Here is a 72,089-nt window from a genome sequence, read left to right on the forward strand (position 1 = left end):
ACATGAAGTTCTTGCCCATGCCTATGTCCTGAATGGTAATGCCTAGGTTTTCTTCTAGGGTTTTTATGGTTTTAGGTCTAACGTTTAAGTCTTTAATCCATCTTGAATTGATTTTTGTATAAGGTGTAAGGAAGGGATCCAGTTTCAGCTTTCTACATATGGCTAGCCAGTTTTCCCGGCACCATTTATTAAATAGGGAATCCTTTCCCCATTGCTTGTTTTTCTCAGGTTTGTCAAAGATAAGACAGTTGTAGATATGCGGCATTATTTCAGAGGGCTCTGTTCTGTTCCATTGATCTATATCTCTGTTTTGGTACCAGTACCATGCTGTTTTGGTTACTGTAGCCTTGTAGTATAGTTTGAAGTCAGGTAGCGTGATGCCTCCAGCTTTGTTCTTTTGGCTTAGGATTGACTTGGCGATGTGGGCTCTTTTTTGGTTCCATATGAACTTTAAAGTAGTTTTTTCCAATTCTGTGAAGAAAGTCATTGGTAGCTTGATGGGGATGGCATTGAATCTATAAATTACCTTGGGCAGTATGGCCATTTTCACGATATTGATTCTTCCTACCCATGAGCATGGAATGTTCTTCCATTTGTTTGTATCCTCTTTTATTTCCTTGAGCAGTGGTTTGTAGTTCTCCTTGAAGAGGTCCTTCACATCCCTTGTAAGTTGGATTCCTAGGTATTTTATTCTCTTTGAAGCAATTGTGAATGGGAGTTCACTCATGATTTGGCTCTTTGTTTGTCTGTTGTTGGTATATAAGAATGCTTGTGATTTTTGTACATTGATTTTGTATCCTGAGACTTTGCTGAAGTTGCTTATCAGCTTAAGGAGATTTTGGGCTGAGACAATGGGGTTTTCTAGATATACCATCATGTCATCTGCAAACAGGGACAATTTGACTTCCTCTTTTCCTAATGGAATACCCTTTATTTCCTTCTCCTGCCTAATTGCCCTGGCCAGAACTTCCAACACTACGTTGAATAAGAGTGGTAAGAGAGGGCATCCCTGTCTTGTGCCAGTTTTCAAAGGGAATGCTTCCAATTTTTGCCCATTCAGTATGATACTGGCTGTGGGTTTATCATAAATAGTTCTTATTATTTTGAAATACGTCCCATCAATACCTAATTTATTGAGAGTTTTTAGCATGAGGGGTTGTTGAATTTTGTCAAAGGCCTTTTCTGCATCTATTGAGATAATCATGTGGTTTTTGTCTTTGGTTCTGTTTATATGCTGGATTACATTTATTGATTTGCGTATATTGAACCAGCCTTGCATCCCAGGGATGAAGCCCACTTGATCATGGTGGATAAGCTTTTTGATGTGCTGCTGGATTTGGTTTGCCAGTATTTTATTGAGGATTTTTCCATCAATGTTCATCAAGGATATTGGTCTAAAATTCTCTATTTTGGTTGTGTCTCTGCCAGGCTTTGGTATCAGGATGATGCTGGCCTCATAAAATGAGTTAGGGAGGATTCCCTCTTTTTCTATTGATTGGAATAGTTTCAGAAGGAATGGTACCAGTTCCTCCTTGTACCTCTGGTAGAATTCAGCTGTGAATCCATCTGGTCCTGGACTCTTTTTGGTTGGTAAGCTATTGATTATTGCCACAATTTCAGCTCCTGTTATTGGTCTATTCAGAGATTCAACTTCTTCCTGGTTTAGTCTTGGGAGAGTGTATGTGTCGAGGAATTTATCCATTTCTTCTAGATTTTCTAGTTTATTTGCATAGAGGTGTTTGTAGTATTCTCTGATGGTAGTTTGTATTTCTGTGGGATCGGTGGTGATATCCCCTTTATCATTTTTTATTGCGTCTATTTGATTCTTCTCTCTTTTTTTCTTTATTAGTCTTGCTAGAGGTCTATCAATTTTGTTGATCCTTTCAAAAAACCAGCTCCTGGATTCATTAATTTTTTGAAGGGTTTTTTGTGTCTCTATTTCCTTCAGTTCTGCTCTGATTTTCGTTATTTCTTGCCTTCTGCTAGCTTTTGAATGTCTTTGCTCTTGTTTTTCTAGTTCTTTTAATTGTCATGTTAGGTTGTCAATTTTGGATCTTTCCTGCTTTCTCTTGTGGGCATTTAGTGCTATAAATTTCCCTCTACACACTGCTTTGAATGCGTCCCAGAGATTCTGGTATGTTGTGTCTTTGTTCTTGTTGGTTTCAAAGAACATCTTTATTTCTGCCTTCATTTCGTTATGTACCCAGTAGTCATTCAGGAGCAGGCTGTTCAGTTTCCATGTAGTTGAGTGGTTGTGAGTGAGATTCTTAATCCTGAGTTCTAGTTTGATTGCACTGTGGTCTGAGAGATAGTTTGTTATATCTCTGTTCTTTTACATTTGCTGAGGAGAGCTTTACTTCCAAGTATGTGGTCAATTTTGGAATAGGTGTGGTGTGGTGCTGAAAAAAATGTATATTCTGTTGATTTGGGGTGGAGAGTTCTGTAGATGTCTATTAGATCTGCTTGGTGCAGAGTTGAGTTCAATTCCTGGGTATCCTTGTTGACTTTCTGTCTCGTTGATCTGTCTAATGTTGACAGTGGGGTGTTAAAGTCTCCCATTATTAATGTGTGGGAGTCTAAGTCTCTTTGTAGGTCACTCAGGACTTGCTTTATGAATCTGGGTGCTCCTGTATTGGGTGCATATATATTTAGGATAGTTAGCTCTTCTTGTTGAATTGATCCCTTTACCATTATGTAATGGCCTTCTTTGTCTCTTTTGATCTTTGTTGGTTTAAAGTCTGTTTTATCAGAGACTAGGATTGCAACCCCCTGCCTTTTTTTGTTTTCCATTTGCTTGGTAGATCTTCCTCCATCCTTTTATTTTGAGCCCATGTGTGTCTCTGCACATGAGATGGGTTTCCTGAATACAGCACACTGATGGGTCTTGACTCTTTATCCAATTTGCCAGTCTGTGTCTATTAATTGGAGCATTTAGTCCATTTACATTTAAAGTTAATATTGTTCTGTGTGAATTTGATCCTGTCATTATGATATTAGCTGGTTATTTTGCTCGTTAGTTGATGCAGTTTCTTCCTAGTCTCGATGGTCTTTACATTTTGGCATGATTTTGCAGTGGCTGGTACCCGTTGTTCCTTTCCATGTGTAGTGCTTCCTTCAGGAGCTGTTTTAGGGCAGGCCTGGTGGTGACAAAATCTGTCAGCATTTGCTTGTCTGTAAAGTATTTTATTTCTCCTTCACTTATGAAGCTTAGTTTGGCTGGATATGAAATTCTGGGTTGAAAATTCTTGTCTTTAAGAATGTTGAATATTGGCCCCCACTCTCTTCTGGCTTGTAGAGTTTCTGCCAAGAGATCTGCTGTTAGTCTGATGGGCTTCCCTTTGAGGGTAACCTGACCTTTCTCTCTGGCTGCCCTTAACATTTTTTCCTTCATTTCAACTTTGGTGAATCTGACAATTATGTGTCTTGGAGTTGCTCTTCTCAAGGAGTATCTTTGTGGCATTCTCTGTATTTCCTGAATCTGAATGTTGGCCTGCCTTGCTAGATTGGGGAAGTTCTCCTGGATAATATCCTGCAGAGTGTTTTCCAACTTGGTTCCATTCTCCCCATCACTTTCAGGTACACCAGTCAGACATAGATTTGGTCTTTTCACATAGTCCCATATTTCTTGGAGGCTTTGTTCGTTTCTTTTTATTCTTTTTTCTCTAAACTTCCCTTCTCGCTTCATTTCATTCATTTCATCTTCCATTGCTGAAACGCTTTCTTCCAGTTGATTGCATCGGCTCCTGAGGCTTCTGCATTCTTCACGTAGTTCTGGAGCCTTGGTTTTCAAGCTCCATCAGTTCCTTTGAGCACTTCTCTGTATTGGTTATTCTAGTTATACATTCTTCTAAACTTGTTTCAAAGTTTTCATCTTCTTTGCCTTTGGTTTGAATGTCCTCCCATAGCTCGGAGTAATTTGATCATTTGAAGCCTTCTTCTCTCAGCTCGTCAAAGTCATTCTCCACCCAGCTTTGTTCCGTTGCTGGTGAGGAACTGCGTTCCTTTGGAGGAGGAGAGGCGTTCTGCTTTTTAGAGTTTCCAGTTTTTCTGCTCTGTTTTTTCCCCATCTTTGTGGTTTTATCTACTTTTGGTCTTTGATGATGGTGATGTACAGATGGGTTTTTGGTGTGGATGTCCTTTCTGTTTGTTAGTTTTCCTTCTAACAGACAGGACCGTCAGCTGCAGGTCTGTTGGAGTACCCCGCCGTGTGAGGTGTCAGTCTGCCCCTGCTGGGGGGTGCCTCCCAGCTAGGCTGCTTGGGGGTCAGGGACCCACTTGAGGAGGCAGTCTGCCCGTTCTCAGATCTCCAGCTGCGTGCTGGGAGAACCACTGCTCTCTTCAAAGCTGTCAGACAGGGACATTTAAGTCTGCAGAGGTTACTGCTGTCTTTTTGTTTGTCTGTGCCCTGCCCCCAGAGGTGGAGCCTACAGAGGCAGGCAGGCCTCCTTGAGCTGTGGTGGGCTCCACCCAGTTCGAGCTTCCCGGCTGCTTTGTTTACCTAAACAAGCCTGGGCAATGGCGGGTGCCCCTCCCCCAGCCTCGCTGCCACCTTGCAGTTTGATCTCAGACTGCTGCGCTAGCAATCAGCGAGACTCCGTGGGCGTAGGACCCTCCGAGCCATGTGCGGGATATAATCTCCTGGTGCGCCGTTTTTTAAGCCCGTCGGAAAAGCGCAGTATTCGGGTGGGAGTGACCCGATTTTCCAGGTGTCGTCTGTCACCCCTTTCTTTGACTAGGAAAGGGAACTCCCTGACCCCTTGTGCTTCCCAAGTGAGGCAATGCCTCGCCCTGCTTCGGCTCGCGCACAGTGCGCACACCCACTGACCTGCGCCCACTGTCTGGCACTCCCTAGTGAGATGAACTCGGTACCTCAGATGGAAATGCAGAAATCACCCATGTTCTGCGTCACTCACACTGGGAGCTGCAGACCAGAGCTCTTCCTATTCGGCCATCTTGGCTCCTCCCCGAGAAAACTTTCAACTTGCTCTTGGGGTGAAATTGTTCCTCCCACATTCCAGCTGACCACTACGACAAAAAGTCGCTTTAGGATCTCCTTTGTCTTCAATTAAGATCAAGTCCCTGAGGAGATTCTAAATTTATAAGTCTGAGAGCTGTGAAGACAATTTGACAATTGGGTGTGTGTCGGAGTACAGATAAAAATGTTCCTTCAACATGTATTTTTGAAAACTTAGTACACGCAAAACTCCATTGAATTAAAACATGAAAGAAGGGCCATGTGCAGTGGCTCACGCCTATAATCCCAGCACTTTGGGATGCCAAGGCAGGCAGATCACTTGAGGTCAGGAGTTCAAGATCAGCCTGAGCCACATGGTGAAACTCCGTCTCTACTAAAAATACAAAAATACAAAAATTAGCCGGGCATGGTGGTGTGCGCCTGCAATCCCAGCTACTTGGGAGGCTGAGGCAGGACAATTGCTTGAACCCAGGAGGTGGAGTCTGCAGTGAGCCAAGATCATGCCACTGCCCCACTCCAGCCTGGTGACAGAGAAAGACTGTCTCAAAAACAAACAAACAAACAAACAAACAAAAGCTCTTTGATGACATCCTTTGCCATGGTCCTTAACACTACACAACTGCAGCCAACCACTTTATGGGGTTTTCCTTCTGTCAGTTTTACAGTGGTCCATCCCTTCCCCTAGTTTCTTGTCATCAACCTTAATTAGGGTGATCTGGTGTTCAGCACCAAGGGCCTTCACCAGCCAGCCACATAGGCAGGCTCATCACAGTTGGGGGCAGCACAAGGATGGGCCCAGCACTTGTCTAAGGCTTTGGCAGCTTCTCGAATTCCACGTGCTATACCATCATGGATGAGGGCAGCCTTTGGGACCCCTTGTAATGCAGTATTAAGGTCCATGACACCTCCAGCAGTGATGCCTTCCTGGGCCATGGTGGTGGGTTATGGGTGAAGCTGATTCTTGAACACACCTGAGCCTCTGCCTCCGTGACTCAGTGGCGGTGGGGAAAGAGCAGCAGTTTGTCCTTGGTTAACACTCACTGCACCTAAAATGTGGTCTAGGTTGCATGTAAAGGGGTTAAACTTGGCCAAGAAGTTGATTAAGCATTTTGGCCAGTTTGTTTATTACCACTGATGTAAAAAAGATTAATATGTTACAATCTCAGAGCATTTCTCTTCCGTTTATTTAGACAAGGTCTCCCCCTTTGCCCCGGCTAAAGTACAGCATGAGTAATCTTGGCTCACTGCAGCTGCAACCTGGACCTCCCAGGCTCAAGCAATCCTCCCATCTCAGCCTCCTGAGCAGCTGGGATTACAGGCGTGCGCCACCACACCTGGCTGATTTTTGAGGTTTTGGGGTTTTTTTGTAGAGACAGGATTTTGCCATGTTGCTCAGGCTGGTCTAGAACTCCTGGCCTCAAGCCATCAACTCGCCTTGGCCTCCCAAAGCACTGGGATTATAGGTGTGAGCCACTGTGCATGGCCTTGAAGGAGTTTCCATTTTGCCCTACTCCCCAGGTGACAATGAAAAGTAGCAAATGAGCAGGTGATTTTGACAGCAGCACTGAGCTGTCATAGACACCTTGCTAACTAGCTCAGTGTTTGCTTACTTATAGCTTTCTAGAGATAACAATGAATGGCACACACCGGTTATTAAAAATGCCCATAAATACTGGCCAGGCATGGTGGCTCACGCCTGTAATCCCAACACTTTGGGAGGCCAAGGCGGGCAGATCACTTGAGGTCAGGAGTTCAAGACCAACCTGGCTAACATGGTGAAACCCCGTCTCTACTGAAAATACAAAAATTAGCCAGGCATGGCGGTGTATGCCTATAATCCCAGCTACTCAGGAGGCTGAGGCAGGAGAATCCCTGGAGCCCTGGAGGCAGAGCTTGCAATGAGCCGAGATCGCACCACTGCACTCCAGCATGGGCAACAGAGTGAGACTCCATCTCAAAAAAATAATAAGAAGAAGAATAATGCCCACAAATAAATACTGCCTCATGTCCCATGTTGCTGTGGACACCCTAGAATCCAACTGGCCCAACATGGTTTGGAGGGCACTGCCAACCTCCTAGGCATCCCCCAACAAGGGTCCTCAGAGACATCCTTCATCTAAGACCAAGTCAGTCCCTCCCTATCTAGATCTGTCCTGGTCTAAATCTTCCACCTAACCATCTCCAAAAACAATTTCAGGCTAAACTCCATTTCTTCTTGCATTTCTCCGTTTGTACGTGTTGCTAAAAGGCTCTGGTCCCACTCTAAGTCTGTCTTCTCCAGTTCATCCATTGTACTGCCACCAGAACGATATTTCTAGATCTTTGCTTTCGATGGCTTCCTGTGCCTCAGATAGAGTGTGTGGCCTTTTGTGATCCGACCACATATGCCTCCCCATCCTGTTGCGCCATCTCTGCCTCACACCTGGTGTTCTTGGGACACCACATTTCAAGCCTGTCCCCCACACACCTGGGCCTCTGCTCAAGCCACCCAACTCCTTTTCATCCAGAAAAGTCCAACTTTTAAGGCTCAGTGTAAAAGACACCTCAGGGAAGTTTCATTTCCCCAGCACTTGTCGCAACTAGACACTTGTTATGTTAGATGGACAATGTTTTTGTTTTTGTTTGTTGTTGTTGTTTTTGCCAGCATGATTTCGTTTTCATTCCTACAACCCTAGGAAATAAGTTTCCACACTTTACTGAAGAAAACAACTGAATCTCAAGAGAGTGATTTGCCCAAGGTCTTCTGCTAATAAGTGTAGCAGAGCCAGCTGAGCTCCTCCTCAAGTTCGAGACTCTATTAGGCCCCTTGAGTTGGGAAGAATCGGCTTCTTACTGAAGTTGCATTTAAGATCTTCTTGGGTTCAGTTCAGCAGTTTCCCCTTTTCTCCCTCTTTCCTTAAGACAGACTGCCTGTCTCCCACAGTGCCTTCTGGCCTGGGCCTGGCTATCGTATCTTTGCTCACATCTCCCTGCTTGTACTCTTGGCTTCATGTGAATAAAAGCAGCTATTGCAATACCAAAAAGGATATTCTCTGTAGACGCCATAATCTGAGCAAAGGTGCACAGACACAAATGCTCCTGGTAGTCCAGGGCAGCCAGAACTGGGGTGCCATGGTGGCTGGGAAATCGGCTCTGCTCGTGTTGCAGTATTTTTGTGTTTGTTTTCATAGAGACAGGGTCTTGCTATGTTGCCCAGGCTGCTGTCAAACTCCTGGCCTCAAGTGAACCTCCCACCTCAACCTCCCAAAGTGCTGGGATTACAGGCACGAGCCACCGTGCCCAGCCCGAGTTCCAGGATCTTTGGACATGAAATGGAGTTATGTAAGGATAAGGCCAGAGCCTTAGAGAGATTCTGGCTAGAGTTAGGGGTATGGCCAGTTTAAGGTGGCTGTTGAAAACGTGGCAGTGGATAAGTCCCTCAGTACAGCATCATGTACTGGAGGACTCCAGGGCCCACTGTCTACAAATGCTAGTTTGAAAGATGGCTCTGGTCAGATGAGCCTGTCACTAAATTACAGATTATCTAATCCCACAAAACCCTATACCCCATGGACTTTAGTGGTCACGACTCTGACAATTTCCAAAGAAAAAAAAAAAAATTATACCAGGTGCAATTTAAGAGTTAGGAGTTAGAAAGTGCTCCAGTTTTGTACAGTAACTAAAACATCCTATTCATGATGAGAAGAATTACAGACTGCTATTGTGGGTTCCGTCATCTCTCCCTAATTATGGTAGGTCTGAAATGGAAAATGCAAATATAACTGCAAAATTAACATTAAATCAGAAATTTTTTAACAATTGGAAGCTGGTCAGTAGTGGCTCACCCCTGTAATCCCAGCACTTTGGGAGGCCAAGGCGGCAGATTGCTTGAGCCCAGGAGTTCAAGACTAGCCTGGGCAACACGGCAAAAGCCCATCTCTATAAAACTGGAAGCTTAGCTTGTGTTATAGGCTAGATCAACTTGCTTAATCTCTCAGCCAGTGAGTCTTTTTAGTGAAAGATAAAGTTGCTTTTAGTGACAAACTTTTACTGCCCTCAGCCATGAGAATCTCCAAGGCCAATGGAAATGATCAAAGCTAAGCTTGCTGATCACACTAGCAGGTACCTTGATTCTTAACTTTACTCCTAAGGAAAAGGCACTGACCTTACCTGGAAATGTAAAAGAATTCAAAAGCTGTGAAGGGGAAGGAAAACAGGGAGAGAAGCTCTACAGTGTGTTGGTGGTGGAAGGGGTCCAGGGTTGCCTGGACTCAGGCCAGCTTGGAGTGTGCCCAGCAATGCTGGGCTTCTGATCCTCTAGGAGCCAGCATCTTAGGCTGTAAGACAAGAATACTACCATGGACCTTCCAGTGTGGTTGTGAGAATTAACCATGTAAAGCTCCTAGCATAGTGCCAAGCATGTAACAGGCACCTAAATATTGGTTATCTTTGCTTTTCCAGTTCCTAAATAAATCAGCAGTTAAACCCAAGGAATGTGTAAGGATCCCATTGGGTCTCATTGATCAGGAGACTGCATCATTCTCAGCCACAAGCACAAGTTGCAATCTCCAGTCAAAGCCCTCAGGGATATGTTCAACAACTGTCTGTACCTATGAGCAAGTCTTTTAAACCAGAAAGTGATTAAAAGCATTTACGTGGCTCCCCCTGAAAAGGAGAGGGGACTAGATTCTGTTACTACATGTCAGGATAGTGGTTACTCCCGGTCGGGGGTAGGCACCAGGAGTTTTTGGAGGACAGCCATGTTCTGTTTCTTAATCTGGGTGCTCATTGGTTATATAGGTATTCAATTGGAGAAAACCAAGCTGAAGTATAAATGTATAATAGTTCAATAGGTTTGTTTTTGTTATTGAGACAGGGTCTTGCTCTGTCACCCAGGCTGGAGTACAGTGGCATCTCCGAGGCTCAGGCAATCCTCCTACCTCAGCCTCCTGAGTAGCTGGAACTACAGGCATGCACTGCCATGCCCAGCTTTCGGGGGGAGGAGGTTTTCTTCGTAGAGACGGGGTTCGCTTGCCACATTGCCCAGGGTGGTCTCGAACTCCTGGGCTTAAGTGATCCGCCCACCTTGGCCTCCCAAAGTGCTGGGATTACAGGCATGAGTGACAGCGCCTAGCCAGGACTATGTATCTTAAACCTAGGGAGTGAAAATCAAGACTAATACCCGATCTCTTCTACTGTGCAAGAGGATTCCTCAACAGACCCTGACCTGACAGCTGCCAGAGTGTAACCCGGAGAACCCAAGCTGTGAAACTGCTACCACTGAGCCTTGCTCAGCCAATGCCATGGCTGCAGAAAGGGGCTCTGCCAGGTAACCCCGGCTGCAGAAAAGTCTGAGGAACAGCTCTAAGTACAGGATAAGTGGTGAGTGAGAACGTGGGGGCCCTCTAGTCACTAGAGAGAATTCCTTCCCTAAATAAAGGAATATTCATGACAAGCACAAAGCTATGGTCCCAGTCAGCATACTGATCTGGGTGGGGCATGCTATCTAGCAAAGAGCTGGGGACAACAGGCTGTGGTCATGAGACTGACATCCACTCCACAGGATCATGGTTTGGGGGTACTTGGCTGTGCAGTGCAATGGCGCAATCTCGGCTCAGCGCAACCTCCGCCTCCCAGGTTCGAGCAATTCTCCTGCCTCAGCCTCCCAAGTAGCTGGGATTACAGGCATGCACCACCACACCCAGCTAAGTTTTTGTATTTTTAGTAGAGACGGGGTTTCTCCATGTTGGTCAGGCTGGTCTCGAACTCCCGACCTAAGGTGATCCCCCCGCCTCGGCATCCCAAAGTGCTGGGATTACAGGCATGAGCCACCACATCCGGCCAGCTATGGTTTTTAAAAGGCTCTTAGTTGTCAGAGTAATAGACTGCAGTATTTGCAGGTAAAATATTACCACCCTAGAAACATGCCCCTTACTTGGCCTCTGCTTTGAAAGCCACCATCAGCTTGAGAGAGATGGTGGCCAGAAGGCACCGATGGAATGAGAGGAAAGAGCCAGCACAGTCAAGATGCAGGAAGATCCCTTTATGATGGCGAATTGGATGGTACACAGTTCTAGAGTAGGGCCCCAGGAGGCAGGAGGAGCAGGGTTGAGAGGGACGACACACTCCAGGGCTCATGTCACACCGATACACACGCCAGGAATGACCTCCATATACTTCCCTAAAGCTCAACCCACCCACCAGTTCAGTCAAGAATTATACTTTCATTCTTCATGTTTGGCCACTGAAGATCAAATCCACCATGATGATAGGATTTCAGCACAACGGGCCCTTTCCAGTCACGACAGACAGAGCTGTCCAGGCTCTTGAGAAGAAACAAAAATTCCTTTGACTTCTCTTGCAAGGACCAAAGAGAGAAATTTCTTCTTTACCATCTGTTGAAATATTTATATAGACTTTAAAAAAACAACTAACAGTCCATTCTGTGCTCTGTTTCCCTGGAAGGTTTCTCATGATCGCCCCTCCAAGAGCTAGAGGGGTTGTGTGTCTGGGACCAAAGGATTAAGACACTTTAAAATAAGCAATGAAAATCCTAGTGCGACACTCAGAAGCAGATGGTGGGCTTGAGGGGGCTGAGGGGTGGAAGGCGGGTGCTTCGACTGAGGAGCTGGGTGCCACCTTTTGGGAAAGCTAAGTGGAGACAGAAGCATCGGGGCAGGAAGCCCGGCCAGGGAAGACTCAGTTCCTTCCTTGCTGTCCCCTGGGGGACCAGAGGCAGCACGGCCCCTGCATTTCCACTTCTCGGGGCCGAAGACCCAAACTCTGACCCTCCACCCACTCCAGTGACCTGCACGCTAAGTTGGGTGGTCTCTGACTAAAACAGGCTTAAGCCAAGAATTGGGATTTGACTCCCAGAAGACCCAGGGAGAATTCCCTTCAGGCCATTTCAGGCAGGAAGGACCTGGGAGGCTCACTCCCCAGGCAGCTGAGAGGCATGGAAGGAAGAGCCAAGGACAGGAGAGGCTTCCAAGGCTCTCAGAGCAGCAGCAGAAGGGGCCAGCCACAGGGTGGGCATGGACCTGGCTGGGCATGTGAGGAAGACGTGCTGCCACTGCCGTCTCACCCTGCACAGGTGAGACTGTGCAAAGTCTTTGCAGCCAGCAGCACCCTTGATATGCCCTGAGTGCCCTTCATAAGTATATATGGAGAGAGATACATACACATATATATTCATTATTTTTAACTGAAATAAAAGCAACGGATTCAGGTTCATTCCCCTTTGAGATGAGTTGCTCGGTCCCCTGCCCTGAGGGGTTCACGCCTTCAGGACTGCCCCCAGGCTAACCCCCACTGAGGGAAAGTGGCCCTGGGATGCAGAGAGGAGAGGACACACACCACAGCAGGTGACCAGGAGGAGGGCCTACCTCGCAAGACTGTTTCTAACCCTGAGAACCTAAGGAATTGTGAAGGACTTGGAGAGGGGCTGGGGTTAAAGGTCACCGGGCTTTTTATTGCAGTTGAAGCAGACTCGGACGGGATGGTCCCATCCACGAGAGGGGACAGCCCGGTGGCCCTGGGAGCACTTGTCTGCAGGCCAGGCAGTGGTGCTTGGAAAACTTGATGCTGAAGTCCTTCCAGCATTTGTGGAGTGCAGGATTTCATGGTCAGGCGCCCAGTACACAGGCCTGGCCACATCCTTTACCAAACCTATGGCAGGGAACAATGGTCAGGACACCCAAAGCCCAATACCCTGAGGCCCAACTAGCAAGAGGGTATCCTCAGATGCTTGCTGGCTTATAATCCCAACTGCGCACAGAACCACTGACAGAGCTGTTTAAAAATGCAGATGCCCAGGCTCCACCACTCACATCCAGATCAGAGTCTTTGGGTCTGGAGCATAGGCATTGATTTTCCCTTTTCCTTCTTTTTTTTTTTTAATTGGAGTCAGAGTCTCACTCTGTTGCTCAGGTTGGAGTGCAGTAGCATGATTTCGGCTCACTGCAACCTCTGTCTCCTGGGTTCAAGCAATTCCTCCCACCTCAGCCTTTCAAGTAGCTGGGACTGCAGACATGCACCACCACACCTGGCTAATTTTTGTAGAGACAGTGTTTCACCATGTTGTCCAGGCTGGTCTCGAACTCCTGGCCTCAAGTGATCCGCCTGCCTCAGCTTCAGAAAGTGCTGGGATTGTAGGCATAAGATTATAGACATGAGCCACTGTGCGCTTTCTTTCTCTTTTGAGATAAGGTCTCACTCTGTTGCCCAGGCTGGTCTCAAATTCCTGGGACTCAAGGGACTCTCCTGCCTGAGCCTCCCAAGTAGCTGGGATTATAGGCACGCACCCCCACACCCAGCTCCATGATATTTATATGCCTATGAAGCCCTCCTTGTAAACTGAAGGGGCAGCCGTGTTAAGAACCCCTGGAGGAATTATAAAGAAGTCTGGGCTCTGGAGTCAGACACTCAAATCCCAATTCTATTGAGATCAGGTTAATCAGCAGCTGCTGGATTAAGACAGGTTAGCTAAGGCTGGGCATGGTGGCTCACACCTGTAATCCCAGCAATTTGGGAGGCCAAGGCGGGCAGATTACTTGAGGTCAGGAGTTTCAGACCAGCCTGGCCAACATGGTGAAACCCTGTCTCTGCTAAAAATACAAAAATTAGCCAGGTGTGGTGGTGTAATCCCAGCTACTTGGGAGGCTGACGCATGAGAATCACTTAAACCTGGGAGGTGGAGGTTGCAGTGAGCCAAGACCACACCACTGCACTCCAGCCTGGACAATAGAGTGAGATTCTGTCTCAAAAAAAAAAAAAAAAGAAAGAAAGAAAAGAAAGGTTAGCTAACCTCTCAGGGGCTTACTCATCTTTAACAACCCACCTTCAAGAGCTGTGATGAGGTTGAGAAGAAAGAACGTGCTGACATACTGGCCTGGTACTGAACACCCTGTGGATGCTCAGGATGGGAGCACTTGATGAGCACAGCTTGCAGGCCATGCTCTGCCTTCTGTGCCAAGGACAGTCCTTGCCTCTCCCAGGTACCCCTGAGGACAGATCTAACCTGAGATTTAAGCTTGGGCAAAACCAGGAATTCCCACATCATCTACTCACTTTGTTAGCCGCAATGAGGAAATCTGCTCCAGGCCATTTTCATCACTACCCACTTTTGCTTGCTCCCCTACAATGTGCCACACTACCCCAGGCCTGGCCAGCCTTGCCTAAGCCCGCTGTGCACTGGTTGATTTCCCTCCCTCTCCCCCTTGCCATCCTGAATACAAATACCCCTCACATCCAGAGCTGGGAAGCTATTTTAAATCTTTTTGTTCGTTTGTTTGAGACAGAGTCTCACTCTGTTGCCCAAGCTGGAGTGCAGTGGCACGATCTCAGCTCACTGTAAGCTCTGCCTCCCGGGTTCACACCATTCTCCTGCCTCAAGCTCCTGAGTAGCTGGAACTACAGGCACCCACCAGCCCACCTGGCTATTTTTTTGTATTTTTAGTGGAGACGGGGTTTCACTGTGTTAGCCAGGATGGTCTCCATCTCCTGATCTGCCTGCCTCGGCCTCCCAAAGTGCTGCAATTACAGGCATGAGCCACCGCACCCGGCCTTCTGAAAGCTTTATAATGGACAAAGATGATTCTAAATCTTTCCAAATCTTCACATGATGAATGCCCTTGTAAACATTTTCACTGTGGCTGGAATGTTTGTCAATATCCGGAGTTTCTAGCTAAGTACAATTTGTCTTTCAAAACCCTACCTTAAGTCTACCTCTTTCAGGAATTTCTCCAGGGCAGAGTTGGCTCGCTGCCCATCAAAGACTTATACTTCCTTTCTATAAGTCAGAGCTGATTTTGGAAAAAGGCTACCTAGCCAGGGAATAAATTTCCAACCCTCTAAAGCCTAGATGGGGCCATTTGATTGGTTCTAGCCAATAAAATGTGAGGAAAAGGGATGAGTGTCACTTCCAGGCTAAGATAATTAAAAACTGTACGTATCTTCTTTAATCTCTCTCTTCTCCTATCAGCTGGTTGGAGTTCAACCCTCACAGAGACCCCAGAAGCCACAGCATGTTGAAGACGCATGGCCTCTATTGGATTGAGTCTCCAGACACGCAGAGTAGAACTTCTCCATCTCCCTACTCCCTTGCCCACAACCCCAATCCCCACCTACCAGAAACACCTGCAATAAACTATTAGATGGATAAGAAATAGCTTCCATAAAGTCAAGCCATTGAAACTTTGGATTTTGTTGTTGTTGTTGCTGCTGCTACTGCTGCTACAGATAGTATTATGATAACAAATATACCCTTCAAATCTCTCCCATATAGTTTAATATTCCTTTTTAAGCTGTACTAGAACAAGAGTCCATGGCTGCACTTGCTTTGTTATTATATAACACAGATATTCATGGGTCCATCTTTCCTACCAGTTTATATCTCCTGAGGGGAGGTACTGGGTCATTGTTAACTCTGCATGTCTAGCTACTGGAACAGAATGGCTAGTCATTGATGTTTGCCAAATCAGTTTTTGAAGAAAAGAAATGAAATTCTGTGATGTTTAGCAGTTTACACAGCACTTCCCCATATTTGATTTCAGTTTTGATCTGCACTCATTCAGCGTATCTTTGTATAAAACTGTTTGTTCTCTGAGTGGGGAAACTCTGGTAATATGGTTCTTATTATCCTGTATCAGTGAACCTGCCCCGATAGTCACGTAGGTTCTTTTCTGCTTTCCCTAAGTGTCGGCCAGCTTGAGAAATAAAGGGACAGAGTACAAAAGAGAGAAATTTTAAAGCTGGGCATCTGGGGGAGACATCACATGTCGGTAGGTTCCGTGATGCCCCACAAGCCTCAAAACCAGCAAGTTTTTATTAGGGACTTTCCAAAGGGGAGGGAGTGTAGGAATAGGGTGTGGGTCACAGACATCAAGTACTTCACAAGGTAATAGAATATCACAAGGCAAATGGAAGCAGGGCGAGATCACAGGACCACAGGACTGGGGCAAAATTAAAATTGCTAATGAAGTTTCGGGCACCATTGTCATTGATAACATCTTATCAGGAGACAGGGTTTTGAGAGCAACCAGTCTGACCAAAATTTATTAGGCGGGAATTTCCTCTTCCTAATAAGCCTGGGAGCGCCACGGGAGACTGGGTTCTATTTCACCTCTACAGTTTCAACCATAGAAGACAGCCACGCCCAGAGGGGCCAGTTCAGAGACCCACCCCCAGGCGTGCATTCTGTTTCCCAGGGATGTTCCTTGCTGAGAAAAAGAATTCAGTGATATTTCTCCCATTTGCTTTTGAAAGAAGAGAAATATGGCTCTGTTCCGCCAGGCTCACCGGTGGTCAGAGTTTAAGGTTATCTCTCTTGTTCCCTAAACAATTGCTGTTATCCTGTTCTTTTTTCAAGGTGCCCAGATTTCATATTGTTTAAACACACATGCTCTACAATTTGTGTAGTTAACACAATTATCACAGGGTCCTGCAGTGACATGCATCCTCCTCAGCTTACGAGATGACAGGATTAAGAGATTAAAGACAGGCAAAGGAAATCACAAGGGTATTGACTGGGGAAGTGATAAGTGTCCATGAAATCTTCACAATTTATGTTTAGAGATTAAAGTAAAGACAGGCATAAGAAATTATAAAAGTATTAATTTGGGGAACTAATAAATGTCCATGAAATCTTCACAATCCATGTTCTTCTGCCATGGCTTCAGTCGGTCCCTCCATTTGGGGTCCCTGACTTCCCGCAACAATCCTGGTTTTACCAAAGAAAACTTTGACACTCAGAGAGTTTAGATTGTCAGAGTGGCCTGGATAAGTACGGGTACCATGTGCCACATAGGATGGTGGCCAGTAATGACTGTCTCTTAAGTGATTCCCACTTAGATGTATGTGGTCAGGGTGACCTAGCTAATAACTTGCCTTCTGTGGTAGGAACATTTTCTCTCTTTCTTCTCTGAAGAATTGTTCAGAGATTTCACTGCCTGGTGAGGTATATGAGGAATATTAATTCTCTCATCCTCAGGCCTGTCTCAGCCTAGTCTGTGCAAATATTGTCTCAGAAAACTAGGTTGCCATAAAACATATACAATTACTTTGTAAATCATAGAGGCAATAGCAGGTGAGCTGGTGCCCAGATACATGACTACTGGGTTTAATGCAGTGTGCTATACTCTGGAATCACTGATGGGTTTAAATCCAGAAAATTAAAGTGCAATACTAAATGCCAGAGGTCAGCATCCTGGCACTGGCACCCCTATCTGCAGCAGACACTGTTGGCTGCCTACTCAACGGTCATCTTCCTCTTCTTCCTAAGAAAATCTGATTTTGTTCGAGGACGACAACCTCCCCACACAGCCACGGGCTCCTGCTTTAGGGATGGGCATATCATGCAATGCTGGCCCAGAGATGTAAGGAGAAGTCTGCTGGGGACCTCCTGGGAGAGATAAAAAAGAGACACGGGAAGAGGTGATCTTCCTTTTTCAAGTGAATGTGGCCAGGTTTGGATGTGATGTATGGAACTACTGCAGCCAACTTGGAGATGAAAGCAATGTGCAGACAAGGCCAGAGCCAAAAGATACGCAGGGAAGAATAGCTGGAGCTCTGAAGTATCACACTTCCAGTCTGTCTGACTGATGGGCTTCCTTCCTATGTGAGATGATAAATTCCTGGGCCCATTAAGCCATTTTGAGTTTACTTGCATTTGAACACACTGTAAACTATACATTACCAATATCAGCCAGTCATTGAATTTGGTTAACTGTAACAGAAAACTCAAGAGAAGGTGAACCAGGCATGGTGGCTCACGTCTGTAATCCAAGCTACTCAGGAGGCTGAGGGAGGAGGATCCCTTGAATCAGGGGATTGAGACCAGCCTGGGCAACATAGCGAGACCCCATCTCAAAAAGAGGGGAAGGGGAAAAGAGAGAGAGAGAGAGAGAGAGAGAGAAGCCTAAGTAAGAAAGGAAATTATTTCTGTCCTGTAATAGTAAGCCTAGAGATAGATAATCACTGGCTTTGGTTTATTGGCTCAAGGATGTCAGGGCCAAGATCTCTAAAATTATCTTGGCTTTTTCCTCATATTTGGAAGAAAGATGCTTCAGCTCCAGTCATTGTGTCTGAGTTCCAATAATGGGGGGAAGGACCAGAAGGAGGAAGGCATAGTGTTTACTTTAAGAAAACAAAACTTTATCAATAATCCCCAAAAGGTTTTTGTTTACAACTACTGGTTTCAAAACTGGTATAGAATAATAGTTTTTCATCTGAGCACAATGTCATTCTCAACAAAGGGGTTGTTTGTTTTGTTTTGTTTTAGTAAGGAAAAGGAGGAGAATACTGGGTAGAAAAATAGAAGTTTCTGCCATATCACTTTTTAATGTTGAGAGCTGAAACTCCCATTGAAAGAAGAGCCTATGTCTTCAACTGGAATATCCAGAATCCAATCAAAGTAGGCAAGGAGTAGTCAAAAAATACCATGCATGAATGATCTCTGACACCATAAAAGATCTAACAAAGGAGAATTTTTGTAACCAAAGGGGATACAAACAAGGGATCTGGACAACAAAGGTGAGAGTTTAAACAATCATCTGAGCACGGACCTCAAGAAGATCACGGCAAGGAAATTGTGCTTTGCCTCAGCCTGGGAGTTGTTTGGGAATGAACGAGTTGCAAGTATTGTTAGTCCAAGGTTTGCTGAGACGGTAAGTGGAGAATCTGTCTGTATGTGGAAGGTAGCTCCACGATCTCACTTAAAAGATGTTATTCTTCTACTCAAGAGCTTTACTAGCCTGTTCCCAGATGGAAAGTGAACCCCATGCAATCATCTTTCTGCTCTCCTAATTTTCTAATAAAATATCTAAGAACATAAAGACAGAAAAATCTGTATCAGTGCAATGGAGAGTACCATCAAAGGCAAGAAATTTTATACAATTCATGTAGATTGAAACTGGCTGAAGAAATTTTTACTTATCTCCTAGTTGATAGCATCTAAAGAAAAAGTTCTTGTAGGCAGCAAGTGGATGTATCCCTAGTAGAACTATTCTTCAGCCATTCTTTTTCTCTTGTCACTCTGAGATTCAAATTGCTTATACAGCTGGTCCCTGATATTGTCCAGTGGTATGCTGGTTAACGTGTAACAACAAGCTCTCCAGGCAGCAAGAGATGGTTCCTGATTTGTGGCATTTGCTCATTTCCATGATAAATAATTCCACTAAGGTCAATTTCAGTTCAGTTCTTTGTCACTGAACAAAGAGTTGGAAATATATGTGCATAACTGTCTCTCATAAGCTAGTGAAAGCCAGCTGTACTACACCAGTGGCATTGTGGCACAGATTTTGAATGCTCTATTCTGGGTTTGTTGCAGGTTGTTGCTTTTTTAAAAACCTTTTTCCTTTTTAAATTTCATTTAGCTAATTTTGATTAACTTATCTTCAGGTTCACTGATCATTTCCTCGGCTGTGTTGTGTCTACTAATGAGCCCATAGAAAGTATTCTTCTGTGTTGTTATGTTTCTCAGTCCTAGCATTTTCATCCAATTATTTCATAGTTTCCATCTAATAAAATCAACCATCTGGTTCATGCATGTTGCCCACCTTTTCCATTATCATTTTTAACATATTAATCATTGTTGTTTTTAATTTCCTGTGTGACAGTTCCAACTTCTGTCATATCTGAGTCTGCTATGGTTTATTTCTTTGTCTCTTCACAGTATGTTGGTTTTCTTGCTTCTTTGTATGCTTCATAAATACATGTTGAAAGTTGATAGGATATTAGAGAATGTATTAAATAAGTATTATGCCTGGAAATGCCTTTCCTTCTGCCAGGACTTTTACGTGACGTTTGAATCAACATAGTTGGAAGTTAAACAAGTTTTGGAATTTGTTGCTGTTATGGTTAATCTCGGTGTTCTATAGTCTTCAAAATTCTCCAGTGTTGCTTTTTGTTCAGAGTAGTGGCTGGTATGCCAGAGAGGGTTTCTTAACATATGCTCTACTCACAACTTTGGGGCTTCCCTTTGCACTGAATTTCTGAGATTTCTTCCCATGCTGTTGTCCCTCTCCCAGAATATACCACTGTTACTTGACATTTACTAGCATGAAGAGGTGAGTGAAAAATGGGGGGCAGCATTTTTAGTATTCTTAATTAAGCCTCAGACATGGACAGGCATAGTATCCACAAATCTTAAGGGTGGAGTATTTTCAGTGGTCCTTCCCTGCCCCCATTTGTAGGTCTGGACTGGTCACATATCCTTACCCATCTCTTAGGGGCAGAGGGTTTTTTTCTATTTCTTTCCACCTGCTGCAGTGAGTTTTCACCAGTGCCCTATAGGCAAAGTATTTTTCCCTGTCCCAACAGGACTTGGGACTTTTGTCCCAGAGAGAAGACACTGTCCTATTCCCCCAGTCCTGCACCAGCATGGACACTTTCTTAGGACTCTCACCCTGCCCCTAATCTTTTTTCTGAGCACCTGTTGAAATCCTTGGAGAAGAGTCTTAGGTGGGTGGGAATTCCCTTTGTGTCTGTGGTCCCAGATACTACATATTCACTCACTAGCCCACACTCTGCCTTTAACATTCGTTAAGGCTTTAGCTGAATTCTTCTTACCAGCATCCACTGCCATCTACCCTGGGTAAGGAAATGCTCATGACCCATCTCTCCTTGGTGATGCTGCCTTTCCCTGGATTTTATTTCAGTCATTTGTCCGGCAGCCTCAGCTCTCTGATGAATTCAAGAAAAGCTGTGTATTTGTAGGTTTCTAATACTGTCTTAGCTGTAAAAATGAAAACTATTTTCCTCCCTGCTCTCCACATCCCAGGCAGAAGCCAGAAGCCCCAAATATGGACTCTCCATATGCAAATTATAAGAGTATGCTGTGTTCAACTCTGTAAAAATAAATTTCAAAATCTCTGTGAAATACATATATTTCTTTAAATCTTATTTGCAAAGTTATATAAAACATTTTGCTGTTATTATTAAAGACTGAAGATATAAAACTGGTTTGTTGATGGTCTGAACTCAGTGGGATACAAACGTGAATTTTTTTCAGAGTCTTCAACTCTGCCTTGTCTGTTTCTCTTATCAACACCTTGATGACACTTAGGGCAAAACCTACATAGCTTTCTGGTCACTTTTAGGTAATTTTCTTTTTAAGTCCAGTTGCATTGAAAACTTCAACTTCTTATTATCCTGTCTCCTCTCCCAAGTGTTCTCTTAGTTACACCGACTGACCATCCATGCCCTCCATGTAGCAGGCACTCAAGTGCTGGTTCTTGGGGAGGTTAGAGGCAGCGGGGCATGAGTTTTTCAGAAAGGTACTCTCCGTGACACAGGGAGATGGCTCTGGCACCTCTCTCAGTATGGAATATTTAGTATTTAGTATTTATTTTCCTCAACTTTAAGGCATTGACAGCAATTCTAGACAACACAGAAAGCCACGTTTATCAATATTCTTTCACACAAGCTTCCCCCTCTCTGGTATATCTTCTGCATTTCAGAGACAGAAACCACATTCAATAATGCCATCTGATTATCTTTGAGCAGCTCCCCATCACTAAGAGGACAATGCTTAAATTCCTTAATAGGAACTACTGTAAGGGAAGGGGGCGAGGAGCTAACATTTGCTGTAAGTCTACAGTGTGCCAACCACTTTACATGGGTTATTTTATTTGAAGTTATAACCCTCTTGAGAGGTAAGTCTTATTATTCCAAGTTTTTAATTAAAGTCAGTCAGTCACAGGAAGATTCAGTAGTTACCTACAGCACATAGCTATAAGCATAGATGTGGGATTTGAACCCGATTCTAAATCTAAACTTAAAACCTGAACCCCGGTTTCCAAGGCCCAGCTGATCCCACTACTACACTTCGCTGCCTTCCTTCCTGATGTGGAACCTTTGTTTCTGAGCAGGGGCTCCCAACCTAGGCTGCACATTGGAGTCACCTGGGAAACCATTTCTGAGCAGGTGGGGGTGAGGGTGGCCTAGAGGAAGACAGCTTTTGAAAAGCCCCAGGGATTTTAGTGTGCAGCCAAGGCTGAGAACAACTGCTTTAGAGCTCATCTCTGACCTCTTTCTTCCAAGCGCTCTGCTCTAACCTTACAGAGATTCCTGGGGGCTCTCCCACATGGGGCTTGCTTATTCCACCTCCAGGCCTTTGCACATGCTCTTCTCTCAGAGTAGAAAATCCCCCCCATGATTTCTCGTCATACAAGATTCAGTCCCAGTGTCATCTCCTCTGTGAATCGTTCCCCAGACCCCATTGGCACAGTTTCTTGCTCCTTTATCCTCAAGGCACATTATGTATAAACCTGTTGCCATTTATCCCAAGTTATTTTAATGATTATTGAACAGTAATTCTTCCCTTTGAGAATCTGAGCTCTTTGATAAGTATTCTCTGTTTCTCCATCTCATAACATCATCCATGACCCAATTCAGGCCCTCAGAAATATTAGTTAAATTAATAAATTTCACTTTCATAGGAATAAAAATCATAATTGGGCAAGGAAGACTCTACTTGTTCTCAGATTCTTCTGTCTCCACCTGTAGTGAGCTTGACCTTGAAACCACATGGGTGGGGTCTTGACATACAAAGAGCAATAAAGCAGCTGCAGGAGAGAGCTGGCCTTGCAAATGTAGCCCCTTAAGGTGACAGCTTATGCGGCAGCTGGTGTTCTGCTACCACAGCCAGGCCCAGCTCCTGGCCGGACCCTTCCTTGCCTGCTGTCCCGTTCCCTGGGCTCCATCTGCAGAACAGGACAGCTCCCATTGCCCTTTCTCTTCACTCCAAGGAACACTGCATTGTAGATTCAACTTGAAGTTCAAAATTCCCAGAAACACTCCACTTTAGAATAGTGACCCTCAGGAGTGGAAGGTAGGGCTGGCACCTACCTAGCGTGTCCCATCAGCGTCTATGAGCCACTGTCATATGTATCTTCTCTTATAAGCCTCTAAACTCCTCTCAAAAGTAGGCATTATCATACTCATTGAACAGATCAGGAAAGCATAGGTCAGCAGGAACAAGGGACTCATCGCTCATTGCACAACTAATCAGAGACAGAGCCAGGATCCAATGCCAGGTCCCCAGGCCCTGGAGCCGGCACCTCCATCCCTCAGGGCCGCCTGATTCCACCGGGGACATTCCTAGGAGGTGAAACAGACTTTCTCAACCTTGGCACTGTTGACACTTTGGACTAGATAATTCTTCTGTACAGGGGCTGTGCTGGGCATGGTAAGATGCATCCCTGGCCTCTACCCATTAGATGGCAGTAGCACCTCCCAGTTATGACAACAAAAAATAAAAATTGCCAAATAACCCCTGGTGGCAAAATGCCCCATGGATGTTCACAATGTAAAGGATTTGACCCCATTCCAGTCTCAGATCTTGCTTGCAAATAACTGAAACTGATCCTGGTTCACTTAAGGGGAGAAAAAAGGGATGCATTGGAAATGGTATTGGATGACTCATAAGATCCATGGGGATGCCGTAGAATAAGATTCAGAAAAAAAGAGGAGGGAACAGAGGGGGCCAGATCACCGATATCACACCACAGGAAAACTTCATTCATTCTTCCAACAAATATGTAATTTAACAACGATGGATGGAGTGCCTACCATGTGCCAGGCCCTTGGGATACGTCAGCAAACAAAACAGACAAAGCGCCCATCCCCATGAAGCTTGCATTCCAGTGGGGAAAACCATAAGCAATAAACATTTTAGAAAGTAAGTAACATGGTATATTAGAAAATGGCAAATGCAGCCTTTTTAAAAAGTATAGGAAGATAAGGGGGAGACGTGGATGGTGAGAGGGGATAGGGAAAGATAGGCCTGATTTAGTCTAGCTGAGACATCACTGCCACACGCAGGTCACTCACTACTTCTGGCACCTGCCTGCTGCCCACTGGAGACCATGAATATCACTTCTATCCTGAGACTGTAGAGGTCATTGCTAGAGGAATGAATTCTCTGTCCCTTGCTTCTCAGCATCACTAACTCCAGCTTTACTGTCTCAGGTAGGAGCATCTGCTTGGACAAGCCTGGATCACATGACTGCATCCCAGCTCACATGACTGCATCCCAGCTCCCCAGACATGGGATGGCAAATGTCTGGCCATTTTGGCTTCTATAGTAGGACGTACACATCAGATGCCGGGCTGAAAAAAAATAAAAGAATGCCCATTGTGAGGACATAACCTCAGAAATTAGGCCAACAGGCAGGGCCGATGAGAGGAATGAGGTAAAGAGATCAGAACACATTACCAGAGGGTTTATGAAATGAGATTCTGATTCCAGAGGCCAGCTCAGTGGAGCCTATTATGTGTCTTCTTATAAACAGGTCCTTTAAAAATCCAACAAACTGTAAATAATTCTGTACAAACTAGATTTCCACTTCAATGAGTCTGTGTTAAGCAAAGTCTGATGAAGAAAAATCGAGCCATTTAGATTGCTGTTTCCATAGCCGGGACGGAGTATCACATTTAAATTTGTAGGAACAGTGATTAGGGCACGGGTGGGGGGTCATCGTTTCAAATGCAGCATCTCTCTCCTGTGTTGTATTAAGCACCTCTTCTGGCTGTTTGCCTGAACATGAGGTCTTGATTCATCCTCTAATTGTTGTCAAGATGCAGTTCAGTCACGAAGGTCAAAAAACCAAAATGTCTAAATCGGCAGCAAAAGGAACATTCATGCACCTTCCCATTTTGTTAATCTATTTAAGCCAATTTTGCATCTATTGTTTATGAGATTTTCCTATTGGTTGGTGGCTTTGCAGCACATGTTCAGTCAGGACACACTATCACAGCCATCCTGTTGTTGATGGCCAAGAACTACCAAGATTAGTAGGTAGCCATGCTATACCAGACACTAAATATTTGAACACCTCTCTGGTAGAGCCTCGGGGGAAATTGGCCCTTCTTCTATGTAAGTCATGAAACAGAAATTTGGAACTGACCTTACAGGGTATGGGATCCACTTCACAGGAGTGAAAACAGAGGCCAGACAAAAGCAAGGACTTCCTTAAAGATACACAGTAAGCCCCTGCCTTCCTGGCTTCCTTCCTGGTTCAGGATGAGAATTAAGATCAGCAGAACTTAGAGCAGCTCTGGCCAGTGGAAATACAATGCAAGCCACAAATGCAAGCTGCACATGTCATTCTAAATTTTTCAGTAGGCACATTTTTAAAAGATAAAAAAAGAACCAAGGGAAATAAGCACAAATAATAAATATTTTATTTAAATCAGTATATCCAATATATTATCATTTCAACATGTAATCAATAGAAAAAACTATTAATTAAGTCTTTTACATTCTTTACTAAGTCTTCAAACCCCAGTGTGTGTGCATTTTCTATTTGCAGCACATCTCCATCAGGAGTAACTGCACGCAGCTCCTGAGGCTGCCATATTGGACAGCGAGGGAGCCCGCTCTATTTTTGCATCTGGGAAGTTCTTTCTCTAATTAACCAATGAGTTCTCAAAAAACTCTTTTAAGAGTTAGCAGAATGTGAAAAAAAAAATTGTGTAATCATTAGAATTTCAGGTTGGGCAGTTGGAAGAATTTCAGTGCCTTGCAATGTGTTTCCAGGGAAGATTAAGTGCATTTCCCTCTCTGGCAATTTTAAGGAACAACTGGACTCCACAAATAGCCATTGAGGGCTGACAGTGCACCAGGTACTGAGCCAGCTGCTGAGAATGCCCCATCAACAAGATAGGCTTTCCGTGTCCTCAAAGCTCTTGGCCCTCAGCAGAGGAACAATCTATGCAAAGAAGGGGGTGGGGATGAATCCACACCATGTCTGTGGTCATGGGATTCTAGCATTGCTCTGTGGGACACCCGTAGCCACTGGAAAGAGAATAGAATAAAGTGCTGGAATGTAGAGTGCTAATAAAGCATTCCTCTTCTTTCTAGGGCTTTAACCAATTGAGAGATGCCACAGAATTCAGATGGCGATCAATGTGTCAGTCTGATGGCTGCTAGTTAGCTCCAAGGATAAAATAGTCTTCCTTCTCCTTCCCCGTGAGGGAAATCCTAGTTACAGAGAGAATAGCTGTAACTCCTAGTTACACAGAGAACAGCTGGACACCTGTGTCTCTCCTCACCAAGAAGCTAGGCTTGCCACACACAAGAATGCATGAAAAATTCCCAGAAAATGCCATGAAAAATGCCCAGAAAAAGAGGGCCAATGAGAGGGGAAATTAGGCTCTGCAGGGGCAATGCCCTATTCTAACCTCATCATCAGGTGAGCCGTGCCAATGGCACTGGGGACAAGAAGAGCGGTGCCTTCTCCTCAACCCTTCCGTAACTCTGGAAGTTCCCAGGAGCCAGGCTGGTCAGGGAACAATGGTTTACCTTACTCAAGGTGACTGTTCTATGGCCTTCACAATGAAGCACATGGTCAACCAGGAGCGTTGGTGTCCCCTGAGAAATGGGACAGAAGAGGGACACCAGACTTTCATCAAGACAGGCCTGCTCCTCCTTTCTGTGTGGCTCCTCTGCCAATAGCAACCTCTCCTTTGGGAGTGAAGGCAGTTCAGTTTTTGCAGCCATTCCAGAACTCGGGATGGATCTAAACAGCATATTAGCTAAAGGCCATAGGAACGTTAGGCCAAGATGGCAGTCACTATTCTATTTCTAATTTTAAACTATGCACACCCATATTGTCTAGATAGCCCGCTCAGAGAGTAAGTAACAAATACAAATGACAACACAGAATTTCTCCAAGAATTACAATGCCAATCATATACATAGTGCTCTAAGGTGGACCTCCTCTCATGTCTAATTTCCCAAGAAAAGTTCAAGTCCAAAAACATAAGTTCCCTTCCCTCGTAACTTAAAGTTCATGTAAATTCTCATGGCTTCTTTTCTTTTGCTCGCTGATCCTTCAATTCAATCTGTCAATCCCAGCCATTAAGGTTACAGCCTGAGTAGAGAGAAGCCTCTGTCAGCAGCTCACAGTCTGGGCTCTTTTCCTGGAGTGGTTCAAACTCTTTCAGGCTCAATATTTTAGACTCTAAGTGTCCATAGGCTACAGAAAGGTATCAGAGCACCAGCCTTAGCCACCAACATCCTTAGATACCAGAGCAGTTGTCCCAGGGGACATTCATTTTTCAGGATGCGGTGCCCAGTGTCACCCAAACCCACACTGCTATTGTCGGAAAACAATCCAGTAGAGATTTAGTGGCCTCTTGGGCAAAGAGAAAAATTCTGAAAGGAAAGAAAAAGCCTTCTTTGTTTCAGTTGTGCCAGGATGCTGGCCCATCCATGCTGGTCATCTAGAGTTCACGACCAGCGAGCATTCGCTCAATTGGAAGAAACCTCTCATCAAGTGCGCAGCTGTGCTCCCAAGTCCTTCTCCTCCCCAACCAGGCAGAAGGTGGAAGCTCTCTCAGCCCTGGGCTTCCCATGGAAACTCAAAGAGAGGCAATGTCCTCCCACCATGTTCTTTTCCCCCAAATCTTGCCTTTTCAGCTTTTAATTTCTCATGCCTTAGTTAACCTTCTCTGCTCTGATGGGAGTATAAAAAACCTCTCCACCCACTCTTTTCCTGTTTCAGCAACATTTGATTTATCCTGGATGCCAATCCCTTAACCAGAGCTGAAAAAAAAGGAGGAAGGCAGAAACAAGAAAAAAAAAGTATTTGCCTTTTACCCCCAATCCTCAGCAGTGCACAAACTGTAAATGCTAGAAATCAATGCATGTGCACTTGAACCTTGTGCCCCAGGGACTGGGGCAAAACACCATGAGGGTCTACCTCCTCCCCTACAGTCTAGGAGATGGCAAAGGCCTTGCCCTCTTCGTGTGGGACTCTGAAGTCCCCAAGGAGTGAAGCTGCTTCCTCAGTGTCAGCTCCCTAAGAAAGATCGTCCTGAGACCCAGAGAAGGAAATACCTACTTCAGCCTGATACTAGACTTCTACATGCTAAGGTCCCAAACAAGTCCATCCTGACCTAAGATAAAGAAGGCAAAGCCTTGCTTGGGTAACCAACTGACCATTGAGGTCCACTCATATGAAAGAAGCCTGTTCAGCCAGCACCTATTTCAACCTACTGTACACCTAAAAACATCAGTCATGATACAAACTATTGCAGACCACAAATACCAAGTGGTCTAACTAAACCTTCCAAGCTGTGCCAATCAAATCTCACCATGCAGGATTTTAGTTACCATGCCATTACTGTTTCTTGCTAGGGTTTCCCAGTCAGTATACCATATGTTGAAGATTCAGGGCAGTGGTTAATTACACTCCTCTCCATTTCATAATGTGGAACACACCGATCTCATAGAAATCAAAATATCTATTTATTGCTGGTAAAGTTGGATGAGGTTAGAAAATGGAAATTATACCCAAGGGCAAAGTGCTTTTTCCCCATCCAGCTGCAAGCAGAGGATCTAGACAACTTCACGCTGCCCCTAGGGCCTCCTCACCGTGCCCTTGCAGGGACAGAGCCTGCCCCACGTTGCTCATTGTGTGCAGGAGGCAGAGAAGAGGAGAGGAGGCAGGTGCTAGCAAGATTTCGAAATAGGCTGGGCACAGCAGCTCACATCTGTAATCCCAATACTTCAGGAGGCTGAGGTGGATGGAATGCCTGAGGCCAGAAGTTCAAGATCAGCCTGGGCAACATGGCAAAAACCCATCTCTGCAAAAAAACTACAAAAAATTAGCTGTATGCAGTGGCACACACCTGTAGTCCCAGCTGCTGGTGAGGCTGAGGTGGGAGGTCGAGGCCACAGTAAGCTGACATCGTGCTATTGCACTCCAGCCTGGGCAATGGAGACTCTGTCTCAAAAAAAAAAAGCTCAGGCAAGGACACACATGTGTGATGGCATTTTTCCAAACCTCACCCATGAAACAGGTGCCCTGCCCCTGCCTCCAAGGGAGAAACAAAGAAGGGGTGGAGGAAAAGACAGAATCCATCACCCAGGGTTCTCAGGGTGCAAGTTCCCAATGCAGGGAGATGAAAGGAATGGTTCCATTGCAGAAATATATGAAGAATTAGTTTACCTAAAACTCTTCAGAAGTCAGTGGAAAGTTGCTGCTAGAGGCATCTTAAGACCCCAGGGAAGCTGACTGACTTGTTCATGGTCATAAAAGAAAGCTCCTGTGAAATCCCAGACCTCCTGGTGCCCCAGCGTGTGCTCTGTACTGAAACTGCACAGGCTTATTCATGTATTTTTCAGCTAACAACTACTAAGCACTTACCATATGCCAAGTATGTGGTATTACATTTAATTTATACAAGAATCCTATAAGAAGGGGACTATTATATCCATATTATAGATGTGGAAATTTGGGCATACAAAGTTTAAATAACTTATCTCTCTCTTATCTTATCTACAGCATGCACACACTGTACTGCCTGCAGTCCAGCGGGTGCCTGCGCCTGGAAGCCAGGCCCCTTGTCTCAATTACTGTTCTTCCCAGTCTTGGCTTGCGGGAGGTCCCTGCTCAGGGATGGAACAGGCCTGGTAGGATTGTTTGGGAACTCTCTCTCTCACCTGCCTAGGAAGAGACTCACCTCCTCATCTCCTATATTCACAAAGACACCACCAGATATTTCCTTGGTTTCAAGGTAGAATGGTAAGCAAGATACTATCCCTGCCCTCTGGAACCCACAATCTTCTCAGAAAGACTGACTTGTAAATAGATGATTTCAAAAAAATGTGGTATTGCTGAAGCAGTATTGCTGAAGCAGGGATGTATACAGGCTGCTGTGGGGTATATTAGTCCATTCTCATACTGCTATAAAGAACGACTTGAGACTGAGTAATTTACGAAGAAAAGAGGCTTAATTGACTCACAGTTCTGCAGGCTATACAGGAAGCATGGAGGCCTGATTTTAAGTTTCCTTCCTAGGAGGCTTCAGGAAACTTACAATCATGGTGGAAGGTAAAGGAGAAGCAAGAACATCCTACCATGGTGGACCAGGAGAGAGAAAATATGAAAGGGGAAGTGCTACACACTTTCAAACAACCAGATCTTGGGAGAATTATATCACGAGAACAGCAAGGGGGAAGCCATCCCCCTGATTCAATCACCTCCCACCAGGCCCTTCATTCAACACATGGGGATTACAATTTGGCATGAGATTTGGATGGGAACACAGAGCCAAACCATATCGGGGGCATAGATGAGAATGTGATTAACTCTGTGTCAAGCAGGGTCCTGGTAGGACTCATATGATGCACTCAAATGGGTCCATTTGAAGACAGCCTAAGAAAGAGACTATCTACAAAGGTGAAAGCAAAAATTAAATACAACACCCGGAACAGCCCGAAGCCATCACCACTCCCAGGTGTGTCAGGCAGCCCTCTGCACCCATCTCCCCATTCCAGATTCCAGTAACTACCCATTATCTCCAGGAAAGGTAACTTTTAAGAACTATTTCTGTGGCTACTAACTGGATCCCTGTTAATATACACTAAGGAGAGTGTGACGGCAACTCTTAAAATTGCTCTTGGCTGCTGGATATATTTTGCTGCGTGCAATATTGACTTACGCTGGGCTGCTTGGAGGTGGAGCTCTTATCTAGATTACCTATTTACAGAGATTCATAAAATCATACATTCTGTAGGAAGCTTGGTAAAGGCAGAAGGATGGAGGCAGAAGATATGGGGGATGGCACCTGCTGAAAATGTAGTTTTGAGCCAGGCTGAGCATATTCTGCTGTCCATGGAATGCTTGCTGGGGAAATACAAAGAGAGAGTCCTGGGTCTGATCCAAAAAGTGAGAACTGGACCAGGAGGGAAGGAAGAAACAAATCCTAACTGGAGAAAACTACAGGAAGGTTGATTGACTGAAGCAATAATCTATGAGGATTGAGGTGCCAGAAAGCTAGTAATCAAAGTGAGTGCTGAATAGATAGAGCTATACGTGCCTGAGACAGTGTGTACTTGAAATGTTTTGCTGACCTAGGGTCAACTCTGAAAATGGCAGAGCCTCCAGTTGGCATGAGATTCCACCAGACTCTCTCAGTTAAGGACCCATGACAGCCCTGAGCAAACTGGAAGTTGAAGCCCAATAACCAAATGTGCTGGCTGAAGTCAAGCCATCAGAGTTTGACTTGGAAAGCTGTGTTTATGTTTAGCAAGGAATCCTTACCTGGCTTTCAGGATTTCTGACTTGGAGTGGGAGAGAAGGGAGTGATGACAGCACCTATAGTGGAAAGAACAGAGGCTAAGTTACATCAACAGCAGTGGTCCTCGTCCTGGTCTTTCTTTGAAGGCAGAGGAAATGGGATACTAAACAGTCAATCAACTGGGTCATCAAATGCCAAGAAGAGGTAGCAAAGCCAACAGTAATGGGAATCTCAAGAGGGTCCTACAGGAGAACAAGGGCCTGACACTGCCTATTCTCCACCCCACACTCTGCGCTCATGTATTAGGCAGTTCTTGCACTGCTTTAAATAAATACCTGAGACTGGGTAATTTATAAGAAAATAAGTTTAATTGGCTCACAGTTCTGCAGGCTATATGGGAAGCATGGCAGCATCTGCTTCTGGTGAGGACCTCAGGAAGCTTCCAGTCATGGCAAAAAGTGAAGGGGGGCAAGCACATCACATGGCAAAAGCAGGAGCGAGAGAGAGGGAATGCAGGTGATTGTGGGAGGCAGGGGTATCACATGCCACACACTTTTAAATGACCAGCTCTCACAGCCACGAAGACAGCACCTAGCCATGAGCGATCTGCCTCAATGATCCAAACATCTCCCACCAGGCCCCACCTCCAACGCTGAGGATTACAATTCAACATGATATTTGGGTGGGGACAAATATCCAAACTATATCAACTCACATACCTAGACACTTGTGCAAAGGGCATGAGTGTATTTGGAGACCTGTCCCTTAGCTGGGTGAGCACTAAAGGTCAAATGCTAACATAAAAATAACTACCCTTGCCACAGGTAATCTCTAAATCTAGGGACCTGGCCACACTTGTAAAGGGAAGGTCAAATACAGGCATTTAGGCTGAAATGGGCATGTTTTTCATTAAACAAAGCATCTGAGTACATCAAAGAACTGGTAAGGTGGTTCCACTGCACTGACAGTTCTGTTATTCAGCCAGAATTTAATGAGCTCTATCTGAAATAACATCACTGAGAATGCTTGCAAATCATGTTTGCTAAGAGTAAACAGCCAAATTTTCAATACACCTCACTTAGAAATTAGCATAGTGCCTTAAGAGTAATTAAACATCATTACTTTAGAACCAAAATGTCCCACACAGTGGAAAAATAACTGCATACATAATTGTCTAGACACTCCCTTAAACAAAAGATAGCCTAGTCAAATAGGGAGATGGGTGATGGAATTGGGTTGACTTTTACATTGGTTTTGTTTTTCTGTGTGGACCTGCCTTAAAGCCCCACAGTGGTGGTTTTCGTAGTTTTCGTGTTTTGTTTTCAACTAAGAATAGAAAGTTCTTTCATGCTGACCTGAGAGGCTCATAATCCTTCTTTAATATCATCATGTGTCTTATCGCAAAGTCAGTATTTATGGGTACTACCTGCCTTCTCACGTTGAAGCCCTAAGAACACAGTGAGCCAGGACTCCTGGCCTTGACCCCTCACAGCACACACGCACATCAGGTCTAGAGCAGGGTTTTCAACCATGGCATTCTTAACATCTCAGGCTAGATAGTTCTTAGTTGTGAGAGGCTATCCTGTGCATTGTAGGATTTTTAGCAGCAGGTGCCTGTAGTACCCCTCCCCCAAGCTGCAGCAACCAAAGATGTCTCCAGACATTGCCAAATGTCCCACAGAGGGCAACATCACCTCTGGTTCCAGCACCACTGGCCCAGACAATCAAGGTCTGCATGGAAGCCCTTCCACCTTTTCAAGGTAAATGGGGAGTCAAGGGCCTAACTCAAGAAATGGCCTTGTAGACATTTGCCTTGAACTCTAAAAGGGACCCCCGAGTCTGGGTGCCAGTAATGTCAGCTAATAACCTATGTAACCAGCACAAGAAAACCACTAAACCAGTTTCAAAGCTACCCTGTTTTAGACTGTGGTTAAACTGTTCAGAAAAATGTCCTTCCCTGTTAAGAAGTATCTGACAGATACTTCCTAACAGGGAAGGATATTTTTCTGAACAGTTTAAAAAAAAAAAAAAGTTAAAAATAAATAAATAAATAAATAAATAAATAAAAATAAATTAAAAAAAGAAGTATCTGACAGAAAGTCAAATGTAAAACAACTAAATAAAGCAAATAAGTCGTCAACATAAAGTGGTCATTAATTTCCTTTTTTAAGTGACACGGTCTTGCTCTGTTGCCCAGGGTGGAAGGCAGTGGCATGAACATGTCTCACTGCAGCCTTGACCTCCTGGGCTCAAGCAATCCTCCCACCTCAGCCTCCCAAATAGCTGGGACCACAGGCATGCGCCACGACACCCAGATAGTTTTTTAAAACATTTTTTGTAGAGACAAGCTCTTGCCACATCATCCACACTGGTCTAACTCCTCAACTCAAGTGATCCACCCACCTCAGCCTCCCAAAGTGCTGGGATTACAGACATAAGCCGTTGTGCCTGGCTGGTTATCGATTTTTTTTTTTTTAAAGAAGAGGATTTAAAATAATTAATAGCTTAGCAATAGTTGGTTGGTTGATTGATAGTGATGTACATCCCTGTCTGCTTCCCACAAGTTTTTAAGACCACTAATGTGGTTCTTTTCCTGGATGAGCAGAAATAGTAGCAAGTATTTTCTAATGGATTTTTTATGATATATAACATTTGTACATATTTATGTGGTACATGTGGTCATTACACATTCTACGCATGTGTCAAGTTTTTGTGCAAAAGAAGAACAGCCAGACTGGGGGCCAAGATGTCTGGTTAGAAGCAGCTACAGTGCATGGCACTCACAGAAAGGAACAAAAGGGACAAGTAAATACAGCACCTTCAACTGAAACACCCAGGTACTCATATTGGGATTAATCAGGGAAACAGCTTGACCCATGTAGAATGGAGGAAAGCAGGGCAGGGCAATGGCTCACCCGGAAGTGACACGGAGCCAGGGAAACCCCCACCCCCAGCCAAGGGAAGTGGTGAGTGAATGTGCAACTCAAGGAAACCACACTTCTCCCATAGATCTCTGCAACCATGGACCAGGAGGTCCCCTCATGAACCCACTCCACCAGGGCCTTGGGTCTGACACACAGAGCTGTGTGGAGTCTTGGAAGAGTAGCTGCTCAGGCATGCACAGAAACCCAGAAGCTTTATATACTGCAGCCCCAGGATCCCCGGCAAAGGTGACTGCAACTCGGGCATGGCAAAAAGTCTGTACATACCCCTAGGAAGGGGGCTGAATCCAGGGGGCCAAGCAGCGTCAGTCTGCAGGCCCCACTTCCATGGCACCTCACAAAAAAAGACCAACTGGCATGGAATTCCAACCAGCCACCAGCAACAGGGTAGTGCCTACCTGAAATGGGAGGGAGCTCCCCCTCTTTGCTGTTTGGACAACTCAGCCTTTCCAGCCTGTGGGCTTTGGAGAGTTCAAATGGACCAGAGGAGAAAGGGATTCCGCAACACAGCACAGCTGCTTTACCAAAACGTAGCCAGGCTGCTTTACACAGGACCCAGATCCATTTCTCCTCACTGGGCAGGACCTCCCAGCCAGGGTTTCCAGCCACCCCCGCCCATATCCAAGGACTGGTCAAGAGTTCTGATTTCTCCATGGGATAGTGTGCCTGCAGGGAGGGCGGGCCACCACCTTTGCTGTTTGGGCAACTCAGCCATTCCAGATTGCGGGCTTTGGAGAGCCCAAACCAACTGAAGTGGAGGCAATACCCTAGCACACAACAGCTGCTTTGCAGAGGCATGGCCAGGCTGCTGCTTTAAACGGGACCTTGATCCATTCCACTGCACTGGGTGGGACCTCCCAGCCAGGCCCTCCAGCTACCCCCAGCCATGTTCTACAGCCAAAAGAGTTCTAATTTCTCCCTGGGGCACAGTGCCTGGGGAATGGGGCGGCCCGCCACCTTTGCTATTTGGGAGTTTCAGTCTTGGAGAGCCCAAACCAATGGGGAGCTGAAGGGATTCCCCAATGCAGCACAGCTGCTCTACCAAAATATAGTCAGACCACTTCTTTAAGAGGGTTCCTGATCTCATTCTACTAACTGGGTGGGACATCTCAACTGGGATCTCCAGCCATCTCCTATAGGTGCATTAAGGCCAGCAACAGGTCCATACCCCCCTGGGATGGAGCTCCCAGAGGAAGGGGCAGGCTGACATCTTTGCTGTTTTGCAGCCTTCACTGGTGATACCTCCAGGTACTGGAATATCTGAGGTGACTAGAGTATGGAGTGGACCCCCAGCAAACTGGAGGAGCCCTACAGAAAACTGACCAGCCTGTTACAAGAAAGACAGACGACAACAAAAACACACACACGCAAAAAACTCATCCAAAAGGTCAGCAACCTCAAAGATTGAAAGTAGGTAAGCCCACAAAAATGAGAAGAAATCAGCATAAAAATGCTGAAAACTCAAAAAGCCAGAGTTCCCTCTTTCCTCCAAATTACCCTAACACCTCTCCAGCAAGGGTTCCAAACTGGGCTGAGGATGACATGGCCGAAATGACAAAGTAAGCTTCAGAAAATGGATAAAAACAAACTTCACTGAGCTAAAGGAGCACATTGTAACCCAATGCAAGGAAGGTAAAAATCATGATAAAACAGTATAGGAGCTAACAGCCAAAATAGCCATTACAGAAAGGAACATAACTGACCTGACAGAGCTTGAAAAATATACTACACAAACTTCACAATGTAATCACAAGTATCAATAGCAGAATAGACCAAGCAGAGGAAAGAATCTCAGAGCCTGAAGACTGGCTTTCTGAAATAAGACAAGCAGATAAGAATAGAGAAAAAAAAGAATGAAAAGGAATGGACAAAACCTTCAAGAAATATGGGATTATATAAAGAGACTGAATCTGTGACCAACTAGGGTACCTGAAAGAGATTGGGAGAATGGAACCAATTTGGAAAACATATTTCAGGATATCATCCAGGAGAACTTCCCCAACCTAATTAGACAGGCCAACATTCAAATTCAGGAAATGCAGGGAACCCCAATAAGATACTCCACAAGATCATCCCCAAGACACATAATCATCAGATTCTCCAAGGTTGAAATGAAAGAAAAAAATGTTAAGGGCAGTCAGAGAGAAAGACCAGGTCACCTACAAAGGGAAGCCCACCAGATTAACAGTGGACCTCTCAGTGGAAATCCAACATGCCAAAAGAGATGGAACCAATATTCAACATTCTTAAAGAACACAAATTCCAACCCAGAATTTCATATCTGGCCAAACTGAGCTTCATAAGCGAAGGAGAAATAAGATCCTTTTCAGAGAAGCAAATGCCAAGGAAATTCGTTACCACCAGACCTGCCTTAAAAGAGCTCCTGAAGAAAGCACTAAATGTGGAAAGGAAAAATCATTACTAGCCACTACAAAAACACACTGAGGCACACAGACCAGTGACACCATGAAGCAACCACAAAAATAAGTCTGCAAAATAACCAGCTAGCATCATGATGACAGGATCAAATCCACACATAACAATACTAACCTTAAATGTAAATGGGCTAAATGCTCCAATTAAAAGACACAGAGTGGCAAGCTGGATAAAGAATCAAGACCCAATGGTATGCTGTCTTCAAGAGACCCATTTCACATGCAAAGACACACATAGGCTGAAAATAAAGGGATGGAAAAAAATTTACCAAGCAAATGGAAAATAGAAAAAAAGCAGGAGTTTTTTTGCAATCCTAATTTCTGACAAAACAGACTTTCAAGCAACAAAGACCAAAAAAGACAAAGAAGAGCATTACATAATGGTAATTATGTAATTTAACAAGAAGTAACTATCCTAAATATATATGCACCCAATACAGGAGCACCCAGATTCATAAAGCAAGTTCTTGGAGACTGTCAAAGAGACTTAGACTACCACACAATAATAGTAGGAGATTTTAACACCCCACTGACAATATTAGATAGATCATCAAGACAGAAAATTAACAAAGATAGTCAGGACCTGAACTCAGCACTGTATCAAATGGACCTGATAGACATCTACAGAACTCTCCACCCAAAAACAATGGAATATACATTCTTCTTATCACCACTTGGCACTTACTCTAAAATTGATCACATAATCAGAAGTAAAAACGCTGCAGCAAACACAAAAGAACTGAAATCGTAACAGTCTCTTGGACCACAGCGCAATCAAATTAGAATTCAAGACTAAGAAATTCACTCAAAACCATACAGCTACGTGGAAATTGAACAACCTGCTCCTGAATGACTTTTGGGTAAATAATGAAATTAAAGCAGAAATCCAGAAGTTCTTTGAAACTAATGAGAACAAAGATAAAACATACCAGAATCTCTGGGACACAGCTAAGGCAGTGTTAAGAGGTGGAATTTATAGCACTAAATACTCACATCAAAAAACTAGAAAGATCTCAAGTGAACAACCTAACATCACAACTAAAGAACTAGAGAACCAAGAGCAAACAAACCCCAAAGCTAGCAGAAGACAAGAAGTAACCAAACTCAGAGCTGAACTGAAGGAAAGAGAGACATGAAAAACCCTTCAAAAGATCAACAAATCCAGGAGCTGCTTTTTTGAAAAAATAAAATAAAATAAAATAGACCACTAGCTAGACTAATAAATAAGAAAAAAGAGAAGATTCAAGTAAACATAATCAGAAATGATAAGGAGGATATTACCACTGACCCACAAAAATACAAGTAACCATCAAAGAATATTATAAACACCTCTATGCGCACAAACTAGAATATCTAGAAGAAATGGATAAATTCTCGGACACATAAACCTTCCCAAGACTGAACCAGCAAGAAACTGAATCCCTGAACAGACCAATAAGGAGTTCTGAAATTGAGGCAGTAATAAATAGCCTACAAACCGAAAAGAGCCCGGGACCAGAGAATTTCACAGCTGAATTCTACCAGATGTACAAAGAGGAGCTAGTACCATTTCTACTGAAACTATTTCAAAAAAGTGAAAAGAAGGGACTCCTCCCTAACTCATTCTATGAGACCACCATCATTCTGATACCAAAACCTGGCAGAGATATGACAAAAAAAGAAAACTTCAGGCCAATATCCTTGATGAACATTGATGCAAAAATCCTCAACAAAATACTGAATTCAGCAGCACATCAAAAAGCTTATCCACCACAACCAAGTGGGCCTCATCCCCAGGATGCAAGGTTGGTTCAACATACGCAAATTAATACATGTAATTCATCACATAATCAGAAGACAAGACCAAAAACAAAAAGACGCATAATGGATGATGGCCAGGCATGGTGACTCACACCTGTAATCCCAGCACTTTGGGAAGCCGAGGCAGGCAGATCACCAGAGATCAGGAGTTCAAGACCAGCCTGGCCAACATGGTGAAATCCCATCTCTACTAAAAATACAAAAAGTAACTGGGCATGGTGGTGGGCACTGGTAGTCCCAACTACTCAGGTGGCTGAGGCAGGAGAATCACCTGAACCCAGGAGGTAGAGGTTGCAGTTAGCCGAGATCATGCCACTGCACTCCAGCCTGGGCAACAAGAGCAAAGCTCCATCTAAAAGAAAAAAAAGATTATCTCAATAGACGTAGAAAAGGCTTTGCTAAATTTGCCATTTCTTCATGTTAAAAATTCCGAATAAACTAGATGTTGAAGAACATAGCTCAGAATAATAAGAGCTATTTATGACAAACCCACAGCCAATATCGTACTGAATGCACAAAAGCTGGAAGCATTCCCCTTGAAAACTGGCACAAAAGAATGCCCTCTCTCACCACTCCTATTCAACATAGATTGGAAGTTGTGGCCAGGGCAATCAGGCAAGATAAAGAAATAAAGGGCATTCAAATAGGAAGAGAGGAAGTCAAACTATTTTTGTTTGCAGGCAACATGATCCTATATCTAGAAAATACCATTGTCTCAGTCCAAAAGTTTCTTAAGCTGATAAGCAACTTCACAAAATCTCAGGATACAAAATCCATGTGCAAAAATTGCTAGCATTCCTATACACCAACAACAGGCAAGCTGAGAGCCAAATCGTGAATGAACTCCCATTCACAATTGCCACGAAAAGAATAAATACCTAGGAATACAGCTAACAAGGGAAGTGAAGGACCTCTACAAGGAGAGCCACAAACCACTGCTCGAAGAAATCAGAGATGACACAAACAAATGGAAAAACATTCCATGCTCATGGATAGAAAGAATCAATAGCATGAAAATGGCCATATTGCCCAAAGCAATTTATAGATTCAATGCTATTCCCATTAAACTACCATTGACATTCTTCACAGAACTAGAAAAAAAAACGATTTAAAAATTCATATGAAACCAAAAGAAAAGCCCAAATAGCCAAGACAATCCTAAGCAAAAAGAACAAAGCTGGAGGCAGCATGCTACCTGACTTCAAACTACACTACAGGGGTACAATAACCAAAACAGCATAGTAGAATAACAGATACATAGACCAATGGAACAGAATAGAGAACACAGAAATAAGACTACACACCTACAACAATCTAATCTTTAACAAGCCTGACAAAAACAAGCAATAGGGAAAAAATCCCTATTTAATAAATTGTGCTGGGAGAACTGGCTAGTCATATGCAGAAAATTAAAAATGGACCCCCTCCTTGCACCATATTCAAGAACAAACTCAAGATGGATTAAAAACTTAAATTTAAAACCGAAAACTATAAAAACCCTAGAAGAAAACCTAGGTAATACCATTAAGGACATAGGCATGAGTGAAGATTTCATGATGAAATCACCAAAAGCAATTGCAACAAAAGCAACATTTGACAAATGGGATCTAATTAAATTAAAGAGCTTCTGCACAGCAAAAGAAACCATCAACAGAGTAAACAGATGACCTATGGAATGGTAGAAAATTTATCCAAACTATGCATCTGGCAAAGGTGTAATATCCAGCATCTATAAGAAACAAACAAATTCATAAGAAAAAAAAACCCCATAAAAAAGTGAGCAAAGGACATGAACTGACACTTCTCAAAACAAGATATACATGTAGCCAACAATCATATGAAACAAAGGTCAACATCACTGATCATTAGACAAATGCAAATCAAAACCAAAATGAGACACCATCTCATACCAGTCAAAATGGCTATTATTAAAAAAGTCAAAAAACAATAGATGCTGGCAAGGTTGTGAAGAAAAAACAGTATGCTTTTATACTGTTGGTGGGAGTGTAAATTAGTTCAACCATTGTGGAAGACAGTGTGGTGCTTCCTCAAAGACCTACAGACAGAAATACCATTCGACCCAGCAATCCCATTACTGGGTATATGCCTAAAGGAATATAAATTGTTCTGTTATAAAGACATATGCACGAATATGTTCATTGCAGCACTATTCACAATAGCAAAGACATGGAATTAACCCAAATGTCCATCAATGATAGACTGGATGAGGAAAATGTGGTACATATACACCATGGAATACTATGCAGCCTTAAAAAGGAACAATATCACATCCTTTGCAGGGACATGGATGGAGCTGGAGGTCATTATCCTTAACAAACCAATGCAATAAGAGAAAACCAAATACCACATGTCCTCACTTATAAGTGGGAGCTAAATGATGAGAACACATGGACACATAGAGGAGAACAATACACACTGGGGACTACTAGAGAGCAGAGGTTGGGAGAAGGGAGAAAATCAGGAAAAATCATTAATGGGTACTAGGCTTAATGCCTGGTGATGAAATAATCTGTACAACAAATCCCCATGACACATGTTTATCTATGTAACAAACCTGCACATCCTGCACATGTACCCCTGATCTTAAAAGTTAAAAAAAAAAAAAAAAAAGAACAGCCAGGTAACATGTTCTCTTTTTCTTTCTGTTTTTGATGGGCAAGAGAAAGATGAACAAAGACCAACAAAAGAGTAAGGGTACCACAATGCAACTTAAGGCCATCACCCAATGGAGAAAGAAGGGAGAAAGGGCATTAACATTTATTTTGAGGCTGCTCCCTACTGAGAACTTCACCGGCATGTGTATCCTCATTGGATGGTTGTGAAGTAGGTTCACCATGCACTAGTTCCCAACTTGTCTGAGTCAGTGAGACAGAATACATTCATATACAAGTGACAAGAAGCAAGTTCATTACTTACAGATAGACAGCAAGGGATGACAGAAGCCTAGCATTTACTGTGACCTGGTCCCCCCAAGCTTAGAAAAGCTGCCTGGGGTAGATGGAGTCTTATCTTCACATGGCACACTTGTACCACAGCTGAGGAACCCCAAATGGCAGCCTGTCCCGGATTATATACCTCTGGGTAACATGACATACTGGGCTAAGGTGTTGAAGAGCATTCCTGTTCTCCAGGGGGGACTTAATAGAGCCTGGGCTGTTCCAGTCAATTCCCCCTTATCTCAGGATGTTGCATTGCCAACACATTCTACAGTTATATTCGAGAACTACAAATGAGACAGGTGCAGGGGAGAAACTAAATCAGCTCAAGGCCACCCAGATAATCGCCCTGCAAGGGTCACCTCGTCCTTTGAATTCAGATAGAATTGACTCATACTTCCTCTTTTGGGCTCTATGGGGAATCCAATCCCTCTCTAAGATTTCTGTGAATTCCTTCAGCCCTAGATTCTCGCAGAACACCTTTGCTCAAATGCCCTGTGTCTTCTGGGTTTCACTCACATCCCACTCCATTTGTTTCTCCCTCAAACATGCAGCACAATGTTTTTCTTTGACTTCTCCAAATTTTATTTATTTATGTATCATTCTTTCTTCTGCCTTCCTCTCTTTCTTTCTTCTCTTCCTTCTTTCCGTTTGTCTGTCTTTCAGTCTTCCAAACAAACATTTGTTGGGCATTTACCATGTACTCAGCAACTATGCTAGGCACTGAGGACAGACTGATGAGTGAACTCAGACATGCTGTCATGCAGCTTACAGTAGAAAAGATGGACAGGAGTCAAATAATGATACAACTTGATACAGAATCATAGAGTCATAAGAACAAAAGAGCTGTCCATAAGGCTGGAGAGCACCTTACAGCCTGGCGGGTCAGAGAAGACTTTCCTGGGTCAATGACATATCCTTGAATTCTAAGGGATACATAGGAATTGACTCAGCGAAGAGAAGGCAGAAAAGAATACCAGGCAGAGGGAATCGCATATCCTAAGGCCCCGTGGAAGAGGGAGCCAAGGAAGCCAAAGAGTGCCACATGAGCAGTATGCAGAAAGAGGGCAAGTGCCATGAGAGACAGGGGAGGAGCTGTAGGTGGGCTGTGGCATGCAGGTCAAGGCAAACATGTGGTCTTTCACTTGAGAGCAAAGCAAAGACAGCAAGGAATTTCAGGTGTTGGTGGGAGGGAGAGTCTAGGGTGGGTTAAGGAGTGATGAAAGGCATGGCTATAATTTTCAAGAAAAAAAAAGGTGGCCAGGCATGGTGGCTCACGCCTGTAATCCCAGCACTTTGGGAGGCCGAGGCGGGCGGATCACGAGGTCAGGAGATAGAGACCACGGTGAGACCCTGTCTCTATTAAAAATACAAAAAATTAGCTGGGTGTGGTGGTGGGCGCCTGTAGCCCCAGCTACTCAGGAAGCTGAGGCAGGAGAATGGCGTGAACCCAGGAGGCGGAGCTTGCAGTGAGCCGAGATTGCGCCACTGCCCTCCAGCCTGGGCAACAGAGCCAGACTCCGTCTCAAAAAAAAAGAAAAAGAAAAAAAAAGGTACATGTACAAATCAATGAGTATTTGAGTATTGCAAATGTAATTACCAGTATAACCAATATGCAAATAAGATACAGAATAGTTCATCTCCTCAGAAAGTTCTGTCAATCCTTTCCAATCAACCTCCAACACCCCCACCCACAATTACCACTGTTTTTATTTTTCTCACCATAAAATAATTTTGCCTGTTCTTAGACTACAGAGGAATCATATGGCATATATTTTATACCATGGCTGCAGTGTGAACAGCAGATTGTAGAGAAACAATAGTGGATGTGAAGTGGCCCAGAGAGAGATAAAGACCATTCAGACAACCATAGTGATGGTGGAGATGGAAAGAAAGTGCACAGATTGAGGAGGGAGCTATTTCTTTTTTTTTTTTTTTTTTGAGACGGAGGTTCGCTCTTGTCACCTAGGCTGGAATGCAGTGGCACAATCTCGGCTCACTGCAACCTCCACCCTCCTGGGATCAAGCAATTCTCCTGCCTCAGCCTCCTGAGTAGCTAGGATTACAGGTACCCACCACCATGTCCAGCTAATTTCTTGTATTTTTTGGTAGAGATGGAGTTTCACCATGTTGGCCAGGTTGGTCTCGAACTCCTGACTTCGAGTGATCCACCCACCTCGGCCTCCCAAAGTGCTGAGATTACAGACGTGAGCCACTGCACCTGGCCAGAGGGAGCTATTTCTAAGGTAACATCAATAATGAAGGACTGGATGTAGAGCTTGAGAGAGAGAGAGGTGTCATGGGTAACATAGGCATTAATGTGTTTAGCAGACTTTGAAAGTTTGGAAACTTGGAAAGTCCAATAGACCCAACAGCTTAAGATTGTGCATAAGAATGGGGGTTCCTTAAAATATTAAACATAGAGGCCGGGCGTGGTGGCTCACGCCTGTAATCCCAGCACTTTGGGAGGCCGAGGCCAGTGGATCATTTGAGGTCAGGAGTTCGTAACCAACCTGGCCAACATGGTGAAACCCCATCTCTACTAAAAATACAAAAATTAGCCAGGCATGGTGGCGGATGCCTGTAATCTCAGCTACTCGGGAGGCTGAGGCAAGAAAATCGCTTGAACCCCGGAGGTGGAGTTTGCAGTGAGCTGAGATCGAGCCACTGCACTCCAGGCTGGGCAATAGAGGGAGACTCCGTCTCAAAAAAAAGAAAAAGAAAAAAAGAAAACATAGAATCACCATGTGATCCAGAAATTTCACTTCTGGGTATAGACCCCAAAGTACTGAAAGCAGGAATGTGAACAGATTTTGTACACCCATGTTTGTAGTAGCATTACTGACAATAGCCAAAAGGAGAAGGCAACCCAAATGTCCATCGACAGTTGAATGGAAGAATGGATAAACAAAATGTTGTATATACATACAATGGAATATTATTCAGCTTTAAAAAGGAATGAAATTCTGGCATATGCTACAACATGAGGGAATCTTGAGGACATTATGCTAAGGGAAATAAGCCAGTCACAAAAGGACAAATATTGTAGGATTCCACTTATATCTTGGCACCTAGGACAGTGAAATTCATAGAGACAGAATGTCAAATAGTGATTACAAGGGGCTAGAGGGAGGCCAGGAATAGGGAGTTAGTGTTTAGTGTTCAGGTTTGGGTTGATAAAAAGAGTTCTAGAGCTATATGGTGGTGATGGTCACACAATAGCGTGAATGTACTAAAAGTCTGTACATCTAAAAATGGTTAAGATGATGCCAGGTGTGGTGTCACATGCCTGTAATCCCAGCAATTTGGGGGGCTGAGGAGGGAGGATTGCTTGAGTTCAGGAGTTCAAGACCAGCCTGGGCAACAGAGCAAGACCCCCATCTCCACAAAAATTAAAAATAAATTAGTCAGGCAGGTGGCACGTGCCTATAGTCCCTGCTACTTGGCTAGGTAGGAGAATCACTTGAGCCCAGGAGGTCAAGGCTGCAGTGAACCATCATTGTGTCACTGCACTCAGACTGGGCGACACAGAGTGAGACCCTGTCTCAAAAAAAAAAAAGTTATGATAAATTTTATGTAATGTATATTTTGCCACAATAAAAAAATCTATTCAAAAAAGTGTGATAACATCATTGAATATTCATTTTCTGTGTCAAATCTTTAAATATTTTTTTAAAATCACACATAAGATAATCTTCTTAAAATGCACTGGGCATTTCTTCAATAGTCTGAAAGCTCCCCTGGTGGTTTTCCACAGGTGCCCACCCATCCACCGTCTCAGTCCCAACCACTGTCTCTGCATCCTACCCCCACCATCTCTTCTCTGCTTCACCCCAAGTTTCTGTCAACCCGGCTATTAATATTTCTTCCATCTGCTGCCCTGGTTTCTAGTTCCACCTTATCTTCCATGAGCCATCCTAATGAGCTTCCAAAAAGTCCTACATTTTTGTTTAAGCTGGTTTAGGTTAGGTTTCCACACCAGGAAGCCAAAGAGTAAAGGACTTCATGTGTTTATAGTAAATGCAATGCAAAAAATATGACTATTGACATAAAACCTACCACTAATATCAATAAATGTATATAGGTTAAATGCACCCACTCAAAAAAACTGTTAACAAAATAAATACAACTCTCTGTTTTTTCAAGAAACACATACAAAACTAAGTAATCAGAAAGACCAAATTAAAAAGTAAAAAAAATTAATTTTAAATGGCAAAGATAAAATGAAAACAGGTGTCATGGTCAAATATGCTATCATTTAGAACTAAAAGCACTAGACAAGATAAAGAAGGATACTTTATAATGCTAAAAGCTATAATGTATAATGACGTTATTGTTGTTAATCTGTATACACAAAATAATACAGCAACAACTTTCACAAAGCAGAAATTATAGAAGACAAAAGGAAAAATAGACAAACTCACACTAATAATAAGAAAATTTAAAATACCTCCCTCAGACTTAGACAAATTAAGGGAGAAATACTTAGCAAGGATATAGAAAACCTGAATCGATCAAAAAATATATCTAACAACTATATATTCAAGCCTATATCCTGATAATCTCCTTCTCAGGTACATATAGATCAGTTATGACAAGAGAGCATATTTTAAGCTACAAAGAAAATCTAAATTAATTGCAAAAATAGAAATGTCAAAAGCTTATAACCACAATACAATGAAACTATAAATTACTGACAAACTGTTTGAAATAATGCCTTTTACCTGGAAATGTTTTAAAACTCTTTATTAAACAACTCAGGTCGAGGGAAATGCAAACTGAAATTGCAAAATTTCTAGAAAACTCCAATAATGACAGTACTAGATACTAGTCACTAGTATCTAGAAATCCAAATAAAGTAGTGCTTTTAAAGAAAAAAAAATCTATATATCCTTAAATAACTATATCAATAAGGATAAAAATGAAAATAAGTTATTTAATACCCAACTCAACTAATTAGAGAAAGGAAAATGAAATAAACAAGTAAAAAATAAGGAAAACATTCAAAAGAATAAAAGCAGAAATTAATTATTAAATAAAAATTAATATATTTTTAATTTATCAATTAAAAAGAAGTAGGGGAAAATGTAAGTATACAAAATAAGAAATTTCAAAGAAGAAATATTCGTGACAGGAAATTTTTAAATCATGAGAGATTAGTATGTACAAACCTATATAAATAATTTTTCAAAGATAAAGTGAATAACTTCCTCGGAAAATATAATTTACCAAAACCGATCACAATAGAGATATAAAGTCCAAATAGGACACTGTCACTGAGGAAATAAAGTCATCAAAGTGAGTCTCCAATGACCCCTAAAACAATCACCAGGTGCAAATGGCTTCACAGGAAAGTTCTAACTAAAGTTCTAAAGATCAGATTATTTGCAATGGTAGTATTCTAGACAGTAAAGGATACACATGTAAAAATATTTTAATACCAAAACCTACAAATATTTCACAGAAAAAGTCTAATCTCACTTAACAATAAGATGTAAAAATGAATAAGTTTAGAGCTCTAGGTACATGAGGACTATAGATAATAACATTGGCCTAAATATAGGTTCACGCTAAATGCATATATTTTAGCTGCTTTTGCCTCAGAAAAGTGGGTAGCAATCTGAGATAACAGGTATGTTAATTTGCTTTCCCATAGAAACCTTTTTACTATCTGAATGTATCCTATAACATCATGTTGTATACCCTAAACGTATACAATAAAAATTTGTTTTTGCTTTCATTTTTGTTTTGTTTTGAGACAGGGTCCCACTCTGTCACCCAAGCTGGAGTGCAGTGGTGCAATCACGGCTCACTGCAGCCTCGACCTCCCAGGCTCAAGCAATCCTCCAACCTCTGCCTCCTGTAGCTGGGACTATAGGCACAAGCCACCATGCCCAGCTAATTTTTGTATACTTTATAGAGACGCGGTTTTATCATGTTGCCCAGGCTGGTCTCACACTCCTGAGCTCAAGCCAACCTCCCGCCTCAGCCTTCCAAAGTGCTGGGACTACAGGCATGAGTCACCATGCCTGGCCTAAAATTTATTTCTTTTTTAATTATTAGAGTTTAATGCCAACAACAAAAATACATCATGACTAAGTGTGATTCATTCCAGGAATGCAAGGAAGGTTCATATTAAGCAGTCTATTGGCCAGGCACGGTGGCTCATGCCTATAATCCCAGCAGTTTGGGAGGCCGAGGCAAGTGGATCACTCGAGGTCAGGACTTCAAGAGCAGCCTGGCCAATATGGTGAAATCCTGTCTCTACTAAAAATACAAAAATTAGCCATGCGTGGTGACAGGTGCCTCTAATCCGAGCTACTCGGGAGGCTGAGGCAAAAGAATGGCTTGAACCCCGGAGGCAGAGGTTGCAGTGAGCCAAGATCGTGCCACTGCACTCCAGCCTGGGCGATAGATAAAGACTCCATCTCAAAAAAAAAAAAGAAGAAGTCTATTAATATAAGTCCCCATAATAACAGAGTTGAAGAGAAAAATCACAGAATCATCTTCACAAGTAATAGATAACTGTAGTGATGGGAACTTCTGGAATTTCTCTTATAGTTGCTTCTAGTTTCCCAGTGAAATAGGAAACAAGGTCATCAGCTGAGAGTGAGAAATCAGGAACAGGGAAAAACATGAAACATGAAATCGTTGTCTAAGAAACTGTTTATCTTAACTAAATTAAATGAAACTGTTTCAACTATAGAAGATTATTTCTACAATGCTCCTCTGAAGAAAGATATTTTTCTAACTCCATGTTAGCCAAATCCATCCCTTTTCTCCAATTCAAATACATTATTTCTGTTCTGTCACTAACAGGACTTGAGGCCTTAAGTCACAAAAAATGATTCCTATAGAGTTGGAACTCTATAGGAATGTCCTATCAGTACCTTCCTCCTGGGCAGTCCCTAACCTCCCTCTCTGCTCCCAGTCTCAGCTTCTTCCAGTTCATATTTCATATTCAGGCATTCAGTGTAAATTCACTAGTAATTAGTAAAACAAACTCATCTTTCAAGATGATATAGATGCCATCTCAATGCCACATCCAAGAATTTACCCTACAAATATATTGGCCTGTATATTTAATGGTGTATGTACATGTATGCTCACTGCAGAATTATTTGCCTGGAAAACAACTAAAATGACCATCAACAAAGGACTGGATAGAACATATTGTTACCAGCATACAATGGAAAACTATGCAGCCTTAAAAAGAAAGTTAGGTAGATCTAGGTATGCTGATTCGGAAAGCTGCCCAGGCTATATTATGAAGCACAGGGGAAATGTTATTTTAGAACCATATTAATAATACAATTCCATCTTTTTAAAGCTATATATTACAAATAGGACTTCATCATTATCCAAGAAGTTGCACATCAGTTGCAAGGTTATGAAGAAGTAAAAAAAAAAAAAAAAAAAAAAAAAAAAAAAAAATTTGTTCTCAGATGAGTTCTCGCTATGTTGCCCAGGCTGGTCTTGAACTCCTGGGCTCAAAGAATTCTCCTGCTTCAGCCTCCTGAGTGGAGGTGGAACTAAAGGTATGGGCCATGATGTCCGGCTCCAAAAACCTTTATAATAACAAAATATTATTATTAGCTCAGGTGCACTGACTCACACCTAGTTATCCTAGTGCTTTGAGAAGCTGAGATGGGAGGATCGCTTGAGCCCAGGAGTTCAAGGTTACTGTGAGCTGTGATCATGTCATTGCACTCCAGTGTGGAGACGCAGTGAGACCCTATCAAAAAAAAAGAAAAAAAAAGAGGAAAAAGAAGAGAGAAAATGCTATGAACATTTTCTGTTTCTAAAATTAAAATTAGTGCCCAAACACATCCCATGCCAATCGCAGCTCAACACTTTAACCAATTTCTATCAACCCAATTAGCATCTTCCTCAGGTGGCCACTGGTCCACAGGAAACATTAAGGGATGTACTCACCATCTCTGCATCATTTTCAGAAGCACTAGGTTTTTCTGATGCTCCTGTGCCACTATTTGTAGGAGCAATCACTAGAGCACCTTATAAATCAGGAAATTAGATCTCTTATTTGCCAACTGAGTTGTTTAAGGTCATATATCTAGTTAATGGCAAAGTTAAATCTTGATCATGCTTATTCCCAAGGTTGTGCTGCTATTTATATCATTCGGCTGCCTCATCCTAGCCATCCTTCAGGGCTGCCAATCAGATGTCACTTACTCCATGAAGCTTTCCAGGATGCCCTTAGCAGGAAATGACATCTCCTTTCTCTGAAACACAACAGGACCCGAATCCCTCTGGTGGACTTTGTTCCTGCCTGCTTTGCTTGAACTGCTGATATAAGGACATATCCTCCAAGTTCTCTTTGAGGAAAGTGCGCTCATTAACTATGTTTGTGTAATAGCCAGGGTCACGATTGGGGTGAGGCAAGTGGGGGGCCTGGAGTGCAAAATTTAATGAGGAATTCACTCTCAGAGTCACACATGCACAGGGTTATTTGTCTCATCTTAGTTCCAACCCTGATAACATTTGATAGAAATAAAACTCTACCATATTCTGTAATATAGTGTCCTGTACTGTAATAATCAGAACAGCTTTAGATTGGTGGGTGAACCACCCAAGGTCAGCCAGCTAGCCATTGATGACACAGGGATCCCCATGCTCGTAGATTTCCAACTTATAACATGGCATAGAGCATTGCACTGGGTTCCTGGGGAAGACTAGAAGGGGAGGGAGACTAGAAAGATGGTGAGACGGCTGGGCGCAGTGGCTTACGCCTGTAATCCCAGCATTCTTGGAGGCCGAGGCAGGTGGATCACCTGAGGTCGAGATCGAGACCATCCTGGCCAACGTGGTGAAACCCTGTCTCTATTAAAAATACAAAAATTAGCCGGGCATGGTGGCGTGTGCCTGTAATCCCAGCTATTCAGGAGGCTGAGGCAGGAGAGTCGCTTGAACCCAGGAGGCGGAGGTTGCAGTGAGCTGAGATCACGCCACTCCACTCCAGCCTGGCAACAGAGCAAGACGCTGCCTCAAAAAAAAAAAAAAAAAAGAAAAGAAAAGAAAAAGAAAGAAAGATGGTGAGACATGGGTGCCACCTCAAAATGCTCACATACAAGGAGCCCTGGACAGCAGCTACAAAGTTCCAAAGTTGATTGCAGATGAGAGGCAATCTCCCTTCGCCAAATTCCATTTTCTGTCATTTCCAAAACAGTGATTTATTAAATAAATCATGAAATAACTTAAAATTAGATAAGAAAGTAAAAAGAAATTGGATAGATAAAATGAGGCTATTTATCATTTTCTTTGTTTTAGGGTCTGAAGCGCTTCCTTCCATTTGTATTCACAATTGAATGTGCTCATTGCTAGGCTGAGTTGGCCAGCAGATGAATGAGGCCAACCAGCCAGCTCCCAACATACTCCTCTGGGCCATCTAGAGGGTCCTGGTGCTCAGGCTTCATTCTAACCATCTGCCAAATCACTCCTTAGAGACAGGGCGTGGGGAATTGAGTTAGGCTTCTATTTGCAATAATGGAAATAAGAACTGAGGATTCCACATGGGCACAAAGAGGGGAACGACAGACACTGGGGCCTATTCAAGAGTGGAGGGTGGGAGGAGGGAGAGGGTCCGAAAATATAACTATATCCAGGTACTACGTTTAGTACCTGGGTGACGAAATAATCTTTACAACAAACGCCCACAGCACAAATTTACTGATAAAACAAACCTGCACATGTATCCCTGAACCTAAAATAAAAATTAAAAGAATAAGAAAATTAAAAAAAAAAAGAACTAAGGGTTCCATCGACTTGTGGCTGAACTGTTCTTAGATTCCAAAGAAGCCTCTGAAACCAGGCCACTCTCTATGCCCCTAGGTGGATGCATGATCCCAGAGTCACTCTCCCTGGACTTGATATTGCTGAGAACAGCAGCCAAACCAGGCGAGTCAGTACGGAACAGCATCCAGGGATGACGCCTGTATTTATTCCACCAAGATAGGCTGAATCAGGAGCCTCCTTTAAGTCAGCTTGATGTGTCCCGAACTGCTGGCCTTCCTTATCTGTGCCTGTGACATCTTCCAACCAATCAGTAGACACATCCATAATGTACCCTGTCTCATAGCTTCTCTACAAAGATGGGTGAGATATGGTGTCTCACTCTTATTCCTCCCCTAACCTGACAGTCTCTGGGGTAACTGGAGCAAACACAGCAAAAACTCATTGGTTAAAAAAGACTTTCAAGTTGATAAGTCAATTTAAAGAAAGCAAGAAATTCTTAATCCTTTTTGGCTGATGTGCAATCATCAAATCACGTTATCACAGACCTCTGTTCCTCAGTGTTTTTTTATGTTTAAACTGTCCTTAGTCTTCTCAAGAAGACTAAACACCATTATACGCTATATCATAATTAATCGCTGATAAACAAATAAACTAAGGAGCTACTAAGCACCTACCCTGGATAAAGCACAGGGTTAGACATGGAGGTAGAAAAACAAAGAAGATACCAGCTCTGCTGAGAGCTCTGGATAAAGAACTCACTTGTGGTAGAATCAATAGAAAACCGAGTCCTGGGAGGGATGAGGCTGACGAAATGACAGACCTGTAGCACTGGGAGCGAGGTTCGAGGAGGCCGCTCCACTGCGTCTAGTCCTTTCACTGTTTTTGAACAGGTGGTTCATTCTGCTTGAAATGGCTTTTTCCCCGTTTTCCATCTAGTGAGCTACCTCTCATCCTTTTAGCCAGTTTTGGTCAATCAGAGGATAGCATTTGGGGCAGGTGCACCTTGAGACGAATGGAAGCCCCACGTGTAGGATAGTTTGGACAGCATTTACCCATTTCCCTTTCCCAAGGTTATCTGCCAAAAAATAAAAAAAAATAAAAAAACAAAAAAGCACTGGGTCTTTCAGTTTCACTGAATTCATCTGGGCTGCCCTAACGCAAAGCTATGTCAGGGAAGTCTAACTGCCTGCATGTAAGAATTAGGACCATCTCAAGACCAAATTCCTGAAATCTCAACTTTAAGCCTGACTGGTTAGAAGACGCTTCTTCGAATTTACACCTGCTCCTTATTCTGCTCCTGATCGTTTCTCTACCCAGAGCAGCTGTAGCTTCCCCTAAGGGCGGCCCTGCCTGTGGCCCTGTGAATAAACATGTCTCTCCAGACCAAAGGAGTCATAGGTGGCTTTGTAATCACAGCTTATGAGTTGTATACACTTACTTAAATGGGCTTGATGCTGTTGATAGTGCTGTCTTCTGAAAGGAGAGCTGACATAGGGAGAGTAATTCGAGGCTTTACCTGTTTCTTTTGCAGCTTTATTGCGATATAATTCAGATACCATAAAATTAAGTAGTTTAAATTGCATAATTCAGTGGTTTTAGTATATTCACAGAGTTGTGCAACCATCACCACAAGCAGTTTTAGATCACTTTCACCATTCTAAAAAGAAACATCATACCCATAGCAGGCACTCCCCATTTTCCCCCAACCACCCTGCCCCAAACAAGACGTTGCACTTTCTGTCTCTACAGATATACCTATTCCGGATATTTCATGTCACTGAAATCATACAGTATAGGACCTTCTGTGTCTGTTTCTTTCATTTGGGATACTGCTTTCAAGGTTCATCCATGTCATAGCATACATCAGTGTTTTAATTATTTTTATGGCTATGTAATATTCCATTGTATGGATAGACAACATTTTGTCTTCATTCATCAGCTAATGGGCATTTGGACTGTTTCTAAATTTTGGCTATTTACATTCAACATATTTGGCTGTATGTTCAAGTTTTTCTGTGGATGTGTGTTTTCATAGCTCTTATTTGCTGGATCACATGGTAACTGTATTTAACATTTTGAGGAACCCCCAAACTGTTTTTGTAAAGTAGCTGCATGATTTTCCATCACCACCAGCAATGTATGAGGCCTCCAATTTCTGCCACATCCTCATCAACACTTGTTATCATCTGTGTTTTATTTTAGCCATACTAGTGCTTGTGAAGTGGTATCTCATTGTAGTTTTTATTTGCATTTCCCTAATGACTAGTGGGTTGAGCATCTTTTCATGTGCTTTTTGGCCATTTGTGTATCTCTTTGTTTGTTTGTTTGTTTGAGACAGGGTTTCACTCCCATTACCCAGGCTGGAGTGTAGTGGCGCAATCTTGGCTCACTGCAACCTCTGCTTCTCAGGTTCAAGTGATTCAAGCCTCCTGAGTAGCTGGGATTACAGGCACGTGCGACCTCACCCAGCTAATTTTTATTATTTTTAGTAAAGACAGGGTTTCACTGTCAAGGCTGGTCTTGAACTCTTGACCTCAAGTGATCCGCCCACCTTGCCTCCCAAAGTGCTGAGATTACAGGTGTGAGCCACCGCGCCCAGCCCATTGTTGTATCTTATTTGGAGAAATGCCTATTTAGATCCTTTGCCTATTTTAATTGGGTTGTCTTTTTAGATCCTTTGCCTATTTTAATTGGGTTGTCTTTTTACTATTGGGTTGTAAGTGTTCTGAATACCAGCCCCTTATCAGGTTGTAAATATTTTCTTCCTTCCCATGGGTTCTCTTTTCACTCTCTTGATGACATCCTCCGAAACACAAAAATTTTTAATGTTGACAAGGTCCAATATATCTAGTTTTTTCTTTTGTCACATTTGCTTTTTTTTTTTTAAGACGGAGTTTTGCTCTTGTTGCCTAGGCTGAAGTGCAGTGACGCCATCTCAGCTCACTGCAACCTTTGCCTCCCAGGTTCAAGCAATTCTCCTGCCTCAGCCTCCCAAGTAGCTGGGATTACAGGCACCTGCCACCACGCCCGGCTAATTTTTGTATTTAGTAGAGACAGGTTTCACCATGTTGGCCAGGCTGGTCTCAAACTCCTGACCTCAGGTGATCCACACACCTTGGCCTCCCAAAGTGCTGGGAACACAGGCATGTGCCACCACGCCTGGCCCCCATATTTGCTTTTAATTTCATATTTAATAAAATATTTCCTAACCCAAGATTATGAAGATTTACTCCTATGTTTTCCTGTAAGATTTTGTAATTCTAGCTTTGACATTTAGGTCTTTGATTCCTTCAAGTTAATTTTTGCATATGCTGTGAGGCAGGGGTCCAGCTTCACTCTTTTGCATATGGATATTCAGTTGTCCCAGCATAGTTTGTTGAAAAGAATATTTTTTTCCACACTTAAGTATCTTAGTACCTTTGTCAAAAATCAATTGACCATAAATGTGAAGGTTTATTTCTGAAGTCTCAATTCTACACCATTGACTTACATGTTTATCCCTGTGCTAATACCACCCCTATTTTGATTACTACAGCTCTGTGGTGAGTTTTTTTATATTTATTTTTTATTTTTTCAGTAGAGATGAAGTCTTGCTATGTTGCCCAGGCTGGTCTGAAACTTCTGGGCTCAAGCAATCCTCCCACCTCGGCCTCCCAAAGTGTCGGGACTACAAACGTGAGCCACTGCGCCCAGTCTTGTGGTAAATTTTGAAGTTGAGAAGGCTGAGTTCTTCAATAATTTTTTTGGCTATTCTGGGTTCTTTGTATTTCTATATGAATTTTAGGATCTGCTTGTCAATTTCTGCAAAAATGGCAGCTGAAACCTTCATAAGGGTTGCCCTTTTGTACTTTTTACATATCCTTGTGTTGCTTCATTTGGTTTCAATGACAGGATTTTGATTTATGGACACTTTGATCAAATTCACTCCGTTGAACTACAGCCGTTATGTTGTTTGTTTCTGTGATACCAACTGATACCTTAAAGTCTATAAAGTGCCCTAAGAGCCAATAAGCCAAACCAGCCTGTCCTTCTCTTTGTCACTCCATCAGCCCACAGCCTATAGCTCCTGAAGGTAAGAGGTCTGAAGCAGTGACAAAAAAAATCCTCTTCTTTCCCCCATTCCAAATATTTTTATAAACCAGAAACCCTATGGTTATTGTAATCAATGTTTTGAAGCCAGGCATGGATATAAATCATCCCTTCCATTAAATTGTATTTGTTTGGATGTGCTACCCATCTCTCTCTCTCTCTCTCTCTCTCTCTCTCTCTCTCTCTCTCACACACACACACACACACACACAGAGAGAGAGAGAGAGAGAGACAGGCATTTCCAGTTTGTCTTGCACAGATTTTTAACTTCTAGATAAGTTCAATCACATCGAGAAAAGTGCTTTTTCTTTCATTTGATAATAGTTTTCATGAGAGGCCTGGCAAAGCTGAATGCTCAGCTGTGGGGCTTCTTTTAAAAGAAAAAATTGGCTTCTAATAGTACATACATGATAATAAACAAAGTATATACATACATACTTTTTTAATTTTTTAGAGACAGCGTCTCACTTTGTTGCTCAGGCTGGAGTGCAGTGGCGCATTCATAGCTCACTGACACCTCAACTCCTGGGCTCAAGCAATCCTCCTGTCTCAGCCTCCTGGGTAGCTGGGACTACGGGTGCATGCCACCATGCCTAGCCTAATTCAAAAAAATTTATTTTGTAGAGATGATGGCTCCCCATCTTGCCCGGGCTGGTCTCAAACTCCTAGGTTGAAGGGATCCTCCTGCCTCAGCCTCCCAAAGTGCTGGAACTACAGGCATGAGCCACCACACCTGGCCAGAATAATATTATATAGGCCAAATTTGCATATTCCAATTAGCATCGCTTAACTTCTCTCCCCCCAGCAAAAACATAGTAGAGGATGCCTTAGTCTGATTAACTATTCACATAGACCTCAGCTGTCCCTTGGTGCGTGAATAGCGAGTATATTTGGCCAGATGTGGTGGCTCATGCCTGTAATCCCAGCACTTTGGGAGGCCAAGGCAGGATGGTTGCTTGAGCCAAGGAGTTCAAGACCAGCCTGGGCAATATAGTGAGACCATCTCTATAAAAAACAAAAATAAAAAATAGCTAGTATATCCAATTACATCAGATAGAAAACCATTCTCGCCTCCGTGTTCTAAAAATGGACTAACTTTGCCTTAAATAAATTTATTTTTTCCTCTTCATGAACTTTAAGTGGAGGCTGACTCTATGAATCAGAATGCATAGCTGAAATTCAGGTTCCACCATGTACTAAATGCATTTTTGTGAGTTCATCCTTCGGGGACCAGACCTATGCTTTGCATATGCCATACATAGTAATCAGGTAAAATTAATCATACATTGCTGAGCTTACAAACTGTTATCTTTACAGGGTCCCTTGTGGTGCTGGAGAGCAGAGAACCTAGAGGTAGGAAAGTAAATGAAATACAGCAATTTACACAAATGATGTTTCATAAGCTGTCCTATGAGAAAAATGTTAGTTACTACTATGATCACGATGATTAATATTATCAGAGCAGAAACCAGGAGACCTTGATTCTACTCTCTGGCAAAGTTCTGTCTTTGTTAGTTTTCTGATGTTGGAGGTCCTTGGCCAGATGTGATGGAAGCTGGGCTTTTGTCCCATGGTACCCAATGAGTAGAGCAGGATTTCTACTTTTATTATTATTTTTTCAATTTTTATTTTACATTCCAGAGTACATGGGCAGGATGTGCAGGTTTGTTACATAGGTAAACATGTGTCATGGTGGTTTGCTGCACAGATCAACCCATCATCTAGGTATAAGCCCAGCATCCATGAGCTATTCTTCCTGATGCTCTCTCCTCACCCTAACCCCGACAGTCCCCAGTGGGTGTTGTTCCCCGTGATGTGTCCATGTGTTCTCATCGTTCAGCCCCCACTTACGAGTGAGAACATGCCATGTTTGGTTCTCTGTTCCTGTGTTAGTTTGCTGATAACAGCTTCCAGCTCTATCCATGTCCCTGCAAAGGACATGATCTTGTTCCTTTCTATGGCTGCACAGTATTCCATGGTGTATGTGGTACAGAGCAGGATTTCTAACCCACAAGAAGGGATTCAAAGAGGCTTTCTCTTTTCTGAGTTGAAGACCACAGGCCTCTCACATTGGGATTAATCTTTGGAGCTTGACTCCAAACTCTCAGACTCTCCATCTCTTCAAACTCTTTCCCCTCCTGCCCTGCCACACTCTACCCACTGCAATCAGAAAAGCTGAGCCCACACACAAAGAACCTGAGCTTTGGAAATACAGTTCACTAATGGCAGGTGTGTGGAAACCCACAAGGAGAAAGTGGAGGAGACACAGTCCTTGCTATCTTATGCAGCAAACTAGGATTTCTGATGCAAGACATGCAGTAAGGTAACGAGTGAATAGTCCTAAATAGCCTCGGTTGGGAGTCAGGGAAGAGCACTACATGCGTCTGACTATACAAAGAGATTCCCATGCTCAGTTCCCTAGGCTGCTAGATGTCAATTGTCTCTGTGCAGCTGCTGAGAAGATGGAAGAATAGGTGTCCTCTTTGGCCAACTGAGGCTGCCATGAGTGCACAGCCCATTGGAGTCATTAAGGCCATCTAAAACTAAGTGGCCATATAAAAGTCATTAAGGCCATATACAACTATATTCCTTGTTCACAATGCCACCAGATACAGAAAGACGGGAAGAGGAGTCTAGTCCTTTCTACTTGTTCCCAAGTCCTCTTCCACCAAGGCAGGTTATCACGGAAATATTCCAGGATCTGGAATGAGACACTTGGATTTGAGTCCCAGTTCTTCCACTTAGAGACCATGTGACTTTGAGTGACTTTGATTGGTCCTTTTGACTTTTTTTTTTTTCTTTGAGACGGAGTCTTGCTCTGTCACCAAGCCGTGCAGTGGTGTGATCTCGGCTCACGGCAACCTCCACCTCCTGGGTTCAAGTGATTCTCCTGCCTCAGCCTCCCAAATAGCTGGGATTACAGGCGCTCGCCACGGCACCCGGCTAATTTTTGTGTTTTTTAGTAGAGACAGGGTTTCACCATCTTAGCTAGTCTCAGACTCCTGACCTCATAATCCACCCACCTCAGCCTCCCAAAGTGCTAGGATTATAGGCATGAGCCACTGTGCCCGGCCTCTTTTGACTTTTCTAAGTCTTGGTCTCTCCAAGTGTAAACTGGGGGTCCCCTGAACCACCAACTTCACAAGGTCTTGCTGAGAATCAAATGAGATAATGGATGGAAAACCCCTTTAAACCAAAATGTACCATGTATGTGGTGATTTTTCTATATTCCTCACTAGTTTCAGCTAATAAGCACATAACTGTGGCCACCAGAAAAAAAAAAAAAAGTCACTGCAAGTAGCAGTTTTCTCTCCTGGTGAGGACAGTTCAGTAAAGGCAACATCTCACTGTAAGGTACAGGTAAAGCTGAACTCTAGATCTAAATATGAGCATATCTGTGGCCAACAACACCCTTTTACAGAAAGAACAAGGCCAACATTTTATTCTCCCTATTGCAAGGCTGTTGACTGTCCCAGACACCAAAGGGGAGACTGTGACATGGTGGCCATGAGCATTCATCTCACAGATCTCCAACTACAAGGAGAACAACTGACCAAGGACTCTGGCTGCCTTTGAAATATATTATCATGTTTGAACCCAGGTAAACCTTCCCAAAGCCACTTCCAGCCACTGACTAAGTACAGCAGGGCTACTAAGGTGAGCCCTCCAATGGCTAATTGTAGCTCTAGGACTCTGCAACAGCTTTGCCAAATTTTTCTTAGACTGCGTAGCAGTCTAGAAGGCTTCTACCTATCTTTTCTTTCCACAGTCCTTCACTCAGTACAGACATTCTTCATGCAAAGAAAGAGGCCTGTTCATAGTGCACACAGGGGGCCAACTTCATATGAATCACGTGGTGTGAATGGTATGGACTGAGGCCCCTCGACAACCACATGTTCTGTAGCTGTTTCTATTGCCAAAGAAGGCATTGGTCAAGAAAAGGCAATAGGGAGAAAATAAGGAGGAAAAGGCTTTTTTAGTTTTAAGGAATAACTATTTTTGAAAAATAGAGCTTGACAGAAACGTTAGTTGAGGAGTAATCCGAAGACTGCATTGACTGTCATGGGAAGCACGGAGGCCCCTGTTCCTGAAAGTGCTGAGTCAGAGGATTGAGGCTATTTTGCAGGGATTTCATCACATGATATGCAGGGGATGCTGAACTTGATAAATCTGTAAGGTCTGTGAATCTAGAAGTCATTCAATTAAATACAAACATGGGTCTGAATAATTCCAGTACCTTAGAGTTGACATGATCCTGAGTTCCTGCCTCTAAATGACAAATGTATTTATATGAAAGTGACCAGTGGACATCAGCTCTTACTTGCTCCTGTTCTAGACCTTGAAAGAAACTCCAGGTGGCCAGCTAGACCCCAGTGCCACCCTTCCCAGGACATTAGCACCCTCGGTGGGTGTGGGATCCGACACCAGCCTCCTTGATGAGAAGCACTGCGCACTGGGCTGCCTCCAGAGCCCTTGACTGCTCACGCCCATGAGTACCACCTGTGCTTGAGGACAAGGCTGTCACTTGCTAGCAATCAGCAGAGGGTTGTCACAAAGCCAGGAGCAGGAATACACCAGGGCAGTATGGCGATCCCAGGTACAGACAACCACAAAAGGCTGGTATCCCATCTCCACTGGGAACAGAGAAGATTCACTAGGTTCCGGGGGCTGTGCTTCAGGGGAAATGGTAGGTAAGGAGGAGATCCCTGCTCACAGTGAAAACTTGTGTCCATAGGAGAAGAGTAAACTTTGTCCTGGGTGGCTTGTTCTTGGCCACCTGCCATTCTAGGAAGATTCATCCACACTCCTCCAATTTCCTACCACTCTGCCCCCGGCCTGCTGTGGGTCAGCTCCAGCCTCCATCACTCCATGACTTTGTTCTCATCAAGATCACCAGTGACCTTCAGATTGCCAGATCCAAAGCCCACTTTTCCAGGCCTCATCATACTTGCCCTCCTGGCAGCATCCAGCAGTGTTGGCCACTCCCACCTGCCTCCTTACTGGTTTTCTCTCAAGCCTTCTTTTGTCTTTAATCCCTGCACATCACTCCTTCAACAAATATTTATTGAGCATTTACCATGGGCTAGCTACTGGCCTAGGCACTGGGAACACAGCGGTAAGAAAGAGCAGACATGATTCCAATCCTTACGGAATCTACGCTCTAGCAGAAAAGTCATATGTTCTTCAAATAACACACACACAAATGCCGAATGGCAATCACACTCTGTGAAATAGGTAAAACACTAAAAATTCCACAGAGAATTGAGCAGGTACAAGAAGAGGGAAAAAAAAAAGTTAGGATTTTTAGCTTTTAAAAAAATCACTACATATACATATAGAAGGTACAATAAATTTTATGCCTGTTCATGGTAATCTATGTACTGAGATACATAGCTTTAACAACTCAAGCTCACTCACAATTCAGTCTGACTTTCACAAACTAATTTCATATTACTGTATATATAGAACAAGACAAATATACCAATTCTTTATTGAACAACTGTGCTAAGCTTTGCATATGTTATTTAAGTAGTGCTAGGTTTTATATAAATTGCCTTTTCTAATCCTTTCAATAACCCATAGGAAAGTATAATTAGCTCCATTTTACAGATGAGAAAACTGAAATTCAGAGAGTTTACCAAGCTGGCACATGGCAGGCTCTGAATATAGACCCAGAACTTCCTTTTGACCAAAAAAAAAAAAAAATTTACAACCAAAATATCCAATCTTGCATGTGCAAATGAAGCTTGTTCCATTCAAATATGTGCTCTAGAGACCACAAAATAGTCTTCCCTAGAAACAGCTTTGCGAACCTGAAGCACAATCTTCTGAATGTTCTCATTGCAGTCAAGGCTTTGTCCTCGAAGAATGGAGTTGATTTTCAACAGTCATTTGGCGCATAGGCTGGTTGCATTGGGAGGGGGAGGTCAGAGTGGGTCATAGAGCACACCTGTCCTCTCATCTGGCCAGCCACTCTCTGTCTGTGATGGAATGGGCTCTCCCCAACCCAAATACAAGTACTTCTTCTGACTCCTGAGTTCAAGGTGGCCACTCATGCTACCTCATGCTTCTGTCCAGTGTGTCTGGCTCCAAAAGTGGGTATATGATCCAAGTAAGGCAAATCAGAAAACCTCTGTTAGATTTAGCATATCAATGTTGGAAAAAAGGTCTCTCTTCTTTTTAGGTTGTATATCAATTGCCCATTGCTGCTATGACAAATTCCAACAAACTTCATGGCTTGAAACAACTTGAATTTATTCTCTTATAGTTCCGAAGGCCAGAAATCTGAAATCAGTTTCAGCGAGCTAAATTCAAGGTGTCAGCAGGGCTGGTTCCTTCTAAAGGCTCTGGAGGAGGATCTTTTTCCTCACTTTTTTTTAGCTTCTAGAGGCTTCCCAAATTCTTTGGCTTGTGGCCCCTTACTCCATCTTCAAAGGGCATTACTCCAAGTTCTGCTTCATTGTTCCCTCTCCTTCTTCCACCTTCAACTTTCTTTTTTCTTTTTTTTTTTTTTTTTAATTGAGACAGAGTCTTGCTCTGTCACCCAGGCTGGAGTGCAATGGCACGATCTCAGCTCACCGCAACCTCTGCCTCCCGGGTTTAAGCAATTCTTCTGTCTCTGCCTCCCAAGTAGCTGGGACTACAGGTGCACACCACCACGCCCAGATATTTTCTTTTGTATTTTAGTAGAGACGGGGTTTCATTGTGTTGCCCAGGCTGGTCTTGAACTCCTGAGCTCAGGCAATCCACCCACCTCAGCCTCCCAAAGTGCTAGGATTTCAGTTGTGAGCCATCGCACACAGCCAACTTTCTTACCCACCTCTTATAAGGACCACGTTGGACCCACCCAGCTGATAATCCAGGATAATATTTCCATCTCAAGATTCTTAATCACATCTGCAAAGTTTCTTTTGCCAGGTAATGGAACATAGTCACAGGTTCCAGAGATTAGGACATGGACATCTTTTGGAGGCCATTATTCTGGCTAACATAGACTGCAGGTTTTGGGGCTGCCAGTGACTATGACGGCCATGTTAAGAAGGCTTGATTGTAGGGTATGGGGTGACCAGAAAGAAAAAAAAAAATAAGAGAGAGGGAGAGAGCAAGAGAGAGAGAGATGACAGTACCTTTGAACTTCTAGATTCCAGTTGTCCCCGAGAGAACGACAGAGCGGGAATTCTGGGCTGCAACATGGAGAAAGCCTGGCTAAGAGATGGAGAGAGACGTGTTTATGGCCTTTAACCCAGTTTTGCCCACAGCCAACTGCACTCTCAGATATCCAGTTGGGCTTTGTCACGAGGAATTAAAAGTGAAAAAGTACCATGCTTTAGTAAAGAGGGAGGTGTGACTACTAAGAATAGGTACTGATTTTCTTTTAGTGAAAAGTAACTGACCCTAAAGCTGCTCCCCAAAGACAAGTACTAGGGTGAGGAATAAAATAAGTACATAGGTTTGGGGAAAGGCATCTGGCATCTCCGGGTAACTGTAAGAAAACAGTACTCATTTGGAAAGCTATATATACTTGTAATGTTTCAAATAATTTAATATTTTATAGAACAGATACTCATTGTTTCTTCTCCTACCCTTTAATTCATCCTTAGAAAATGCATCCATGATTTATTCTCAAAGAACCACACAATAAGATCACTGTTGATTGGGTCAGGGGCTGATAGCCCACCTAACCTGAACCGGTTATATTCTCTCCAGGCATTTGAAATTGGAACTCAGAGCTATTAGTTATAATTAAATGGTGCTTAACCAGAGAGTCAGAAAAACTGGCCTATACAGAAAGGAACCATGTGAAAACACAGAGAAACAAAGGTGGGAGGCCAGGGAGAGAGAAAGAGAAAGCAAGCAAATATTAAAAAAATAATAATAATAACATTTGGGAAATCTGGGCGAAGTGTATCTTGGAATTCTTGGTATTATTCATGCAACTTTCCTCTAAGTCTGAAATTACATTTAATTTTTTTTTTTTTTTTTTTTTTGAGACAGAGTCTCACTCTGTCGCCCAGGCTGGAGTGCAGTGGTACAATCTCAGCTCACTGCAACCTCCACCTTTCGGTTTCAAGTGATTCTCCTGCCTCAGCTTCCTGAGTAGCTGGGATTACAGGAGCATGCCACCATGCCTGGCTAATTTTTGTATTTTTAGTATAGACAGGGTTTCACCACGTTGGCCAGGCTAGTCTTGAACTCCTGACCTCAAGTGATCTGCCTGCCTGTTGGCCTCCCAAAGTGCTGGAATTATAGGTGTGAGCCACCACACCCAGCCTAAAATTTTTAAAGTTTCAATAAATAATGTAAACAACATAAACACTCCAAGTAAAAGACATTGTTAAGAAAATTAAAAGATAAGTGCAGACTAGAAAATATTTTCAAATTATCTATCTGATAAAGAACTTACATCCAAAGTATATAAAGAATTCATCTAATGTATAAAGAATTCAACTTTAAAAGTAGACAATTTGAATAGTTGCTTCACCAAAGAAGATAAACAAAAAAAGATGCTCAATATCTTTATTCATTAGAAACACGCAAATTAAAACCACCTTGAGATACACTTACATGCTCACAAGAATGGCCAGAATTAAAGACTGATTAATACCAAGAGTTGTCAAGGATGTGGGACAACTGAAACTGTCATACATGATGGCGGCAATGCAAAATGGTACAGCCACTTTGTAAAAGTTTTATAGTTTCTTATAAAATGGGACATGCACTTACCCTACAGCCTAGAAATTCTACTTTTAGGTATTTACCCATGAGATAAGGAAACCTAAGTTCACACAAAGGCATGTACTTTATTCAGAAATGAAACTCAAATATGTATCAATTGCTGAACAGATAAATTGTGGTGTACTTATACAACAGAATACTACTCAGCAATAAAAAGGAAGAACTACTGATACATGTGAGAGCATGAACAGCTCTCAAAAGTATTATGCAAAGTGAAAGAAGTCAGACACCAACAGACACTGTAGAGTCCATTTCTATGAAATCTTCACAAAGCAAAACAGTGACAGAAAGCAGATCAGTGATACCAGCGGCCCAGGTGTTGGGAGGGGACTGGCTCAAAGGGGCTCATGGGGGTGATGAAATGTTCTCTTTCAGGATTGTGGTGGTGGTTACACCTTTGTCAAAGCACATCAAATTACAGTTTTTGAACTGATACATTTTAGAGTATGAAACTGATATTTAAAGTTGACTTTTAAAAATTCTCTTCTCCCTCAAAGCGAAGACTACATCAGTCCTCCCAAATAAGGAGCTAGTCTTTTGCCAGCCTTTTGAGAGAAGGAAGGAGAAAACACCTAATTTCTCTACCAGGTTATCCTGCCTCACTCATAAAGCATCTCCCTTTACTTTAATAAGCATATTGATTTCTCTTACTTGCAACCAAAAGATCCCTAAGGTATTTGTGATGGAAAGAAAATTAAGTTTCTTAACTAACTCAGGGAGTCCAAACTACCTAGAAACATAATGTCATAAAATCTTCTAATATTGTATGCAGATGGCTTTATCCCTTCTGGAATGCTAATTTTCAGCTTGCTGTCTTCCTAACATCACTCCAGGCATGTTCAGTGCAGTTCACCACCCGACTGGTACGACATCTATTCCAGGACTAAACTCATCATCCTGGTGGAACGGTCTCAATGTTCATTATTCTTAGGGATAGAACAATTTAAAGTTCAATTATCTGCAATTGCTCTGTTGAAGGAATAATCTCCATATAGATGAAGGCAGCCCAGTACCACTCTTGCTTGGACTGTAGCATTCTCAAACCTCTGTGTTTCCAGCAAAGGGGGAAATGACAGAGTCCCAGGTCCCATCTAACTCCCAAGGATTCCTGAGCCAGTGGCTCCTGCCTCCTAGTCCTTGGGCCCCTGTGACAGCTCCATGGAAAATATAACCTCCTTCTGATATGAGCCCTCGTTGTACATGCTGAGAACAACAGCACTGCCAGGCAGCAAGTGTCGCAGAGGGACTACCCTTGGCCACAGCATAATGGCTCATCATGGCATTACAATTCCATCTGAGGCTGGGAGTTTCATCCAAGACCAGCAGCCAAATGTTTAAGGGTTTGTATCATGACAAACATAATTATGAGACAGAAACGGCCTATTAGTTCTACTACTATGTAATTTTAAATCTCAAACTATCAAAAAATACACACACACACACACACACACAAACCCCTCTTCATCTTCTCATTTGAGAAGGCTGTAATTATTCCAGGGTCCCTAACAGCTCACTCAATGGCTGGTTAAGCACCGCTTCTTAGCTGACAAGACCTCATTCCATGTTGGTTCAGGTCAGATGCAGGTGGCTGGGCCAGATGACCGGAGGAAGCCCTTGGATTCCATAAGCTCGAGTGTGGGACACTGGATAGAACATGCCTACCTTGTTTGTTTTTAATTAGGAAATTGAAATTGCCACTAACAGGTTTCTGCACATGTGGGACCAAGTGTGCACACACTGGCATTTGTGTGCAGGCATGAGTCTCCAGGGACATGTGTGTGGCCGTCCATGACCGATCATCCGAATGCTCTTCTGTAAGTGTATAGATTATCTCAGGGCATGAGGACACCCTTCACAGCCTGGGCCTCCCCGCCAGCTCTGTCTCCACACTCTTATCCACTTGGTGCCACATATGCACAGCCTTATGGGTCCCGGTGTTGGAAAGGAAAGTGCCCTGGGCAGCAGGCCAGGCCTCCAGCTGATTCACCGGTCAGCACTAGGCAAATTGATTTACCTCTCTGATGTATCCCTATTTCCCTCTCTGCAAAACAAAGACAAGAATATTTAATCCATAGGGTTCATGGGAGGATTTGATGAGCAAACATGTGCAGAAGCGTGTTGCCAGTGTGTTTATTGTGTAGTCATAATAATGGAACAGTAGAGTATGACGCAGCATACTAATGTAAATGACGAGTTAATGGGTGCAGCACACCAACATGGCACATGTATACATATGTAACTAACCTGCACATTGTGCACATGTACCCTAAAACTTAAAGTATAATAATAATAAAATAAAAAAAATAATAATAATATTAAATCTGATCCAAAAAAAAAAACAAATGGTGCTGGGAAAACTGGCTAGCCATGTGGAGAAAGCTGAAACTGGATCCCTTCCTTACACCTTATACAAAAATTAACTGAAGTTGGATTAAAGACTTAAATGTTAGACCTAAAACCATAAAAACCCTAGAAGAAAACCTAGGCAATACCATTCAGGACATAGGCATGGGCAAGGACTTCATGTCTAAAACACCAAAAGCAATGGGAACAAAAGCCAAAATTGACAAATGGGATCTAATTAAACTAAAGAGCTTCTGCACAGCAAAAGAAACTACCATCAGAGTGAACAGGCAACCTACAGAATGGGAGAAAATTTTTGCAATCTACTCATCTGACAAAGGGCTAATATCCAGAATCTACAAAGAACTCAAACAAATTTACAAGAAAAAAACAAACGGCCAGGCGCGGTGGCTCACGCCTGTAATCCCAGCACTTTGGGAGGCCGAGGTGTGCGGATCACGAGGTCAGGAGATCGAGACCATACTGACTAACACAGTGAAACCCCATCTCTACTAAAAATACCAAAAAAATTAGCTGGGCGCGGCGGCAGATGTCTGTAGTCCCAGCTACTCGGGAGGCTGAGGCAGGAGAATGGCGTGAACCTGGGGGGCGGAGCTTGCAGTGAGCCGAGATCGTGCCACTGCACTCCAGCCTGGGCGACAGAGCAAGACTCCGTCTCACAAAAAAAAAAAACACAACTCCATCAAAAAGTGGGGAAAGGATATGAACAGACACTGCTCAAAAGAAGACATTTATGCAGCCAAAAGACACATGAAAAAATGCTCATCATCACTGGCCATCAGAGAAATGCAAATCAAAACCACAATGAGATACCATCTCACACTAGTTAGAATGGCAATCATTAAAAAGTCAGGAAACAACAGGTGCTGGAGAGGATGTGGAGAAATAGGAACACTTTTACACTGTTGGTGGGACTGTAAACTAGTTCAACCATTGTGGAAGTCAGTGTGGCGATTCCTCAGGGATCTAGAACTAGAAATACCATTTGACCCAGCCATCCCATTACTGGGTATATACCCAAAGGATTATAAATCATGCTGCTATAAAGACACATGCACACGTATGTTTATTGCGGCATTATTCACAATAGCAAAGACTTGGAACCAACCCAAATGTCCATCAATGATAGACTGGATTAAGAAAATGTGGCACGTATGCACCATGGAATACTATGCAGCCATAAAAAAGGATGAGTTCATGTCCTTTGTAGGGACATGGATGAAGCTGGAAACCATCATTCTCAGCAAACTATCGCCAGGACAAAAAACCAAACACCACATGCTCTCACTCATAGGTGGGAATTGAACAATGAGAATACTTGGACACAGGAAGGGGAACATCACACACCAGGGCCTGTTGTGGGGTGGAGGGAGGGGTAAGGGATAGCATTAGGAGATATACCTAATGTAAATGACGAGTTAATGGGTGCAGCACACCAACATGGCACATGTATACGTATGTAACAAACCTGCACGTTGTGCACATGTGCCCTAGAACTTAAAGTATAATAAATATATATATATATATACATAAAAAACATTTTAGGTTTTTCTTCCAGTCTATTTTTACTGTGTATATATATATGTGCATATATATACATACACACACATAAATATATACACACATATATATAGAAACTTTGTATTTGATTTTTTCACTTAACATTATAGCAAAAGCATTTTTTGCAAGAATATATAAGATCATCCTTTCAACATAAAAACTAGCCTTATAATGGACCATTTAACGCCAGGCATGGTAGCACGTGCCTGTAATCCCAACTACTCAGGAGACTGATAGAGAAGGACCACTTGAGCCTATGAGTTCAAGTCCAGCCTGGGCAACATAGTGAGACATCGCCTCTTTTTTTAAAAAGTTAGGGGCATTTCATACAGAACAATTTATCAAATTGTAAGAGAAGCATTAAAAAAATACAATGGGAAAGGGGAGGTTTACCAATAAGTGGTATTGGAAAATTAGCAACTTCAAAACAAAAACCAGACATTCATTTAAAGGTCTTTTTCTTACCCCTTGCACTAAAACAAATTCCAGATAGGTTAAAATATATTTTTTTTTAAATCAAACACAAAAACTAAAGAAAATATAATTATTTACTAAACTTCTGGAAAGGACTGTTTTAAGTTAAGACTTGATAGAACTAATCAAATATAAACCACAGAAGACTGACATCTTCTCTCCTCTGAGAACTGAATCAAATCAATCAGGAAATCACTAAAACCCCTAATGATAAAATGACAAAGGATACAAACAGATCAAAAGAGAAATACAACTAGTCAACAAACAGAAAACTGTGTGACTCCAGTAATAAAGAAGTAAAAACTAAAAATAATGTTATTCTTTTTTTAAAAACCCATTAAATTAGCAAATTTTAAACATTGTACTCAGTAAAGCAGTCAGGAATGGCTGTAATAACAAATAAGCACAAAGAGTCAATGGCTGGAAAGAAGGAGTGATAAATTTTTCTGTTAAGGGACAAATAGTAAATATTTTAGGCTTTGTGGGCTTTCCGTTACAACTACTTAACTCTACCACTGTGGCAAAGGCAACGATAGATTATTTGTAAATGAATAGGCGTGACTGTGTTCTAATAAAACTTAAAAAGACAAGAGGTGGGCCAGCCTGGCCTGCAGGTCATAGCATACCAACCCCTGGCTTAAAATAAATTTTATTTCCCCTTCATGCTTCATGTCCATTGCAGGTCAGCAGGAATGTTCTGTTCATTATCGACACTCAGGGATTCAGGCTGCTGGAGGCTCCAAATTGACTTTGGCTTCTACAATGACCTCATCAAAGGAATTCTAGAAACCCTCACCCAAGCAATTAAATGTTTCAACCACTCTCTTCTATTCACGTATGATTAATCAGTCACATGGTCTTGCCTAAATGCAAGGGGCCAGAAAGTTCAGTTTTCCCTCTACCCAGAGCTGGATATCAGTGAAAAGCATGAATGTGATAACCACACATAGTGCTAGTGAGGATGAGGAGAAACACATTCTTAGGCTTGGCTGACTTTTGACATTCATGCAAGGACAGTAGGTTGCCAAATATAAAAATACAGGATGCCAGTAAAATTTGAATTACAAATAAACCACAAATAACTTTTTAGTATAAGTGTATCCCATTCACACCTTCCTGCCAGCCTGCATGGCGTGCACTTGTCAGACCTGTGGTGACCGTGAGGGGACCAGCCATCATGGTAAGGATTTCAGAGTCCAGGTCTTTAAAGCTGTTTATACTGAGTGCTGACTATATACTCGACACATGCATGTATATGAGATAAGTTATTTTCATATTATAGGAAACAGGCTAAAAGAGTTTAAGTACAAATGTATAATATCACAAATGTGGTTAATGGTGGAGCAAGGACAAGACTGTTCATCTCCATGCTGTATTGGTCCTACCATGCCATAAAAGAGGTCTGGGAGGTGCAGAGTTCTCCTCCCTCAGTTTCCCATCAGTAGAATGATGGAGGTGGACCCAGAGGTCTCTAAGGATCCCTGGTTCTGAGAGCCTTTGAGTCAGGGATGCTTTGAAATCAACCATTCCAACAAATGTGTATTGTGGGCCCAGGGACATGCATTTTGAGAACAATTCCGGTTTAATGAATATCAGTGCCAGTTTTGATTGTTTCAAATAAAATGATGAACTGTGACAAATTCAGTGACTCACTCACTTCAAAGAAAGTGCCTGATGGGTGGAGGAGGTTAGGAACTTCAACCTTAGAGGCCTGAAGAAAGAGCCCGTGTTTGTCGTAACTGCGCTGGTCTAACCTGGGTGCCAGAACACTCGGGACAGAAATGAGTTCAAACTTTTACTAACCATGAGCACTTAAGCAAGTTACTTCTCCCTTCTGTGCCTCAACTTTCTTATCAGCAAAATGGACAGCAATAATAGACAAAGTTTTTGTAAGAAAGAAATGTAACAATACATAAAATGCACTTGAAACATTGCCTGGCACATAAATAATAAACAAACAAAAACACATAAATGCTATGTTTTATTATTATTACCCTTCCCCAGAGTCCAGTCCCTTTGGTTATTCCTTTCAGCCTTTGACTCCAGAATGACCCAACAAATGTAAATATCATACTTGCCTTGCAAAGATTTTGTTATCCACCATACTTAGCTTGATCCTGTAAATAAAGATTCCCATCCTTCCAAAAATTATTTTCATTCATTTATTTATTCACTCATTTACTACATATTTACCGAAAGCTTCCCTTGAGGCAGGCAAAGATTCACAGATTCACAGAGTGGAGGTTACAGCAGTGAAAACAAGGGGCAAACCTCCTGCCCTCAGAGAGTGAGCAGGCCAGTGCAGAAGACAGATAATAAACAGATCAATAGACAGACACATGCCAGGTGGATGAGTACAGATGAGTATACTGTTTTAGGCAATGTGGTCAGAGTTGACAGAAAGAGTTCATTTTGTTCTACAAAGTAGAGCGAAGAACCAGCCTTTGGCTGCTACTTTGAAGAAGACAGCAGTGTGTACCTCACTTGGGGGACATTCCACATTATGGAAAGTCTTTCTAGGAAGACTGGGGGCCTTTCAGCCTTTCCAGTGGGGATACCTGGCCCAGGGAGGTTACAACTCTCCTAAGTATCAGAGTTTGGATTCTAACGAAAGTCCAGCTGCTGCTAAAGCTGCAGAGGTTTCCATGGGATCTGTCACCTCTTGTGGTTCCTGGGTTCACTGATATGTGACTCAGTGGCCACATCATAGGAGAGAGTGTGAGACTCTTGGCTTAAGAAGTGATCTCAGGGCACTGAAGCCAGCTCCCAGTGCAACCTGGGTATCATCTCCATAGAGTCCTGGGAATATCTGAGCAACCCCCTCTTGATTCTCCCAAGGACTTCTGCAAGGAGTCCCCGTGAACCTAAACCACAGTGAGGGAGTCACCTTTCTACTTCTCTTCTTCACAGTTTTTCACCTTCCCCACAAACACACTCAGAGCACTCAGAAAGAAGAAATCTGTTCTCTGAGAATCTCAGGTTAGAGGATGATTTCCGATGATCCACTGGGAGCGCTTCATCTCCCCCAGAGAAATTACCAGGCATCACCTGTGGTCTCAGCCGGTTGACCCCCATCCACCAATGCTGGAAGATGCTGCCTGCTCCTGGAGAGGAAACCTAGGGAAGGTCCTCTGCGGGGGATCCTTCTCCACAAAGCCCAAAAAGGTCCATCTTAACTGCCCCCATGGCCTTTCTCTGAACCACACAGACCCATCTCCCTCAAAAAGACAAACCGTATAGGAAAACATCTTAGCATATCTCATCTTATTCTAAGCAGAGCATCTTCGTCTTGAACTGGCAAACAAAATAGATTTGTGAGGGAAGTCAGGCACAGCTGGGCACACCTAAAATGCCCAAGGGCTTACAGGTATGGGTTTAGTGATGGCTTCAGAACAAAATATAAAGGGTAGCACGCTCAAAATAAATAAAAATGCATTTCATTCATAACCAAATTGAAAGGCTTCGGGCTCTGTGAGTAATCTTGGGCTGGTCTTTTTATATTCTCAGTCTCCTAATTTAACCATCTGGAATTCTTTCTAAAGTACCATCCTATTCAGCATTTAGAAATGAAAGACTTGATTTTAAATGGAAAATCTACTTTTCATTGTAAAGAGAGAACTTGACATCCGTGGCCCATTCTGCACAAATCACAAATATATATGCTTAGCAGATGATGAAGGTAACTCCAGAAATGTATTTCACACATGGCAGGAGACATGTAAATGGATGAATGCACTGAAGAACCTGTCAGTGTGCCCCTGTCCAGCATCCTAGTGTCCTACAGTATCTTTTCTGAGCTTCTGGAATGTTAGCGTAACACATGTTGACATCATATCCAGATGGAGAGTAACCTGTAGACTGCAGCGTGATCCTCGGCTAAACAACACACCACGGTCCTGCCACACAGTTCAAAATCAGTCTCAGTTGCTTGATCTCTAAAATGGAACTGAAAACCAAACCTCACAGTATTTTTATGAGGCTCAAAAGTTAAAAT

The sequence above is a fragment of the Gorilla gorilla genome, chromosome 16 (assembly GCF_029281585.2).
Source record: "Gorilla gorilla gorilla isolate KB3781 chromosome 16, NHGRI_mGorGor1-v2.1_pri, whole genome shotgun sequence".
Lineage (NCBI taxonomy): Eukaryota > Metazoa > Chordata > Mammalia > Primates > Hominidae > Gorilla > Gorilla gorilla.